This window comes from Aspergillus mulundensis (assembly GCF_003369625.1).
Source record: "Aspergillus mulundensis strain DSM 5745 chromosome Unknown scaffold_3, whole genome shotgun sequence".
In the NCBI taxonomy this organism is placed as follows: domain Eukaryota; kingdom Fungi; phylum Ascomycota; class Eurotiomycetes; order Eurotiales; family Aspergillaceae; genus Aspergillus; species Aspergillus mulundensis.
Genome location: NW_020797891.1, coordinates 1,727,275 through 1,795,187, shown reverse-complemented (window position 1 = coordinate 1,795,187; position 67,913 = coordinate 1,727,275). Strand labels below are relative to the sequence as shown.

General features: G+C 47.7%; 21 protein-coding genes across 21 annotated transcripts; 9 read left to right on the top strand and 12 right to left on the bottom strand.

Annotated features, from left to right (window-relative positions):
• Window positions 1–9,996: 9,996 nt before the first annotated feature.
• DSM5745_04277 (glycosyltransferase family 32 protein) lies at window positions 9,997–11,159 on the top strand (the record flags this gene model as incomplete). The annotated part of the gene is made up of 3 exons (XM_026746293.1): window positions 9,997–10,275; window positions 10,327–10,482; window positions 10,533–11,159. 3 exons carry the CDS (start codon window positions 9,997–9,999, stop codon window positions 11,157–11,159), a joined length of 1,062 nt encoding a protein of 353 aa, XP_026605289.1.
• Window positions 11,160–12,121: 962 nt separating this feature from the next.
• On the top strand, window positions 12,122–12,837 carry DSM5745_04276 (uncharacterized protein; the record flags this gene model as incomplete). The annotated part of the gene is made up of 2 exons (XM_026746292.1): window positions 12,122–12,455; window positions 12,530–12,837. The coding sequence occupies 2 exons, from the start codon at window positions 12,122–12,124 to the stop codon at window positions 12,835–12,837; spliced, it is 642 nt and encodes a 213-aa protein (XP_026605288.1).
• Window positions 12,838–13,036: 199 nt separating this feature from the next.
• On the bottom strand, window positions 13,037–13,836 carry his3 (imidazoleglycerol-phosphate dehydratase HIS3; the record flags this gene model as incomplete). The annotated part of the gene is made up of 2 exons (XM_026746291.1): window positions 13,037–13,452; window positions 13,518–13,836. The coding sequence occupies 2 exons, from the start codon at window positions 13,834–13,836 to the stop codon at window positions 13,037–13,039; spliced, it is 735 nt and encodes a 244-aa protein (XP_026605287.1).
• A 2,586-nt stretch (window positions 13,837–16,422) lies between these two features.
• Window positions 16,423–20,289, top strand: DSM5745_04274 (uncharacterized protein; the record flags this gene model as incomplete). The annotated part of the gene is made up of 1 exon (XM_026746290.1): window positions 16,423–20,289. One exon carries the CDS (start codon window positions 16,423–16,425, stop codon window positions 20,287–20,289), a length of 3,867 nt encoding a protein of 1,288 aa, XP_026605286.1.
• Window positions 20,290–21,286: 997 nt separating this feature from the next.
• Window positions 21,287–23,798, bottom strand: DSM5745_04273 (Pet127 family protein; the record flags this gene model as incomplete). Its single annotated transcript, XM_026746289.1, has 4 exons — window positions 21,287–22,976; window positions 23,050–23,113; window positions 23,170–23,518; window positions 23,601–23,798. The coding sequence occupies 4 exons, from the start codon at window positions 23,796–23,798 to the stop codon at window positions 21,287–21,289; spliced, it is 2,301 nt and encodes a 766-aa protein (XP_026605285.1).
• A 557-nt stretch (window positions 23,799–24,355) lies between these two features.
• Window positions 24,356–26,898, top strand: ade1 (bifunctional aminoimidazole ribotide synthase/glycinamide ribotide synthase; the record flags this gene model as incomplete). Its single annotated transcript, XM_026746288.1, has 3 exons — window positions 24,356–24,635; window positions 24,691–25,218; window positions 25,274–26,898. 3 exons carry the CDS (start codon window positions 24,356–24,358, stop codon window positions 26,896–26,898), a joined length of 2,433 nt encoding a protein of 810 aa, XP_026605284.1.
• Window positions 26,899–28,130: 1,232 nt separating this feature from the next.
• On the bottom strand, window positions 28,131–29,291 carry act1 (actin ACT1; the record flags this gene model as incomplete). The annotated part of the gene is made up of 2 exons (XM_026746287.1): window positions 28,131–28,361; window positions 28,422–29,291. 2 exons carry the CDS (start codon window positions 29,289–29,291, stop codon window positions 28,131–28,133), a joined length of 1,101 nt encoding a protein of 366 aa, XP_026605283.1.
• Window positions 29,292–31,386: 2,095 nt separating this feature from the next.
• Window positions 31,387–32,079, top strand: fes1 (Hsp70 nucleotide exchange factor FES1; the record flags this gene model as incomplete). Its single annotated transcript, XM_026746286.1, has 2 exons — window positions 31,387–31,749; window positions 31,837–32,079. 2 exons carry the CDS (start codon window positions 31,387–31,389, stop codon window positions 32,077–32,079), a joined length of 606 nt encoding a protein of 201 aa, XP_026605282.1.
• A 587-nt stretch (window positions 32,080–32,666) lies between these two features.
• DSM5745_04269 (UPF0220 family protein) lies at window positions 32,667–33,404 on the bottom strand (the record flags this gene model as incomplete). The annotated part of the gene is made up of 4 exons (XM_026746285.1): window positions 32,667–32,730; window positions 32,781–32,878; window positions 32,965–33,225; window positions 33,306–33,404. 4 exons carry the CDS (start codon window positions 33,402–33,404, stop codon window positions 32,667–32,669), a joined length of 522 nt encoding a protein of 173 aa, XP_026605281.1.
• Window positions 33,405–33,720: 316 nt separating this feature from the next.
• Window positions 33,721–35,228, bottom strand: DSM5745_04268 (uncharacterized protein; the record flags this gene model as incomplete). The annotated part of the gene is made up of 3 exons (XM_026746284.1): window positions 33,721–33,743; window positions 33,847–35,130; window positions 35,177–35,228. The coding sequence occupies 3 exons, from the start codon at window positions 35,226–35,228 to the stop codon at window positions 33,721–33,723; spliced, it is 1,359 nt and encodes a 452-aa protein (XP_026605280.1).
• A 514-nt stretch (window positions 35,229–35,742) lies between these two features.
• Window positions 35,743–36,301, bottom strand: DSM5745_04267 (Vps55 family protein; the record flags this gene model as incomplete). The annotated part of the gene is made up of 3 exons (XM_026746283.1): window positions 35,743–35,876; window positions 35,993–36,206; window positions 36,263–36,301. The coding sequence occupies 3 exons, from the start codon at window positions 36,299–36,301 to the stop codon at window positions 35,743–35,745; spliced, it is 387 nt and encodes a 128-aa protein (XP_026605279.1).
• Window positions 36,302–36,723: 422 nt separating this feature from the next.
• On the top strand, window positions 36,724–37,643 carry pre5 (proteasome core particle subunit alpha 6; the record flags this gene model as incomplete). Its single annotated transcript, XM_026746282.1, has 3 exons — window positions 36,724–36,761; window positions 36,822–36,933; window positions 37,014–37,643. 3 exons carry the CDS (start codon window positions 36,724–36,726, stop codon window positions 37,641–37,643), a joined length of 780 nt encoding a protein of 259 aa, XP_026605278.1.
• A 189-nt stretch (window positions 37,644–37,832) lies between these two features.
• On the bottom strand, window positions 37,833–38,718 carry DSM5745_04265 (LOG family protein; the record flags this gene model as incomplete). The annotated part of the gene is made up of 2 exons (XM_026746281.1): window positions 37,833–38,526; window positions 38,678–38,718. The coding sequence occupies 2 exons, from the start codon at window positions 38,716–38,718 to the stop codon at window positions 37,833–37,835; spliced, it is 735 nt and encodes a 244-aa protein (XP_026605277.1).
• Window positions 38,719–39,034: 316 nt separating this feature from the next.
• DSM5745_04264 (uncharacterized protein) lies at window positions 39,035–43,080 on the bottom strand (the record flags this gene model as incomplete). The annotated part of the gene is made up of 3 exons (XM_026746280.1): window positions 39,035–39,553; window positions 39,624–39,985; window positions 40,677–43,080. 3 exons carry the CDS (start codon window positions 43,078–43,080, stop codon window positions 39,035–39,037), a joined length of 3,285 nt encoding a protein of 1,094 aa, XP_026605276.1.
• A 522-nt stretch (window positions 43,081–43,602) lies between these two features.
• Window positions 43,603–49,226, bottom strand: DSM5745_04263 (histidine kinase-like ATPase domain-containing protein; the record flags this gene model as incomplete). The annotated part of the gene is made up of 8 exons (XM_026746279.1): window positions 43,603–43,687; window positions 43,743–44,002; window positions 44,087–44,755; window positions 44,813–45,258; window positions 45,311–45,344; window positions 45,414–48,708; window positions 48,776–49,033; window positions 49,099–49,226. The coding sequence occupies 8 exons, from the start codon at window positions 49,224–49,226 to the stop codon at window positions 43,603–43,605; spliced, it is 5,175 nt and encodes a 1,724-aa protein (XP_026605275.1).
• Window positions 49,227–49,880: 654 nt separating this feature from the next.
• Window positions 49,881–54,477, top strand: DSM5745_04262 (TRAPPII-specific subunit TRS120; the record flags this gene model as incomplete). The annotated part of the gene is made up of 3 exons (XM_026746278.1): window positions 49,881–50,046; window positions 50,139–51,127; window positions 51,184–54,477. 3 exons carry the CDS (start codon window positions 49,881–49,883, stop codon window positions 54,475–54,477), a joined length of 4,449 nt encoding a protein of 1,482 aa, XP_026605274.1.
• A 636-nt stretch (window positions 54,478–55,113) lies between these two features.
• DSM5745_04261 (SDR family oxidoreductase) lies at window positions 55,114–56,298 on the bottom strand (the record flags this gene model as incomplete). Its single annotated transcript, XM_026746277.1, has 2 exons — window positions 55,114–56,088; window positions 56,155–56,298. 2 exons carry the CDS (start codon window positions 56,296–56,298, stop codon window positions 55,114–55,116), a joined length of 1,119 nt encoding a protein of 372 aa, XP_026605273.1.
• A 350-nt stretch (window positions 56,299–56,648) lies between these two features.
• DSM5745_04260 (Sec1 family protein) lies at window positions 56,649–58,551 on the bottom strand (the record flags this gene model as incomplete). Its single annotated transcript, XM_026746276.1, has 3 exons — window positions 56,649–57,287; window positions 57,342–58,367; window positions 58,435–58,551. The coding sequence occupies 3 exons, from the start codon at window positions 58,549–58,551 to the stop codon at window positions 56,649–56,651; spliced, it is 1,782 nt and encodes a 593-aa protein (XP_026605272.1).
• Window positions 58,552–59,351: 800 nt separating this feature from the next.
• DSM5745_04259 (lysophospholipid acyltransferase) lies at window positions 59,352–60,763 on the top strand (the record flags this gene model as incomplete). The annotated part of the gene is made up of 2 exons (XM_026746275.1): window positions 59,352–60,222; window positions 60,279–60,763. The coding sequence occupies 2 exons, from the start codon at window positions 59,352–59,354 to the stop codon at window positions 60,761–60,763; spliced, it is 1,356 nt and encodes a 451-aa protein (XP_026605271.1).
• A 920-nt stretch (window positions 60,764–61,683) lies between these two features.
• DSM5745_04258 (putative serine-rich protein) lies at window positions 61,684–63,894 on the bottom strand (the record flags this gene model as incomplete). Its single annotated transcript, XM_026746274.1, has 3 exons — window positions 61,684–61,722; window positions 61,769–61,965; window positions 62,025–63,894. 3 exons carry the CDS (start codon window positions 63,892–63,894, stop codon window positions 61,684–61,686), a joined length of 2,106 nt encoding a protein of 701 aa, XP_026605270.1.
• A 2,334-nt stretch (window positions 63,895–66,228) lies between these two features.
• DSM5745_04257 (CAAX prenyl protease RCE1) lies at window positions 66,229–67,545 on the top strand (the record flags this gene model as incomplete). The annotated part of the gene is made up of 4 exons (XM_026746273.1): window positions 66,229–66,286; window positions 66,350–66,390; window positions 66,576–66,956; window positions 67,015–67,545. 4 exons carry the CDS (start codon window positions 66,229–66,231, stop codon window positions 67,543–67,545), a joined length of 1,011 nt encoding a protein of 336 aa, XP_026605269.1.
• Window positions 67,546–67,913: the final 368 nt, after the last annotated feature.

Below are 67,913 nucleotides of genomic sequence, written 5' to 3'. Positions count from 1 at the left end.
TGTAAAAATAAAAAAATTTAGCTATTTAAAGCTTAAAGCTTTATTATAAAAACTAAGCATAAAGTAAAATAAAATATACAGGCCTAATAATATTAATATAAAACTAATATTATTAAAATAAATAATATAATATTTAAAAAGTATAAAAAAAGGTAAATATAGGGTATTTTAACCCTAGGAATATAATTAAATAATTAAAAAGTAATAAAAACATAATAAAAAGGTGTATACTTATAGTAGGCATCTTTAATTAAGTTATAAAAAAGACTTAAAAAAAAAAAAAAGAGATTTTAAAAGTGCTTTAGTATTAAAATTAAGATACTATGCCTAGCTACTGTAGGCAGCAACGCTATATTTAAATTTAAAAGTAAAGTAAGGTAATTAAATTAATTTTTTATACCTAACTTTAAACATAAATTACACATAAATTATAATACTTTATAAATTTAAAAATAGCTTATTTTATAATACTTAACAAGATTTATAATTTAAACCACGCTTTATAAAATATAAATATAAATTTATAAATTATAAGGGCGCGATTACTTAAAAAAAAAAGTATTATTATTATTATTATAATATTATAATTATATAATATTATAATAATATAATCCGGTGGCTTAAGGCCGCTGGGTAGAAAAACTTTAGTACTAAACTAGCTGCATGCTAAGGTAGCAGCCAGTTATATAATATATAAAATATTAAGTTTAACTTTAAACTTTAACTTAAAAAAATTAGTAATTAGTTCCTATTATAAATACACAACGCCTTTTTTATTGCAGTAATTCACGTTCTCCTAAGCTCACCGCAGTATACAAACGCAACTCACAGTTACTGTTATCACTGTTATGGTGTTGTAACTGCGCAGTGTTGCAATAACATAATCCAGCGGCCTAAGGCCGCCGGGCGGAGGAACTTTAGCACTAAACTAGCTGCATGCCAAGGCGGCGGCCAGTTATATAACGCATAAAACACCAAGTTTAACTTTAAACTCTAACTTAAAAAAATTAGCAATTAGTTCCTACTACAAATACACAACGCCTTTCCTATTACAGTAATTCACGTTCTCCTAAGCTTACCACAGTATACAAACGCGACTTACATTAATAGGTTGCTATTTAGCGCCTACGCTAATTATTATTATATTTTAAAGGGTAAATATTATAATTATTATAGTAAGTACCCTAACTAATAGTCCGTGAAGCCAGTAACTAACTATAATAATTTAAAAATTAATATTAAAAATACTACTGCCACCGCCCGTGCTGTAAAAAAAAAATATATAAAAAAAAAAAAAAAAAAATAATAGCCATGCTATAAAGTAGTTATAATATTACTTAGTAAATAATTAAGTATTTACTTAAATATTAACCTTAGCCTAACTATGGACCCGTGGCCGCGCTAAGTAGTTTTATAATTTATTTAATATAATAACTACTTAAAAAAATATATTTACTACTACCTAAAAGGTATTTACTAAAACATGCCTTAGTATTATAATTAAGTTTATAAAAAAAGTGGGTTTACTAGTAAAAAAAAAGAAAGGTAGGGATAAGTTCCCTGGTTTATTAAATAATTTTAATAAAAAGTTATTAAAAAATAATTAGTGTTTATAGGGCCGGACCCTAATTAATAAAGCTAGTTTAAATTATTATTTTATTTTTAAATTTATACCTATATTATTATTACTTTTATAATAAAAGATATTATTTATAATTATAGTAAATATATATTAACAGTGCCTTAAATAACTATTCTTACACCTTTATTTTTTAGTATTAAATAGGCTGCTAAATAATTAATTATAACTAAAAGGTTTTTTAAATAATAGTTTTTTAAGTAACTATACACGTAATATAGCTATGTATATAAAACCTAATAAAAACTTTTTATATATAGTAGGGTTTAAAATAGCTTGCTTAATAATAACCCCCTAAGTTTTATAAATTATTATTATATATGCTAGTATAGCTAGAAACTATATATAGGTATAAATAGCACTATAGTAGTAAAAGTCTTACCTTATATAAAAAATTAGTACCATATTATAGCTACTATTTTTTTTAGTATATAAATTATTATACTAGTTAAAAGCTATTATTAAAGTAAGCAGCACCTTTTAGGTGGGATTTATAATTTTTAATAATTATATAATATTTATTAACATGCCCATAGCGCTGTTTACAAGACCCCTTTTTATTTAAATATTTTATATTAATATAATATAGCAGCTAAGAAAAACTATAAGCTTTTTAACTAGGTTTTTAGCCTGGTTTATTTTTATAGTTATAATACTAAATTTAATATAATTAACCTATAAAATAATTATAGGCCTACCAAAGTTTAATACATGGTTATAATTATATTAGTATATATTATTTTTTTTTATATATATAAATTATATTTATAAAAGTATTACTCTTGCCTGCAAGTAACTTAGCCTGTACTTATATTATAAAAAGCTCCTAATTTTTTATTATAATAATATTTTTTTTTAAGTGCTTTAATATAAAAATAAATATATAAGTTATTTAGGAGCTTGCGGTCTAGTAATAAATAATATTTAGCTTAATAATAAGGTTAAATTAATTATATAAATACTAACTAGCCTTTTTTTTTTTATTTACAAGCAAAAACATGGTCTTAAAAAAAAAGCTTTAGCTAACTAGGGGCAGCTAGTAAAAGTCCCTGGCTAAAATAATATTTAAGTTATTAAAGGGTTTAGCTTTGTAGTCTAGGAAGATCTTATAATATTATTAATTAATATAATATAGTTATTTTAAACCCACCATAAACTTTTTATTAATAATTAAATATAACATATTATAAAAACTTACTTATAAGGCTAATAGTGCTAAAGGCTATAAGTAATTATAACCCCCCTTGCTTTTTAATATAATTAATAATTAAAATAGCAAGTATAGGGTTTAGCTACTAATATTATATATAGTAATATTAGTTAAAGCAGCTTATATAATAATAAAGGTTTTATAATTACTAGTATAAAAAGCTATATATTTTAGGGTTATAAATAATAAGCTAATAATATAAGATTTACTAGTGCTAGCCTTGTTATTTAAATTAATTAATAATTACCTTGGTAAGGGTAATAAATATATAAAAATAAATTATTACTTATTACTTATATAAAAAACTAGTAAACCGCGCGACTATAAAATACTTTTATAATATTTAATTATAATATTATATAGCTAGTATTGCTTAACCTTTAAGCTATTTAAATAAGCTAATAAATAAGCTAATATATTTACTAGGTAATCCGCCTTTATTAAATCCTAAAATTTTAAACTAAAACCAGGTTTTTTTACATGCTAAATTTAATTATACTATTAATTAATATCGCGCTGGCCCAGGCTATTAGGTTTTATAAAAAAATTATTATTATAGCCAGGCTGCTAAGTTATTATAACTTTTTAAAAAAGTACCTTAATAGTTAGGCTAGTATTATTATTTTAAGTTAATAAATTAATTTTATTTTTTATATTTTTATTATCCTACATGTAGCTGTTCTTTTTATAGCCATGGTGTTTATAGTAGTATTTATATATATTATAAAAGTTATTAAATACTAATTTATTAACTATATACAGGTTATTTATTTTAATAAATAAATAATAAAGCATTAACTTAACACGGGCAAAGTTTTTTAAATTTATAACTTAGTTATATATTAGGTAGTACTAAATAACATAATTTTTTATTTTATTTTTAACCTTTTTATACGCTCTAGGCTGTAGGGTATAATAGTATATATAATATAATAGTATTAAATTAGTAAGCTTTAGTAGCTATTATATATACTTTATTATTATATTTAAACCTTATTTAATACTACTTTTTTTATTACTAGTATTATTATAGTCCGCATTTAGTAATAAAAACAGGTTATTTTATTTTTAATTTATAAAATATAAAATAATAACCACGCTATAGCTTAATATTTAAAATAATAGGCTTAATAAATAATAATAAACTTTTTATGCAAACTAATCTTGCTTTATAATTAGGGTATTTATTATTTTTTATACTAGTAATAGTAAAGAATAGCATGTATTAATATACTTAAAAATTAATTTTATAACCTTTTTATATAACCTTATTTTTTTTAAGCTTTATAATATACTTAGTAATATAATAAAGCAGGGAGCGCTTATTAATATATATAGCTATATTTAAGTTTATAAGCTATCCTAAGCTAATAATTAGGTTAAACATGTTTAGGGTTATGTTATTATAAGCCGGAAAAAAATAGTAGTATATATTATTAATTAATTTTATTAATTAAGAATCACGCTGTGTTGCTATAAAAAAATAAAAGTAATAAATAATTTACTTAGTTTACTTGTTTTTTTATTAGTAATAATTTATATTATAATAATAGTATAGTACATGGTTTATAACCTATATAAAATAAGCAAGTATGTTTTTTTATTAAAACTAGGGTAGTTAAATAGCCTTATAATTTATATTAGTAATAATAATTTATACACGGGAAGGGTTTACAGCCATAATATACATGTTTTAATAGGCCTTAAATAATTACTATAACTTATTAAATTATTAAAAACTATTAAAAATAGGGGTGGATTATATTTAATATATATTATAATTATAAGTTAAACCTTAATCTTATTATTTATAGCAAGACTAATTATTTATAATATTAAACTTAGGCTTAATAATTATATTAAAAAACATGTAATAATAGTAATAAAACCATGCTATAATAATATAAGGGTTATTTTATAAATTATATTATGTAATTTATTTATAAATAGCCTTTATATTATTATACCATGCTTTATACTTAGGTAATTATTATATTAGGTTATTTTAGTGTAAATTAGCTGTAAAAAACATTAGGAATAAGTAAGCTATACTTATTTAAGAAATAAGTAGTTAAAATAACATGTATAATAATAAAAAATAGGCCACTTATTAATATTTTTAATTATAGCTTTTAAGCTATTTTTCTTATTATATTAAAATAGCCGCGTACCGCGAATAGTTTTAAAAAAACTAGTAATAAAACTTAGTAGTATAAATAATTTAACTATATTTAATTAAAAGGCTGCCTATAACTTTTTTATAAAAATATCTTGCTGGCCGGGCGCGTGGTTATAAATATAAAAACTAGCTTATTAATTTATTTACTAATAATAAATTATATTAAAATAAATATATTAAAACCAGGAATGCCGTGTAAAACAGCCACTTTTATATTTAAGTAGGTATTTAATATAATTTATAAATAATACCTTGCGCGGGTGTGTTATAACTAGCTTTATATTATTATAAGAAAAAAGGGTAAAAAATATTAGTAATAGTAATTATTACAAGTAATTAAACTTAAATAATAGTATTATATAAAATAAAAAAAAAGTTAAATAAGGGTTATTACGCACTAGCTTAGTAGTATTATTTATTATAACTTATAAAGCCTTAAGCTTTATGGTTATTATAAGTAAATTAAGTATTATAATTATATTAGGCGCTTGTATATTATTAAGGTTTACTTATTAATTATTATTTAGGGTAATTAGCTTACCAGCTAGTTCCTGGTTTAAGATAAAATAATTAACTAGTTTATTTTTTAGTAACTATATAAGGTTATAGTTATTTTTAATTATATTTTAGTACCTTGGATAGTTTACCTAAAGGTAATCTAGCTATTATTTAACTACTTAGTATTATATTTTAAAATTATAATAAAACTATAGGTGTATTTTTTAGTTTATACTAAAATTAAATAGCCGTAAGATTAATACCTTAAGTTTTTTAAGTAAAAGCAGGAGCTATTTATATACTTAACTAGTATTTTATAAAAAGTTAATAATATAACCTTTATATAAATATTAATAATTTTAAATATAATAAACCTTAATAAACACATAAATTTTTATAATTAGTATTTCCTTAATTTATGTTAATTTTAAAAGGTAAAAAAAAATATTACCAGGATTTATCTTATTTTATAAACTAAATTTAAAAATCTTTTAATTTTAGTTAGCTAACACGTAATACCTATAAATATTATTTTTTTTTTAAAGGTTTATATTAAACCATTATTTTTAATAATAATTATATATTTTTAACTAGTGTGTGTTAAGCTAGTAGTAAAAGTTATTTAATAGCTTTTAATTATAGTTTATAATAGCTAAATATATAAAATTAATAAAAAAAAATAAATATAGTAAGAAAGTATAATTTAGGCCTGCGTGTATAAAAAAGCTAGAGTTAACTTTAGTAGTCCGCAAAGGTAAAAGTAATTTATTTTTAATAGTTAACTAGGAGCTTATAATAGTAAAGCTATTAATATTTAACTTAATATTATTTTTATTAATAATAATAGCTAGCTACGGGCGCCTAGCCAGCAGGCAAGGTATAAGTAATAGTAAAAATATAGCTATTACGGGCGTGGAAAATAATATAAAAATTATAAATATTATTAATAATAATAATTATATTAAAAATAAATAAAAAGGTTAGGGTTTACTAAAAATAATTATATAAATTACTTAACTAGTTATTTACTAGGCATGCTATTATTTTATATTTTTATAATATTATTTTACTTATTATAAGTTATTAAATAAGTATATATTATAATATTAATAATTTAGCTTTGGCTATAATAGGCGCGGTTATTATATATTTAGGTTAGTTTTACTAAAAGGGGGGTATTAAGTAAGTAAATTAAAAAAATTAGTAACTATAGTAAAGTGCTTTTTACTTTTTTTAAAATTATATTAATAATAATAATATATAAATAAAGCCGCGCAAACCTAAAGCACCTATTAATTTTTATAATTAATATAAGTTTTAGCAGGCTTATAGCCTATAACATGCTAAAATTATATTATTAAAAGTTAATAACTATATTTAGTATAACAAGCAGTTAATATTATATTTAACTTTATAAATATAGGCTATATAATATTTAAATATAAAAATTAAGGCCAGGAATAATAAATAATAATATTATAAGAACTTAGTAATAAAAAAAGATTATATAATAATATTTTTTTTAATTAATTATAGTAACCCCAACGCTGTAAGTTTAAGTGGTAAAAAAAGGTTATATAATAATATTTTTTTTTAATTAATTATAGCAACCCTAAGTAATTTTACTATTTTATATAATCCCTAATAAAGCTCACGTGACCGGGAGCCGGGACCTACGATTTATCGTGCGCGGGCCTCCACTTCGTTCCGGCCTCGCGCAATTAATGTGGGACTTGGTTATTCTGGGTGGAACTGGGGAGGAAGCGAATCCTGGGTCGCGGAAAATTTAGATGGCGAAGACGCGAAGTAGACCAGTCTGAACTCCGAACCGAAAGATCTCTATTTTGCTACGTCACTGCCCAGGCAACCGTTATCATTGTGCCAGGCTGCCAGCCACTGTCAGACGGAGTAGTGTGGTCGTAAGCTAGTGTTGCATATCTGGCAACTCCATACCCGGACTGCCAATGAGGATTATCGCCATGCTTGACCAGCATAAGGTTGAGTGCCAGTTCTATATCTGTCATGGCAGTGCATGCAGTACTACAGTACGCGTGTTGCGAGCTCAGCTGTCATCTATAGTGGCTTCGCCTAAGCCTTACGACTGGAGACGTCGTAGGTATCCTCAGCTATATGGATCTTACTTTGGACAGAGTGAACCTCGATCGGGAATGTCTTTCGACCCCCCTCGTAAGCGTATTTCGTAGATAACATGCTTTTGGTTAGGCTTGGACTTGGCCTGGCAATGATTGATCCGGGGCGTCATGGTCTTTAAGCGCCAGGATACCTTACTTGCCCTAATCGGAAAATTTGTAGCAATTGTCGATCACCCACACTCTATATTCACCTGGCTTTAGTCCCAAGATTCGCACTCGGGTCAAGGCTCTCAAGGGTCCCATGGAAGTCTCGAGTGATTGTTGAGTGTGACCGATGCCGCTTGGCAAATCGGCACTGGCACCAATCAAACTTTGCCCCTCTGCCCGTGGCATGTCTGTGATGATTTACGAGCTATCGCCAGTCACAGCTACGATTTTGACAGTCAGAGCATGACTCCTTGAAACTCACGAGAATTGACAATGGCCGCTCTGATTGCGCCGGAGTAATTCCGCTGGCAAGTAAGGATAGGTATACGAGTACGAGGTCCGCGGAGCCACGAGCCGGAGGCATGATTCTCCGGTCCAAGAACGAGGATCCCCAACAAAATCCGTGCAAAAAAGATGAAATTTGCAATTAGGAATTAAGTTCGGAAAAGACCCATGATAGACGGCCGAATGTTTCGCCAATCAAGGCGGAGATTTGGCTGATTTGCGCGGCCTGTTACGCAGATCCAGGGTTCATTCTCCTGTCTGTTAGGACGAGTCGTAGACAGGATTGGAGAGAGATACAGAGAGAGTACAGAGTAACAATGAAACGTTCGGTAGAATGTAATTCGCTTTCAGCCGCGTGTTTCACCTTGGCCTCAGCTTCTGATACATACGTAAATCAACCCCTTATCCTTACGTAGGTAGTTGAGACACACTCCGGAGGCTAGGCGTCTGTTGTTCGATCCAATTGCCAAAAAGAGATCCATATGCGAATAAGGTGCGTCCACGGGAAACCTTCCATCCCAGATTCCATGTGATAGAAATAGAAACTATGCACGTTATGGAGCTTCCCTGTTGGAGTCTTGGAGGTTGGAGACGAAGGGCCCGCGTATCCTTTCCTGGAGGAGACGCAGTTGACGAACAGCCACCAAGTGGAGAAATAATGGACAACTTGCGAGGCTGGAAATATTAATCTAAGCCCGAATTATCTTATAGGCAGGAACCGTCAGTCTTAGCACTCAGCTAGAGCTGCTATAGGCGACCGGACGGGTGGCTCAGCATAGCGGCCCACTACTGCACACGCCAGACACGGATACGGAGAAGGACTGCGCTTAGCGCTCAACCTCGGAGCGATGGTGACAATTATAATGATAATGAAATCGTTGTTGAAAGCTCGCAAGTTGAAAGTACTCCGTAAGACCACAGCACGCCAGGGTCGGACTCGGAGACGGGTTACGCTGTATCACCATCACAGCGACGCCGGCGAAGCAACCAAGAAGCATAAAGGGTAAATAAAGCTGACAGTGGCGGAGGCTCAGCCCCAAGTCCTCCACAAATTTGCGTGTCCCCCTTTTGAATGGCGGCAGGCCATTTGGCGCGCTCCGCCCACCCACGGCGTCCAAACCAACGGCAGACTTGTCTCCAGACTTTCTCTCCTTCAACCTCCCACCCAGGCTCCCACCCTCTCTTGAATAATTTGATGCTAAGTTGCGTCGTTCCTTCCTTTAAACATTATTTTAACCTTCTCTCGTTCTTTAACTAAAATCACGCCAATTTCCCCTTACTTGCCTTCGCTTTATTTCGCCTTTGGCCCCTCTCCCAACGGCTTCACACTACAAGAGAAGATCCCTTCCCTAATCATCTTTTACCTTCTCGTCCATCCTCCTTTTTCTTCAATTCTTGGGGTTGCAACTATTTTAGTTTCGTGTGAGAGTGTCTATCTCAACTATATTACCATTGCCTCGCTTCAAGTAACGAGCTTGAGTCTTCCGCTCCTTCCAATTCTAATTTACTTGGGGAAGCTTAAGGGGAAACTCAAAACCGGACGGCGGACTTTTCTCCGACGACAACCTCGAGTCCTTGACTGGCTTAACAATTGCTCCCGACAATTGCTGTCGGCCTCAATCATCATCGCCGTGGTCGAGTACGGGCCCTGCTGCAACTCCGCTGGTGCTTGTGAAACATTGTCGTCGTTGAACTCGTCGTTTATTTGTCCTTCTACGGCCTGTCGCGTTTCGCGGAGACAACTTCCGCTCTCGATTATCCATATACTCGAGGACCTCTCATTGCCACGAATTTACGAATTGAAATCTACATCATTTTTTGTCTTGCTAGCATCGAACGTCTATACTTATCGAAGAAGGCGTGTTAACATCCTACAATCTCCACCATGCGTCGCGGTCTCCTGGTTTTCCTCGTCGTCAACCTCCTCATCGTCACCTTCCTCATTCGCAGCGTCTCTACACTCTTATCACTGTTGTTAGAGGATGCCTCCGCTGATGCGATCCACCGCGCGGAACTTCCTTCGCCAAACTCGAGCTTGATTGAGCAGCGACCCCAGAAGATCCCCAAGATCATCCACCAAACATACAAGAACGAGTCAATTCCCGAAGTATGGCAGGAAGCCCAGCAAAGTTGCATCGACTTGCATCCGGACTATGAATACATCGTACGTGGCCCCTTTGTCTTGTTTGCGAGAGAGCGACGCTAATTACAACAGCTTTGGACGAATGAGAAATCTCGCAAATTTATTGCCGCCGAATACCCCTGGTTCCTCGACACGTTTGACAACTATAAGTATCCTATTCAACGTGCGGATTCGATCCGCTACTTTGTCTTGGCTCATTACGGAGGCACCTACATCGATCTTGACGATGTGAGTTTCCTTATATTCAGTGAGAGAGGGGCAATTACTGACTTGATTAGGGCTGCAACCGACGGTTAGATCCTCTCCTGTCATACCCCGCGTGGGTTCGTCGCACCGCCCCGACTGGTATTTCTAACGACGCTATGGGCTCTGTTCCTCAACACCCATTCTTCCTCCGTGTGATTGAAATGCTGCAGTCGTACGACCGCAGCTGGCTCCTCCCGTACATTACAGTCATGTATTCGACCGGCCCGCTTTTCTTGTCCGTGATCTGGAAAGAATACATGGCAGAGAGCCCCGCCGAAGCGGCCCGTGTTCGTATTCTCATGCAGGACGAGTACAACCGTTTCTCTTGGAGCTTCTTTACGCATCACGTGGGCAACAGCTGGCACGGAAAAGACGCCAGGTTGATCTTCTGGATGGGACAGCACTGGATGCTTCTTACTGTCGCGGGTTTTGTTCTTGCCGGTGCGGTTGGATTGTGCTTGTGGTGGGCTTACGGTCGATTACTCCTTCTCGGCGCTAAGTATCGCTATCGGTATAGCAAGATCCCAGGTCTTCGCTTGCCGTCTCCATCGCGTCGCTCGCGTGGTGTGATGCCCATCTTACTTCGCCGGGTCAGTTTCAAAGATGAAGAAGCGGGTCCTACCGAAACCTCTTACGAATACGTCAGCCGACGCGACTGAGCGGCTTCTCTAATTGCTTGTCTCAATTGTTTGTGCCCGCTCTACGGCCTTTCAACGGGTTTTGTTTTGCTCTTTTGTCAATGAATCTACCCCGGGAGTAGGGACCACGTGACGTCCCAGGGGATCTGTTTTTCTTTCAGCGCATGTATGGAGTTCTGGGATCCTGATTGACCGAGCGCTTTTTAGAGCATTGGTTCTTGTACATGTTTTGGCAAGATGTCTTGTGATCTGTATACGGTGTGATCTGCTAGGCAGCGCAGTCCGCCCACTATCTGCCGTTCTTCTCTTCTTTGGATGTCTTGATTTACTAGACTTTTCGCGCGAGCGTTTTCGCTTCTTGTGCCCCTTTTTTACCCTATGCTTTTAACCGCTTGAAAGGTTCATATAGACTTGCCGCAAATTGGTGGATGTGCTGTCAGCGTTTCAGATGCCTGGAGCTCGCTGAGCCGCCGACAGATAATCATAATGTCAAGATTCTAGAGTCTGCAATCTCCGCATTTCCCAGTAGACCCTTGCTTGGGACCCTGAATGGTCCGTTAGACGACAGCAGAGGCTCAGGCACCGTTTCAGGCGTGCAGCCTGCTTTGTGCGGCATGTTTCAGGACACGCCCAGAGCGACCACTCAGAGATCGGCGTCTCCACGTTTTATAGAACAACGGTCTGTCAGCTCACAGGATCAACATTCTCTCGCCTTTGAGTGGCTTGTTCGCTTGAGCCTTGTTGGCCTGCTGCTCCCTGCCCACTTTCTGGGCCCTGGCATGTTGAAAGGAATCCCCCTATCCCGTGCTAGTTGACAATGCCCCCTTCAGCCGTAGCGGCTGTGTTTTGTCTGCAGCCCTATAAGACCCCCCATTCCTGGACACTCTGCTGCCAGTCCAACATCTTTCAATACCTCGTCTTCATAGCTCATAGCTCCTTTTCTTCTACCAACCTATCTAGGAACCTCAGAACTTATCGTCACAATGAAGTTCACCTCCCTCGTCCCCCTGACCTTCCTAGCCCTAACGGGAGCATCTCCCTGTTCGCAAGGCCCATCCGACTCAACAGTAACCATCACGCCCGAGCAAATAATCGCCATTGCGCCAAAGTCTGAATCATGTGACGGCGCCGTCGACTTTGTCTCCGAGTGTGGTACTGCGGAGCAGGCTGCCCCTGCGGTGTCCGAAGCCTTCACGAAATATGGCCTCACCAACAAGGCTGAGCAGGCTGCTGTGCTAGGCCTCATGGCCATGGAGAGCGGCGAGTTCCGGTACAACAAGAACCACTGGCCGGAACCAGGTACTGTGGGCAAGGGAAGTATGTATACATTTTCCTCATTCTTTACCGATGTTTGCTTGATGTTCGGGATGACGCTAATCCTGTCTGTACAGCGCGCAACATGCAATCCGTCGACTTCAACAAGCTATACGCCGCCTCGATCCTGGAGATTGCGGACGAATTCGCGAAAGTCCAGGATCAGCCCGGCCCTGTTCTGGATCTGCTCCTTCAAGACCCCGTTCTGGATTACGGTTCCGGGGCTTGGTTCCTGACTACGCAGTGTAATGAGACTGTGCGGTCGGGTCTTCAGAACAACGGGGAGGAAGGCTGGAAGGCGTTTATTACTGGATGTGTGGTGACTGAGGCGGATGAGGCGCGCAGAGGTTACTGGTCTAGTGCCGTGACGGCTTTGGGGGCTTAAAATCCTGAAGGACGGCTCTTTGCTTTTGGCCCCTGCGGCTGAGGTCAGTCTGGTGGGTCTTGCATGGTACGCCTGAATGTTGCTTTCCTTAGTGCATATTATTTTTGGTTTTATTCGCATGTTAGTGTTCGTGACTGCGTCTCGAATGTCATGGCATGACATGGGGTAGCATAGCATGTACGTAAGTAGAAATGTTGAATTAGAGCACGCCCTTTGTGCTGACCACATCTCCCGCACCGACCTCACCCTCTACCTTCCGTGCGCAGGCCGTGCGGATAGCAACAGCCAGAGCCTTGAACGCACTCTCTGCCCTGTGGTGGTCGTTGTCGCCGTACGTGCAGCCAATGTGAAGGGTAACCCCAGCCGCCTGAGCGAAGCTCTGCAGGCCGTGTGTGATCATCTCCGTGCTGAGATCGCCGATCTTCTCGCGCTTGAAACCAATGTTGATGACAGCCCACGGCCGGCTGGAAAGATCGATGACAGCCCAGGAGAGGGCCTCGTCGAGGGGCGCGTCGCCGCGGCCGAATCGTGCGAGGGATTGCCGGGCTCCAAGGGCAGTAGTGAATGCGGCACCGAGGGCGAGGAAGGTATCTTCTGTGGTGTGGTGGTCGTCGACTGCGCAAATGGAATCAGTACACACTATGCTCTTTCCCCTTCTAATCTGGCGGGAAGGTACGTACTGTACAGGTCTCCCTTAGCACGAATAGCCAAGCTCCACCCAGAGTGCTTAGCAAGCGCATGCAGCATGTGGTCTAGGAATCCGATTCCCGTGCTGATGGTGATCTGTTGCGTCGGCGTGAACTGAGTTGCATGTGCGGCATCTTTGTTGGGGACAATGCCCTTCTTAGCGGCTTCGGCTTCCTGGGGGTCGGAGGGAGCGGAAAAGATCGTCGAGGGCTCGTAAGGAGGGAGAACACCACCGTCGAGGGAAAGTGAGACCTGGATCTTGGTCTCGTTGGTGTTGCGCGAGAGCGATGCTGTGCGGGCGGGGAGGGGCATTGTGGTGGTTTGAGGATCGGAGTTGACGGGTCGTCTGCTTCAATTTATTTGAACAAGGTGATCAAGTCTGTTAAGCGGTAGTCTGGATCGTGTACTGAGCTCAATTCGAAATGGGTGTTGTTGAATAATAGAAGTGTTGCTGTTGGTTGCTCCCGGGTTTTTTCTTCGACGGACTTATCCCGTGTATTGGTATTACCGAGAGCCGGAGCAATAATGATCCGGCTGCGTCATCTTTACTCTGCTCGGGCTTTGATGCGGTGCAATTTAATCGCCGTAGTGTACTTTGTAGACAGAATGATAGCCTGGGACTCTGTGAGCTCAAACTATTACAATGCCACCTCCGTCCTCGCAACGAGTGGACGTTGAACCGCCGGAGGAGATCACCTCTGAGGCGGTTCGTGGCTTCTTGACAGGTGCTTTCCGGGTATGCCTCGAATCTCGATAACCGCGCACAACCTTGACAGCCGCTTTTTTGAGTCCACGCTCTATGGGACAGTCGTACGGAATACTGACACTGGTTACGAAATATAGTTCGGTTCAGTTTCTATCCTTGCGCATATGATCATGATCCTCCCTCATCCCTTAAAGTTCTCGACCACCTCGTCCGGCCATCCACAGCCTATGCAGGGACATGCCCAGCGGTCGTCAGGCCCTTCACCCATTTCAAAAGAGTACATTCGGTCCAGACTGTTTTACCGCCCGCTGGAAGGGTTTTCAGAGTGGCTCTCCCCCACATCCAAGATCTACAGGGGGTTGACACCGCAATTCAAAGTCTTTCTTCAGATTGCGGCCATGACTCTTGGTGGATGTATATGGGCCGAACACAGGGTCAATGCCTATATAAACAGCATCCGGAAGGCGAAACGCGCGGAGCGGTTACAGGCGCAACGGGAGGCTCGATACCTTGAATAAATCGCCGAGCGGCATGAACAAAGTCGTACCGAAACTGCGGTTCATATTTCTTCAGGAGCAACAGAGCTTTGCTAGGCTTGTTTCATGTTTGCTGGATCGAGAACTTGAGACTCCTTGGCGACACTGTGGGCCCTCCGTTCGAGACTGTACAATATCCTTATTTAGTACTTCGTATGGAGTACGTCGTTATTATTACCGCGCATAGCTATAGTTAGCTGCTTCTAGACGGTGCCGATTCCGCGGCCACAGTGAGAGCTTAGAGTCCAGACTCAGCGTACGAGAAATTACGAGGGACTCAGCCTTAAAGGCGTCATTTCCGATTCATCTTATTCTTGAATCTTGTGGCGTCGCTGCCCAGACCGGGGGGGCTTGGGTTTGAGGAACTGCTGTTTGTTGCATGCCACGACGATTCGTAAGCCGGAGAGCTCAGAGTCCGGATGAAGTAGTTCGTCGATCTCGAGAATTAACGGGGATCCGGTTCCGGACGGCAGGCTAGGCCGAGTCCGACGCCAAGACCGATTCATGGACGGGTCAAGTCACAACCTCAACCTACCACAGGGGTGGCAGGCACCAGAAACCAAGAGTTGGCGCTGTAATGTCAATATTCGACAGCAGTGAAGGCGGCAAAGCGACACTGCATACTTTGTACGTTTGGCAATTCTCAGACGCGCGTCGTTCAGACGAGCATTGGTTCGGTTTGTCTCAGTCGCAGATTCTCAGTCGCTCAGATGAGGCGATTCAGGCAACTTGAAAGTGGAATGGATCCTCTCTGCGCACCCCATGCAGCAGCTAGCTAAAGCCTAAAGGACTAGCAGCCGGCATTCTGGAACAACGGCGGCGAATCTGGATGATGAGAAGACATGGAGTCGAGATATTATTGAAGTTAACGAGGCCAACTTTCAAGCAGGCATCAGGGGGTTACTGACGTAGATTGCTTGATTGTGTAACAAATGCGGCGGTGGATGCTTGTATCCGCTTCGGGAATGCTCATTGCATTCAGGTGCCCGATGGGACAGTAGGGTCACCAGGGTGAACCTCTTGACTTCAAAAGCTCTGGCTGTCAAATTGCCTCCCTGCCAGCTTCGCGTGCCGGTCATAATTTCGGAGCTTTGGTCGGCCATTATTGCAAATTGACATCATCAGATCGGGGGATCTCTGGGTCAAGGTCCTTCTGCTTCCACTGTTTCTAATTGGGCCGTTGTCTCAGTCTTGACTGCGTGCTACTGCTGGGGAAGGGCAGGGGACACCTCTGACCTTCTCGAATCTCGCATCTTCCCTTCTTCTACCAATCGAGCACTTCCAGAGCTTCCTGTCTTTTGCTATATTATTGCTGCTGTTCTTCATCGGTCATCCATGGCTCCCTGAAGGCTGCCGTATGTTCCACCTTTCCTCTTCCAAGGTTCTCCTGCTTGCTCCCCGATTTGCTTCGTCTCTTCTCTTCTCCACCCTTCGAATTGCTATCCCCTTAGCTCGCCTTGCATCGTGTCCATTCAATGCTTGCCGTTGCGTATCGTCCGGCAACCACTAACCTTCTTTCTTTCCGCCTATTAGTGAGTGCGACACCACGCGGCCTCGATGTGACGATTGCTCCTCACGCAATCCGACTCTCCCACCTAGCCCCTCGACTGCCCTTTGCCTCTCCTCTTTCTCTGGCTTCCGGGCTCTTCCACCGTGATGGCGCAAAGTTTGGGAAAGAGAGAGCGAAGAAAGAGTTTGGGCTCGTTCGGCCCGCTGTCGACGACCTCGACTCCCGGTCCGATCCCGCTTGACCGATCTACGACACACGAGACGAATGTTCTGAAAAAGAAACAGCGGCGCAATTCCGGGTTTTTTGGGGGCCGGAACCCCAGCCCAGCGAGAGCATCCACAGGTCTCCTCGACCCGGTAACCGCAGGCCCAGCCAGGGTGACCACTTCACCCGCCCTCGATGGGGCGCGAACTCGCCGAAAGTCACTACAAAAGAGACGGAATTCAGTGTTCGGCTCTCTCCGGTCGCTTCAATCACTCGACGATGATGACCCGAATCGGCGTTCTGTTGACAGCGAGGAAGGGAATGGGGTCGGATCAATTATCTTACATCATGGAGAGATCCAGATTACTGGCGGGGTATGGAGGAAGAAGAGCCAGTACTTGGTTCTTACAGATACGCACATCGTCCGGTTCAAAAACATGAACAAAGCGCTGGAAACGTTCCCGTCAATTCCCCCGTCAATGGCTCGAGCAGCCGGAAACCGACAGTCAATTGCCTCGATCAGCTCTCTGCAAGATCCGCAGCTTTCCGCCATGGGTGATGCTTCCGCTGGTATTCCTCTAAACAGTATTGTTGCCGTCTACATGCTCGACGATGGAAAACCTTCGTCTTCGGTAGAGGTAGCATACATGGATGAGCGGACGCAGAAAACCACGTTCATTCAGATGCAAACCCCGGATCCCCAGGAGCTCAATCTGTGGATGGTTGGAGTTCGATCTGCGGCTGAAATGTCTCGCAACAACGCTCCTATGCCCTTTGACCCAAGGGCATTGGACTGCGTAACCAGGATGTTGGAACACGAGCGCGACTACGACCCAGAGACCTTCCGCATGTTCCGAGTCATCCAGATGGCTTCCAGCAAGTCCCCGACGCGGGCGTCGTCGGACGAGCTTACCAAGCTGTCGCCAAGCGGATGTTATCTCGCCCTCGGAATGCACAAGCTCCATCTCGTTTCCTTGCAAAGAACTACTAACCGTGGCTCTGCTGTGTCTCTGACCGACCTCGACACCGCAGGTTCTTTCGGCCTCATGAACTTGACCAGTCTGTCCATGGAGTGGGGCGACGATAGTCTGCACTTGACTTTCCGAATTCCTCTTCAGAAGTCATGTTCGATATTCGTGGCGTCAGTCCACTCGTTGGAGATCGCCTACTGGATCAGACAACAGACGGAGTTCCTGCGCCCACTGTGGCTCAAGCAACCGTATGACTTTATTGTGCCCCGCGATCTGAACAACGAAAGCAACTTCCCCCCAGTGTGTCTTGACGAGGACTATGGCTGTTTCGACCGAACATTGGTCGCCCACTGCGCTAGCTACGGCCTCGACACTTCCAACATCCGATACACTATTGATACCGAATGCGATGATGCGCCCTGCTTCAAATTGCTACGTCCTGCTTCGCCTCGAAGAAGTAAATATACGGCCTTGGAATTGATCGCGCTCATGCGAACACTGAGGTATAACGAGTCGTTTCGGTCCATCTCTTTCAGCGGAGTCAGCTTGGATGCAATTCAAGTGCTGCGAGATCCCAACGGGAGTGATAAAGATGCGCTACTTACCCGTGCAGATGCACAAATTCACATCCCGGGACAAGAAAATCTGTCAGTTCTCTCACAAGAAGTCCGCGCACTAAGTTTGAAAAGCAAGTGGCTTCGTCGTCTAGACTTTTCATATACCCTTAGCAGAACGCCCAAGTCCGACAGTGACAGCCATGACCCAGGGTGCGGGATCCCAGAAGCTATCTTTCCTATCTGTCGGCGTGAGCTCACAAATGTTGACTGGATTGTTCTGAATGGGATCAAACTCGGAGACTCTGATCTTGACTATCTCGTCGATGCTGCCTCCCAGCGCAGTAGTCATTTTCGAGCGCTTGAAGTGGGAAATTGCGGTTTATCTGTCCATGAAATCGACCTGCTTCTTTCAACAACAATTGCCCAAGTATCAACTCTTGAGGCCATTAATATCTCTGGCATACAGGGCCGGATAAAACCAGATATGCTGCAACAGTACCTTGGTTACTTCGGCCAAGTCAAGAGGCTTGATTTATCACGCATCTCGAGGACCTCAGACCCCGAGCCTCTCATTCCAGCTCAAGTCCTGTTTAACTGGCGACTCGAAGAGCTTTCGCTAAGCCAAACCCAGGTCAACAGGGAGACAGTCGATGCTATCGCCACATACCTCGCAAGTGACCGTTCTGAGTGCTTACGGACTATCCGACTCGATCAATGCGGCCTCACCGGGCAGGATGTGGCCATCTTCCTTCACTCATTGGCGGCGCTGCAGCATGGCCGTGATCTCCATCTCCACGTGAACGACAACCGACTAGACCTTGGTTGCTCCTACCTCTGCGATGCCATCGCTCAAGGTAAAACGCCATCTCATTTGTCGATGAGGATGATCGATTTCAAGAAGGAGCAGCAATTTCAGAATCTAGTCGAGGCATTGCGCCGGAATCGTTCACTGAAATACCTTGATATCTCAAAGGCGTCTCTTCCGTACGACGCCGGCCTGGAGACGTCAAAGTCACTGCAACTGATGTTTGAAGAGAATGATACCTTGGAGGACCTGGACATCAGCGGCGACAATGCACACCTGGATGTAGCGCGGTTCGGAATTGGCCTCAACCTGGCTCTGACTGGCCTGAAGAAAAACAACTCGCTCAAGGTTCTGAGAATTGAGCACCAGAAACTCGGACTGCAAGGCGCAAACACTTTGGCTTCCGTGCTGGAGAACAATACCAGTCTTCTTGAGGTCTATTGTGAAAACAATGATATCAATCTGCAATCGTTTACAGTACTTGTCAATGGGCTACAGAAGAATCGATCTTTGCTAAGCTTGTCGTGTATGGACCGCGATAGAGCCCGGTCACTTGACAAGGTACGCCGGGAAATCGCGAATGTTAAACGGGACTTGAATCACACCCAACCCTCGGCAACAGGTTCATTACGCCGGTCATTACATGCTGCGATGAACGTCAAACATATATCTGTCAATAGCAAATTTGCCAAGCATTCACGTTCTTATGGTCATATTCGTGCCACTGCAAGCTCACTTTCGGCTGTTGAGAGCTCTAAACCACCCGTGGACGACCAGGTCGAGGCTATCTTGCAGTCGTTGGGCTCGAAATGGGACGCAGAAGTCTCTCGTTTGCGTCGATACCTTTTCAGGAATTTCAACCTGGTTAATCGTATCGACAGGGTCGAGACCGATTTTGCCGCTGACGACGCCGAAAGCGACGGACGACCGGCGACCGCTGCCAGCCTCGGGACTATGCTAGAGCAGCTTAAGCTCGATGTGACGCTTTCTACGAATGAGGTACCAGAGCCCAACCTCCAGACGCCGCCGCAAACTGCGCCGCAGCCCACAATAGCAGACCAAAGTCCACATCTGGAGATATTCCAAAGCCTTGATGTGGAGAGCGGGCTGGACGATGAACTCCAGAAATCACCGTACCTGTCATCGAACTCAGAGGTCGCTTCTCAGATCTTCTCGTCGGACTACAGCCTATCGAACTCTCGCTCTGCACTTCCAGTCCCTGTCATGCCATCCACGGTGAGCAAAACAACCAGTGTTCGCAGTGCCCGTAGTTCGAGCACCGTCTCCACGAGCACCGGAACGGGCGCAAGCGCAAGGAGCACTTATGGAGCCGCTTCCTCGACGCTGAGAGGATTTCTTTCTTCGAGAGAACGAAAAAAGATGGAGGCCATGAACGGAACGGTGTGTGTTGTTGAGGATAGACCGCCGACTCTGGATTGGTCACCTCCCCGTTTTGACCTCGGAGAACTTCATTAAGCCATTCTTCATCTCAAACTCCTGAGGTATTTCGCATTCTTTCATGGGTATCTCAACGATGATTTATGAGCCTAAATGACTGACCACTTTGAATCCCATTGTCGACTCACTACTCGAAAATACTCGCGCTAAACCGGTTGAAGCTCATTTTACGCCCTCACTCGCTCCAGTTCTTTGCTCGCTTTTGAGAAAAAGCAGATGCTTGGAAATCCTACTTTTACGCTTGATACCCTCCCTTCAGTCTTGTATATCATGCGCCTTTTGCGCCAACTTCGCTCGCCTTCACGCCCCCATCATCTATCATCATCCGTCCATCTTCGAAAAAAATAAACAATGATCCAGACAACAAACACATTCGCTTTTGAAGTGCATTTTGCGCTCTTGACGCATGACTCGGTTGCATTTCCTTTCTTGGTTATGCCAAATCATTTCGGACTTGTCCTACGGGACATGCATACCGTTGTTCCCTCATACATCTCAGCACGACTTAATCGATAATGAATATAGAATAACAACCGCCGGGGGGAACCAACTCGCCTCCATGGGAACTCATGGATACTGTTTGCATGCTAATGCTATGTATGCTATTATACTATTTGGTTGGCACAGGCCAAATTCGTGTATATGAACTGGCTGGAATTTGTTTTGAGCATCTATTTGTCACCTATTACTTACATGGTATCGTTGATATTTGCGGGCTGAGTGTACATATATTAGGCAGCAGATTTGTATATATACTGTGAATCGTTAACCATGATTGAACTGGTTGATTAGTGGACTTGGACACTGACTGTACTCCGTAGAGGAGAACAGCACAATTTCAAAATAATCAGGCCGCCACTAGAACGCCTGGAATTTATGACATAACTTCTCATCACATGGGATATCAAGTACAGTACACCCAACGCCAAGATTATATTACAGTAGTTAATATATGCAGTAACCAAATAAAGCTACAGTACAGTGTTCGGAGAAAAGACACCTTGGCGCAGAGGTATCAAAGCTTCACACCATCCCAAACAACCAGGCCCTTCTCCTTATCAATCTCATTCTGCCGCTTGCGGTGTTTCCGGCCTTTTCTGGCGAGGTCTCTCAATTTCCTGAGGTAGCCCGACTGGGGTTCATCCGATACGTCCTCTGTACCCATGAGTATTTTCTTTCGACGGGCAACACACGCATGGTAAAGGCTCCGAACTTTTGGACCCTCCAAAGTGCTCATTTCGTACTTGAGAGTCCACTTGTCGTTGTGCTTCATCTTGTCAACGCGTTCGACTGGCTTATAATTCAAGTAATTCACAACCGTGAGGACAATGGCGGACACCTCACGCTCTTCGCATTCTGGAGGGAGCTCCGTGTCAACTGAGACATCCTCGGATTCAGACGCTGGTGGTAAATCTTCGGCAGTGGTTTCTGCGGAGTTCTGCTCGTTCAATGAAATAGTAGAAGCACTCTGATCTTCGGCATTGGTTTCTGCGGAGTTCTGCTCATTCAGAGAAGTATTAAAAGCACTCTGATCCTCGGTCGTGGTTTCTGCGTAGTTTTCCTCATCCAAGAAAGTAGTATACTGATCTTCGTGGTTGGGTAGGTTCAGAACACGTTGTTGATATGCATCAATTTCGGCCTTGTTCCTGGTTTGAATAGCGTGGATCTCTTCATCGGTGACGGGTTCAAAAAAGATGTACATAAACGGGCTGACGGTTTCTCTGGCCTCAAAGTGGAAACGAAGAGACTTCCCTGGGTACTTCTTTGTGGCTTTATCCAGTATTTTGTTCCAGAGTTCGAGACTTAGGCGGAATTCCGCGTCACCGAGCGTCGTGTTCGATGTGCCGTGCAGGGTCTCATCCATTTCTGGCAAACTGACGTACTGAAATCCGAAGATCCGCTCAATATTGTGGAACGCCACAAAGATACCATCCATGCGCCCAATACGCACTTGAAGCGAATACTTGAGGAAGGCAGAGCGAATCATATCATAATACTCCCGTTCGTAAGACTCGAACCGACCGAAACGCTGTTGGATCTCATAACCTATACCCTGTTCGAAATTACGTGCGTCCATCCGGATAGACACGACGGCACGTGTCTTTAGATCAAACATCCCTGTACCCGGCAGCCGCGGGTCGTATGCATCGAGCTGCGACCTCATCATGAAGTCTCCCAGAGTAGAGTAGTGATAGGATTCCGGGGTTGAGGACTCCTCCTCGGGAGTGATTTTGTTCTCATGGGATCTTCGATAGCGCTCAAATTCCTCTTTCGGTAGGGTGAGAAGCTTCTCCATAGATTTCCCCAGGTTCATGAGGATGTTGGCTGTGTCAAACTCTTTATCAGCGTCTATCGCGTAAACACCGTCCTGATACCGCAGGAACATGGCTGCCGGGGCACGCATTATACGGGTGAATGTTTTCATTTGATCCGGAAAGCTTTGGGAGAGCGAGCTCGTATTGATGGGGCGCCATGCTGATAATAAATAGTGAAAATGCGATAGGACGCTTGTCATACTGGAGGACGAGCCGATATATTTCTTCTTGTTTTCTTTCGCTATGTTCCGCAAGGTGTCATCCCTCGAACTCGTGATATATTCTTTTAAAGCTGCAAAGTCAAACTCGGACACGGGCATGATAGTTCCCAGGTACGGATCGAAATTATAGACGCGGGACCGGGGATCGCGAAGCTGATATACTCCAGGACTGTAAGAGGCGAGCACAGCTCCATTAGCCTGCTAGTTACAGTAGTAGGCGAGTGACCCGAGTGTCCACTTACTTAAAAAGAACCCTTTGTAGGCCAAATGAAAGCTCTGGAACAGGTTGAGTTTCCACATCCACCGCTGTATATCGATTAGTTTCTAATCGCATCATGAGACGGCTGTTAGAAGATACGCACCTTTGACGGCAGATGCTGTAGAGTTCAGTTTGCCTCTCTGCCTTTCGGTTATCGCACTGCTAAGTGCTGTCGGGGGCCTGGGAAATTCCCCCGGTGAAAGCCGTTTTCCAGGGTCCGCTGATTTCTTCTTCTGATCTAGTCTTTCGACCACATTTTTCACTTGAGCTTTCAGACCCGGTGGCTCGGCATGTTCATCCTTAGGACTCCCCCGGCGTTTCCTGATCTCAGGATGAGCCGCTCGGGGTGATTTAGTGATTTTCAGGGACCGTTGAGGTTTCGTCTTCTGTATCGGGGACTCTTGCGCGTCTTCGGGTCTCTGGTGCTCTCTCTTTTTCTGCGAGTCTAAGGTCTAATCAACCAAAATTGTCAGCGTCTCAGCTTTTTCCCGTAGTCTGCGTCGGAATGGGGGAGCGCGGGGGTTGGCCACATACCTGCGTTAGCGTTTGGAAAGCGTCGTCGAGTGATCGACCCTGTGTGATCTCCGGGGAACTATCGGATACACTACGCGACAAAAGTGTGGCATGGAAGGAGCGTGCCTGAGCAGGACCCTCGAGGCCTCTTGCTATGCAAGAAAAACAGACATGTTCACGGAGAGGGTCTGCTACAGACCGCAGCGAGGACCGAAACATATGACCCGAGTTCCAAATGAAGGCGTCAATGGGTCGATTGAGGGAAGTTCTGGCATGAACAGTGAAAAGAGAGCGGCCGTCTGAAACAACCAACAGAATGAATGACAAGAGAACTGATACTTGGTTGTCTCACCAATAAATTTCTGGCCGCAGATCCTCACCGCCTTCGTTGAGTATCATACAATACAGTACAGAGAGGGTAATCTATGCTCCGAATCCGGGGAGACTTCGGAGAAAAAAGCCCCGCAGTCGGCAGATCAGAAAAAAGTTACTCGACAGGGTCGAGATCGATTTCTGTCTCTGCACAACCAATCTTCTTGCTGTCTGACAGTCTGTCTCCTGTTAGGCTTCTCTTGAGGTAAGTTACATGGTATCTTTGCCATTGGTTGAATCTTGGCAGTGCTTAGTGCTTCGCATCAATGGCGGAAGTGCACCTTACACTTGCCCCTCCATGACCAATACTGCCAATCTTTGCGCTGTTCTCTGATTAAATGCGGACCTTTCTTTAACATTGTGCGACATTCAGATAGATCATCTCGAGAATTCTACACCCGACAATGGCCCAGGAACGTCTGCGCGTCCTCATCGTCGGCAACGGCGGACGGGAACATGCTCTAGCCTGGAAACTGAGCCAGTCCCCTCGGGTCGACATCGTCTATGTCGCCCCAGGAAATGGTGGTACTGCTGCCGGGGCTCACAGCAAGATTGAAAATGCCAATGTGAAGGGAAATGATTACCCGGGACTGGTAGCTTTTGCCCAGAAGAACCAAGTCAACCTCGTGGTTCCGGGTCCGGAAGCTCCTTTGGTTGATGGAATTCAGGGATATTTCCAGGCCGGTAAGTGTCTCTGCTCTCACTGATCTACCGGAAACATTGTTAACGGAATGGAAAGTTGGCATCAGGTGCTTCGGTCCGTCAAAAGCCGCGGCGCGCATGGAGGGCTCCAAGGCCTTCTCGAAGGATTTCATGAAACGCCAGAATATTCCCACCGCTGCGTACGAGAACTTCACAGAGTACGAAAAAGCTCGCGAATACTTGGACAGTGTATCCCACAATGTTGTCATCAAAGCCGACGGACTGGCTGGTGGAAAGGGAGTCATCATCCCGACATCCAAGGAGGAAGCTCACCAGGCGCTCCGCGAAATGATGCTCGACCGCCATTTCGGTGATGCGGGAAATGAAGTAGTCATTGAAGAATACCTTGAAGGTGATGAGCTTAGCGTCCTGACTTTCAGTGACGGCTACAGTATCAAGTCCCTTCCCGCTGCCCAGGACCACAAGCGCATCTTCGACGGAGACCAGGGGCCCAACACGGGAGGTATGGGCTGCTACGCTCCTACTCCCATCTCATCTAAACAGGTCCTTGAAGACATTGACCGTACAATTGTGCAGCCATCGATCGATGGGATGAGAAGAGAGGGTATGTGCCCCACAGTGAGACTCCCTTTTCAAGTGCATTGCTAATAGTTATAAAGGATTCCCCTTTGTTGGCATTCTTTTCACCGGCCTCATGATGACCAAGAACGGCCCTAAAGTTCTCGAATACAACGTCCGTGGCGGAGACCCAGAAACGCAGACTCTCCTTCCTCTCTTGAGCGACGACACCGATCTGGCTGAGATCATGGTGGCCTGCACAGAACATTGGCTCGACGGCGTTTCCATCAAAATCAAGCCCAATTTCTCTACCACCGTGATCGCCGTCGCGGGCGGCTACCCTGGTTCGTACGCCAAGGGCAAGAAGATCACTTTGGACCCAGCCCCAGAGGGTACTTTGATCTTCCACGCTGGAACCAACTTTGCTGGAGACGAGCTACAAACTGCCGGTGGTCGTGTGATCGCAGCTACCGCTACCGCATCTAGCCTCGAAGAGGCACTGCGCAAGAGCTATGCCGGTATCGAAACGATTCACTTCGAAGACGTCTTCTACCGCAAAGACATTGCCCACCGTGCCTTCCGCCAGCGTGAGGCCCAGCAGTCCCTGACTTACGCCTCAGCCGGAGTCTCCATCGACGCCGGTAATGATCTCGTCCACAAAATCAAGAGCAGCGTCGCAAAAACCAAGCGTGCCGGAACCGACGCCGTCATTGGCGGCTTCGGCGGCCTCTTCTCTCTTGCCGCAGCCAACTCCGCCTACCACCCGGAGTCCCCTACCCTTATCGGAGCCATTGACGGTGTCGGAACCAAGCTCAAAATTGCCCATGCCGCCGGCGTCCACAACACCGTCGGTATTGACCTTGTCGCCATGAACGTCAATGACCTCGTTGTCCAGGGCGCTGAGCCTCTCTTCTTCCTCGACTGCTACTCCTGCGGCAAGCTCGACGTTGAGACCGCTGCGGCTTTCGTTACCGGTGTTGCAGACGGTTGCATTCAAGCCGGATGCGCCCTCATTGGTGGTGAAACTGCTGAGATGCCCGGCCTCTTCATCGACGACACCTACGACGCCGTCGGTGCCGCCGTCGGTGCAATTAACACTTCCGGCCCCAACGCCCGCACTATCCTCCCCGACACATCAGCCATGAAGGACGGCGATATTCTCCTCGCCCTGGCTTCTTCAGGTCCCCACTCGAACGGCTACTCCCTTGTCCGCAAGATCGTCGAGCGCTCAGGTCTGAGCTACAGCGATTCCGCCCCCTTCACCATGCCCTCTTCTTCCCCCTCTACCGCATCGAACGAGCCCCTCACCCTCGGCCGCGCCCTCCTCACACCGACCCGCATCTACGTCAAGCCCCTTCTCAAAGCTCTCTCCTCCACTCAAACCAACATCAAGGGTCTCGCCCACATCACCGGCGGCGGTCTCGTCGACAACGTTCCCCGCATGCTACCCCCCACCCTCACGGCACACATTGATGCCAAGACATGGACACTCCCGCCTGTCTTCTCATGGCTCAAGAAGAATGGCAACGTCTCCGCCCACGAGATGACCCGTGCTTTCAACTGCGGTATTGGCATGGTCATTGTTGTCGAAAAGGGCTCCGAGAAAGCCGTTAAGGAGATTCTTGAGAAGGAAGGCGAGACTGTTTATCAGGTCGGTGAGCTCAAGGTCAAGGCTGAGGGGGAGGAGGAGTGTGTTATTTCCGGTCTCGAGAGTTGGGATGCTTAGATGCTCCGAAGTCGGGGTTAGGGTTTTGGCAATTTTGAAGTACTCTCTATCTGTGCATATAATGGGGTTTATGAAAAGAGAAAAGGACGGCTTATGTTTATATTCATGTTTATGACATTACGTGCGATACAGCTACATATTACTCTGCGTGGTGCTCGATTTATGATTCTACTCTTCCTATCTTGCTATGTGCGATTGCTTCAGAGGTTGACCTTTTGAACTTATTATTAGATACCTTTGAACTTACCTTTAGATACGTACGGGATTTTACATAACGATACACCGACTCGGACTATTGTAGTTTAGGTGTAGAGGTGGTGAGTAGGCTGTGATTTATGAAAATTTTTGGTTCTAACTTCGACAAATCTTGAAGACTTACCTCTAAGTAATGACTACTCCGTAGGGCCCACGACCTATATACGGAGTACTTGTTTTTAGCAACCAGAATAGCGCCTTGCCAAGGTGGCGAATGTTAAGTAGTCTTTTTCCGACTGTACGGAGTATCTACTAATCTAGCCGATGCTCCCGTCGGTACCTGGCATTTGGCCATGCAAGAACTGGCACCGCATATTGGGTTGTTGCACAAAGATTAGCTTAATATTGATTTAACACGATGGAACTGTACTAAGATTTATTTTGGTTAGACTACTTTGTCATACTATACTGATATCAAGTTCGCTGTTGGCAACGCGCTGGTAGAGAATGTCGCAGGGTCAAGAGGAGGAAGGAGTAACAGGTCAAATGAGAATAGAAGAACAAAACAAGGACAAGGGTGATAAAGGTGCGCTCGTCAGCTCCACGGGATATCAACACTCTCGGCAGCCGTGCTCGAAAAAGATCGTCCGAGGGAAAGAAAGCTGTCCAACAAATATGAAACAAACAGATTCAAACAAGAATTGAACTATATGAGAGGAAGCTTCCACCACCTGGCAATAGAACCCATGTACAGCAGTATCCATTGACTTTTCTTGCCTTCGGTTTTCACAAGCTGCCTTCCCTGCGCCGAGTGACAAGCGTCCTCAAACAAACCGACTCTATTCCACAGCTAAAATCAAAGTTCCCTTTTCAGGCATTCTTCCTCCTAGTGCGAGTGAGAGACGTTCTGTGGGTCACCGTTTGTCTCGTTTGATCATTTGATACAACAGGAAATACGCGACAACGACCAGATACAACGCAAGAGCTATAGCTATTAGAGCAAAAACAATTTTGTTGAAACTAACGCGATGCATACCTTAGAAGCACTTGCGGTGCACGATCGAAGGACCGCTCTCATCGTACTCCTGCTTGGAAATCCACATCTGTTGGAAGGTAGACAGGGAGGCCAAGATGGAACCACCGATCCAGACGGAGTATTTACGCTCAGGAGGAGCGATGATCTTGACCTTCATGGACGAGGGCGCGAGGGCAGTGATTTCCTTCTGCATACGGTCGGAAATACCGGGGTACATGGTGGTACCACCAGACTATTGAATCGTTAGTGTCATCTAATGCAATGGGATAAAATAGGGAGTACTTGCCATAACGATGTTGCCGTACAGATCCTTACGGACGTCGACATCGCACTTCATGATGGAGTTGAAAGTGGTGACGTGGATACCACCGCTTTCCAGACCAAGGACGCTAGGCTGGAAGAGAGCTTCAGGAGCACGGAAGCGCTCGTTGCCAATGGTGATGACCTGTCCATCGGGCAGCTCGTAGGACTTCTCGAGGCTGGAGCTCTGAGAAGCGGTCTGGATCTCCTGCTCAAAGTCGAGGGCGACGTAGCAAAGCTTCTCCTTAATGTCACGGACAATTTCACGCTCAGCGGTAGTGGAGAAGGTGTATCCGCGCTCGGCCAAGATCTTCATCAGGTAGTCCGTCAGGTCACGACCAGCCATGTCGACACGGGATATGGCGTGGGGAAGAGCGAAACCCTCGTAGATGGGAACGACGTGAGTAACACCGTCACCAGAGTCAAGAACGATACCAGTGGTACGACCGGAAGCGTACAGAGACAGAACGGCCTGGATAGAGACGTAGAAGGCGGGAGCGTTGAAGGTCTCGAAGACGATCTGGGTCATCTTCTCACGGTTGGACTTGGGGTTAATGGGGGCTTCGGTCAAGAGAACCGGGTGCTCCTCGGGAGCGACACGGAGCTCGTTGTAGAATGTGTGGTGCCAGATCTTCTCCATGTCATCCCAGTTTGTCACGACACCGTGCTCAATGGGGTATCTGAGCGTGAGGATACCACGCTTGGACTGTGCCTCATCACCAACGTACGAGTCCTTCTGACCCATACCAATCATGATACTGTTTCGAGCGTCAGTGGTCACCGCCGGGCTGATAAATGGGGAATACTCGGAGAGATTTACCCATGGTGACGGGGACGACCGACAATGGAGGCTTTGCGACATAGTTAGCAGCCATTTCTTGTACTCGGCATAGAATCGCGAAGATACAGGGGGACGTTCACCGCCCTCTATGTGCCCACCGTTGTGCCAAGAGCACAGTGAACACATTGCACCGAGGAGGCTCGGAGACAGGGGGTGACAGGACCACTAAAGAAAGAAAGGGCTGTATATGGGATAATTGAGGGGCGACTTACGGAAAACGGCACGGGGGGCGTCGTCACCGGCGAAACCGGCCTTGCACATACCCGAACTAGGGAACCCCGAGTCAGCATTCGAACTTGACCATGGATTGCAACGTAGGATAGTCGTGCTAATCTTGTTGAACAATCCTTCCCATAGATCAAGGACAATGTCCAATCAAGATGTCGACGACGGCAGGCCATTGCGACCAGCGGCGAGACCAGGCGGATGTTCAGGGACAACAACGGAGGACAATCTGACATCGGAATGCCATCAAAACACAATCATGACATACCCATTGTCGATAACGAGAGCAGCAACTTCCTCTGAAGACAGCCAAAGACGGACAGGTTAGCGCAGATTTGGCAGACAAGGGTGGAGGGGAGGGGGAGTGAGCAAGCGAGGAAGCAAGGCGTTGCGTGGCAGAAACCTTACCTTCCATGATGTCTAGGGGTGGATTAAGAATCGAACTACGAAGAACAAGGAGAGAAAGGAAATGAGAAGGATGACAGCAAGGGAGGGAGCGAGGAGAAGAGATGGGATGATGGTCAGAGCGAGAAGTTGGTTGTTGTTTGGGGAGAAAGTGGAGGAGAGAAGGGGAGTCGAGAGTTTGGTGGTGGTCGGTGGGAGCGTAGCGGTAGCGGAGTAGTCAGCAGAGCAGCAGCTCGACAGGGAGGTTCGAGCAGGACAGAAGGACTGGAAAGGGGCTGTAGACTTAGTCTAGTCTCTTAGGCGCCAACGGGGCTTAGTCTCGTCTAGTCCTTGTCACCGCCACCACGTTGTTCTTCAGGAAAAACGAATACGCAGAGATACTGCTACGGCCATCTAAGTTCTATGGATTCTTTTGTACTGCCACCCGAGTGTTGCCTCTCAGGCAGAACGATTGTAAACTGAGGTGGCCTTGAGCGATGATGAATCCTCGTGGGGCAGAGGGTGAAATCCAAGGCCGCCAGCATCCCAATGGTTCAGACCGGCGCGTTCCAGTTTCCAGAATCCAGAGAACAGGGTCTCTCCTCTTATTCGTTCTATTATTATCGCCCTCTGCTACTGCTTGTAAGCACGATGACGACTCGCTTTCCCCGATTTCCAATGCCTAAAGGGCATCCAGGCTTCCAAATTCCTACCCCTCGTCGTAATTAGGAAACGCTGTGCCTGAACCCCATCACTATTCGCTCGGTTGAAGACTATGCCTAGCCTAATTCTCTAGTATCTCTTCATTTTATCAAGATTCAAGTCCAGACACCTTCCAACCTTGCATCGATGCCCTCCCCGTAGCTTACCGCCTTCTCAGGATAGAGCGAGTCCTACAATGCCATTGTGGCGACGCAGTTGAGATGCAAGGCATGTTGATGATGTGTTCCAAATCCCTAATATGCATCACAGCAAGATACTAAATCTGTACTTCGCACCTCAAGCCTGGCCGATATTAAGCCGCATAGACTAGGTGTATGACAGCATCGCGGGGCTCGAGCATGGCGGGGTAGGTAACAAAGATATGGATATGAAACCGCTAAAAAAAAGATAGAAGCATGGATGTCAAGGCCCTAGCTGAGGTTCGGTGCAAGTGAAAAGTATCTGATAGAGCTCCAGCTCTCAGAGTTGTAATAAACCAGCAGCACAGTGCATAAGAACGTTCGTTCCCTGTGTGCCCACTTGGGAGCCTGCTTAGCGTAGAACAAGGTGGAAAGTCGTCGCTGAAGCATGAAGTGTCTGGATCCAACAAGAACCATTTTTTGGTTCCATCCGTGCGCTCGCCGCCTCTTTTTGCCTGACAAGACATAACTATCTTTACCCATCTATGCTACCTCCCAGTGATTTCCAGTTATCTGAATTGTGAAAATTCCGTTTGGACATACTCCGCTAAATACTACTTTGAGTCGGCCCGGGCCTATCAACAAGAGAACAAACCGCAGACAGCATGGATCCAAACATGAACAACCTCCTCAAATGGGGAATTCAAAACTCAGCAGCAGGCCAGCAGTCGTCCGATAGCAATGCCACCCAGCCCCCCCGCAACAACATCACGCCGGAGATGCTCAGCGCGCTTTTTGGCGGCCCCTCCGACGCCGATCTGATGAAAGCCGCCATGGAAGCTTTGCGCTCGGACGAGGTTGATCTCGAAAACAAGCTGATCGCTTTTGACAATTTCGAACAGCTCATCGAAGGTATAGATAACGCGAATAACTTGGAGCCACTGGGTCTGTGGACTCCCCTCGTTGAGCTGCTGAAGCACGAGGAGGCAGATATGAGACGCATGGCGGCGTGGTGTATTGGGACGGCTGTCCAAAACAATGAAAAGGCACAGGATAAGGCAAGTTCGATTGAGACATTTCCCGCAATTGAAAGAGCTAACGATGTTGTTGAATAGCTTATTGTCATGAACGCCATCCCGACCCTAGTTTCCATGTCTACGGAAGACCCCAACCCTGCAGCCCGTAAGAAGGCTGTTTACGCTCTTTCCTCCGCCGTCCGCAACTACCAACCGGGCACAAATGAGTTGGTCAAGCACCTTCCGGAGGAATATTCCAGTGAAAAGGTGGACGCCGGAGACATGGAGGCCATTGATGCGATTATGGATAAACTGAGAGCGCATCCCGCTCCGTCATCCTAGTCGCCATCCCGTGCTGAAGGAACAACCCCTAATTTTGATACCCTACGATGTTTCTCCAACGGACCTGTCGCGTTTGTGTAAAAGACAGGCAGAGGCTTTTCGCGGCCTCACTTACGGCTCCCCTTGTCAACTACCTCGAGGCTGCCTAATTCAGTGTACCGGACAGGCTACCATCATTGAAGGCGCCGTTGTTCCACGTGCCGCCACATCTATGCGCATACGTACGCATGCAATCTGACCATATACGTATAGCGGAGATCTCAGCTACGTGTCGCAGCGGGTAACCACTTCGTCACTGCCTGCGGCATCACATTGAACGTTGCTCCACGGAGTACAAATCCAGAACAGTCGGGAATAAACTTGGCGCTATCAAAAGCATAATCGACCAGATAAAATATAGAGGCAACAGAATAAACAATGCATCACAATCCGCATACGCCGTTCATCAAATAAAACATGTTGGTTAGTACATAGACCGAGTCGCATAAAGTGCAGTACACACATATTGTTCGAAGAATGAATAAAACATTTCGGGGTAATATACCAAAGGGGGCTCATCGACATCACACTGCTTGTAGCAACAACACCTACAGCGCGAGGTTATAGGTGTAGTCGTCTTCAATGTTCTGAGAGATCCAAAGAACAACCGAGCTGCGTGAGTTAACAAATGCATCAACTCACCTCTTTACAGGTCAACTCACCTCAGCATCACAAGCCCATTCGAAATAACATTCGCAATCCCAAAATACAGCGTCGGCAGCGGATATTTCGGCATAAGGTACTTGAGAACCATGACCGTCTAACAACATGATACAATTAGCAAGCCGACTAAGCACAGGACCAGACACGAAATGCCCCCACGAAGATATCGGATATAGAACCTACCACACTTCCCGCCAAACCACCAGCAAGCAACGCGAACCCCAGGAACAGGACAAACCGCGCCTTCCACGCAACGCCATTCCCACTGTAACTAAAGCTGTCGGCTTGCAATCGCGACTTCTCAATCGAGTTGATTACAAGCATTCCCAGCGCGGAGCAGATTCCCGGAATCCAATCGACGAATTTGACGTGCACGGTTGAAGCATTGCGAAAGCTATGTGAGAAGGCTGCGGCGTCGATGAGGAAGAAGAAACCGAGGGAAAACTATATCTTGTAATCAGTCATAAGATCAAGTAGCCGGACGCTATGATGTGGTCTAGGATGGGAGCTGGATGACTGCTTACCAGTGCGCCTGATGTGTAGACGCCCGCATTGCGGACTGTCGAGTTGTTGAGCCATTCTGGTTTGGAAAAGCGGAATAGCCGATTCTCAGAGCCGTCCATCCTGAATCAGTTTGCTGTATTAGGTCTAACAGATCGGTAATCGTCAGAGTAGGAGGGGCGCTTGTTATGCTCGCGATCGTCGTCGATTGTATGCTTGAGGTTGGATGATGATGCAGCTGCCCGGCAGCTGCCCGGCTCGGAAAATCTGGCTCCGGAGTATACGATGAAGCAGTGAATGCTTCAGCCATCAACACAATGCTCTCTTAGGTTTCTTATCAGATTTAACCTCAATGCGGACCCAGTACTATCATGCTCATATCAAGCATTATCATATCAATAGTTTCTATCTCCTCCTTATGCAAATAGCCTATATACTTCATAACATCATGGGCTCGTAGCCTGGTCCAGCCAGTTCAGTGCTCTTCCTCACAAAATAGTTTTAAAAATCCATCAATATATATCATTGCCTTCCCTTTTTCCAGAATAAGTGGTGCTGGCTTACAACCATCCTCACCATCGGACGGTTCCTTCAGATATTTTCGCAGCGCAAAAGTTGAAGCACGGTATGTCGCGTGATACATGGCTTTGAATTCGTCTTCATCAGTGCTAGGGTTCGAAGCAGGTAAAGCCATGCTGTCACCGGACATCTGTGAGTCCCTTCCTTCAATGTGTGGAGGAATTATGTCACTATGAGAGAGGTTTTTGGAAGATAGAGGGCGCGCTGTGCGGTTGAAACCGTATAACCGCATACACGTCAAGATCGTACGGGTTATAGTGTTTTTGTTATCGGCGATGATATTTTCCACAGGCTTAGTTTCCAGAGGAGTCTCCTTGCCTTCGGAGGGCGGTAAGACAGCGGACAAGACACTTCCTCTGCGTGTGGGGCCTTCCGTTGATAACCCTAATACCGGTGTAGCCCTTCTGGAGGAGAGCTGACTTGCACAACCCCAACTGCTGCTAGGACGTGAATTCTCGGGGCGAGGTTCCGCCGCTTTGTTCGGGTGCAGATTCGAACTGATCGAGAGTGACCTAGGTCGGTGCGAAGCGATCTTGCTCAGTATTGGGAGGCCTGGCTCTTCTGATTCTCTTTTAACTCTATAGCCCTGCAGCTGTTGTGAGGGCTGTAAGATGCTCTGGGCCATCAGCTGGGATACAGCCTCGCCTCCCTTGTGCCGTACTCGCTTATGATGCTGAGCTACCGATTCAAATAGGGTTTCGACGCGCTTGCGCTTGGGACTGGGTGAGTGAATATCCGGAAGAAACTGGGCAAGCTGTTCATGGCCGGCAATGGTCTCAGTGTCGTCACGATCTGGAAGCGCCTGAGCTCTTGCGATAAGGGACCCGGAGATTGGCGTAGCATATATCCTTAGTTCTTGTTTGACGGTGCTGGACGCGAATTCTGCGGTTCCACGTGAAAATGATACAGGCGGCGTCGGTGGCCGTTGATACGAGGTAGATGTTGACAAAATACCATATACCACCAGGTTGGTGGTCGACGGCCCCGACGCCCTTGGCCGTGTAGCTCCATCGAGATCCAGAAGGAGCCCGACTGGACATTGTATTGTTTGAAAGCGGTCCCAGCCATCGTCCTCTAGCCATAAGCTTCCCAGCAATTTGTGTTTTAGCCATCGCGAGGTTCCCGGGTTACTCGTATGGAGTTCGAGGTTCGGACCGACGCGCGCGTAAAGAGGTATGAGAGCCGGGTTCACGTAGGATCTAAAGCACAAAGTAGAGCTCTGGAGTATATTCGATTGCCAACTAGCGGATTGATCGATGAGCTGTAGATCTGTGTATGGTTAGCGAGTGGATTTAAACCGGCGCAAAACGCCTACCTTGCAGTAGCGATTGATTATCGAGCGCAATGACACCAGACCAGATGTTCATCTTCAGAACTCCCTACACCTAGCAGCATACCAATCATAAGCGCATCATTTCAAGACTAATGTTGTTGGTAACTTGATCATCGGCTGGTCGCATAATTGAAACGACGCGAGCCAAATAGGAAAGCGCGCGCTCACGTGATCATGGTCATGTCATATAGATACCTGAAAGCTTTAGCACCAACGACAACGAACGACCTTTAATCAACCCCCAAGACTATTGGCACACATTCCGACTGCAAGGTGCTGTCTGCAATTTCTATATATTATCGCCGAGTGGCTATAGTACATCAAATAATCATATCGCCGAATAACAGCATGCATCATGAACAGAATATCATATCAAGCCCACATCGAAGAACTCCCAGCAATACGTCGAGAAAATAGATATTCGTTGAAACGTGGAAATAATAAGTCAGAGACCTTGAATTTGCGAGACGGGACGGGGAATTGCCTGCCCAAACAACGGCCGGATGCTCTGGGATTGAAGCATCACCCATTCAATATGATTTATCAACTCAAAACTCCTCTTGTTCCTGGAAAAACATGGAAAAGCTGATGATTGTTCCGTAAATCAACAGACCTCCGAGGATGGACATGATCATCGCAGGCACTTCAATGGCGCCACTGTGCGCGAGGACTGCTGGAAGAGCTGTGAAATGAACATATTAGCTCAGTTCAGGTAGTATAAGAAGCGCCATTAACGCGAAGATGCGCGGAGCACTCTCTGGCTGACAGAGTCCCATCGTCTGAGGTGGGCCAACATACCAATACCCATAAGTACCAGAAAACCGGTCAAGAATCGGCCAAAGTCAGCGACAGCATTGCCAGAACTGTCCATAAAGTCGTCGGGATTCGCACATCGTGAACATATCCAGTTCGGGAGCGGCGCAATAACGTAGGTCGCAACGACGGTCAGCGGCAGAAAGTTGTGCCAGAGAGCCGAGGAGAGAATCACAAGGAGAAAGCCAATGGCAAGGACCTGCACGCAGCTCAGGGGTTAGCAGCCGGCTTTAGGCAGGAAAGAGGCCATTATACAAAGGAGAGAGCGATGATTGTTTTGAGTCCAGCCGTCATGACTGCGGAGACGCAGATGCGTCAAGCTCAAGCTTCAGGCGACGGCGCAGATATCGTAAAAGATCGCTTGCGGGGGCCGGAAGCGACTGGGATATGACTAGATTAGTAGAAGATAATGACAGAGCCTCAACTGATCTACTTGATCGATAGATGAATCAATGAACGAATTCGGGTGACGTGAGGCATGGAACTGAGGTTGGACTCAGAGCGGCAGCTGAGGCTTGGCGCCTGAGGCGCTTACCACCAGCCTTCGTGGAGCTCCGTTTGGACCTCCATGTTTTGCGTCAGTTGCTGTCTGCCTGCTGTCTCGCTTTCGTCTTTCCATCAACTCTCCTATTCCATTCGTACCTTCTAACTCCTCTACTACAGGAGAACGCTAAACTGTCTTTTGAGCTTAATCTCGTCCTGCCCAAGCCTTCACGATGTTCAGGAACAACTACGACAACGATGCGGTCACCTTGTATGAGCTCCCCATCCATGCTTCCGGGAGCGGGAACACTAACTCTTTTGTCCGATGAAGCTCCCCGCAAGGCCGGATATTCCAGGTAGAGTATGCGCAGGAGGCTGTGAAGCAAGGTTCAGTCGTGGTTGGGCTTGTCAATAAGACGCATGCCGTGCTGGTTGGCCTCAAGGTACGGCGGAAGCCCATCAGCACCCGTAATCATCCCCACGGCCGAGAAGGACAATGTCTAACGCCCAATTGCATCTATAGAGAAACGCCGAAGAACTCTCCTCATATCAGAAGAAGATCATCGAAGTCGATTCGCACATGGGCGTCGCCATAGCCGGTCTGGCTTCAGACGCCCGCGTTCTCTCCAACTACATGAAGCAACAATGTCTCGGCTCCCGAATGACCTACGGCCGGCCCCTGCCCGTGAACCGTATTGTCTCTCAGATCGCCGACCGTGCTCAAACAAACACGCAACAGTACGGAAAGCGGCCATATGGTGTTGGTCTGCTGGTTGCTGGAATGGATGAAGCCGGTCCTCATCTATTCGAGTTCCAGCCTTCCGGTATGACCCAGGAGATGCTTGCCTGCGCTATTGGAGCACGATCCCAAATGGCCCGAACCTACCTGGAACGCAACCTTGACAAACTTGAAGAGTCCAGCCGGGACGAGCTTATCACTCATGGACTTAGGGCTTTGAAGGAGACCCTCTCTCAGGATAAGGAGCTGACAGTGGACAACACGTCTGTCGGTGTGGTGGGACTTGCGGATAGTGGGAAAGTTGAGAGCTTCAAGCTCTACGAAGGACAGCAGCTTCTACCGCTCTTTGAAGCCCTGGACAAGTCAGACGCGAGTGAGACGAAGGACGAGGAGACCATGGAGGTCGATTCATAAATGGAGTCTATGCCCTAGACATGAAGATGCCATGCTCCTGTTAGGGGAAATAATACGACAGAATTTCACTGATGCCATGTCATGCCGTTATCCGTATCGGAGCTGTCTAAACTATAACTAATCAGCAGCTCTACAGCGCTAATCCTCTATACAAGCACTCTAAAGGGCCGCAGACACCCTTGTCTCAATCTATTCATCCTCCCACTTCAACTGGTACCTCCCCTCACTAACCTGATACTGCACCAGCTTCGGCCAAACCTCTTCAACAGCCTTGGCCTCCACCAGTATACCCTCGTTCTCCTTAGACACATACCCCTCCCTAACCGAATTCCTCACCCACTCCAATAACCCATCCCAATATCCCGCAATATTCAACAGCACAACTCCCAAGTGATGAATTCCCAGCTGATTCCACGTCGTCATTTCCATGACCTCTTCAATCGTACCGAACCCACCAGCCAGCGCAACAAATCCACTCCCTGGGCCTCCCCCGCGCACCTTCTCCGCCATCAGCCGTTTCCGTGTGTGCATGTCCGCCACGATCGTCGTCAGCCCGTACTCTGAGGACGGAACGTTGCCATCCTGACTCTCGCCGACAACCCGCTCGGCTTCTTTGCCGCCGCCTCCGGCAGACGCGGACGATGTTGAGGGGGTGCCGCTGTTGCCATTCTTGTACCCGGGTTCGATGCTCACCAGAGCGCGGGGTATGATGCCGTGCACGGATTCGGGCCCGGAGAGCGAGACGAGTGTGCGCGCGATCTCGCCCATCAGGCCCTTTGTGCCGCCGCCGTATACGAGCTGAATGTTGTTCTCGTGGAAGATCTGGGCGAGGCGTCGGGCAGTGTCCATATGTGCAGGGTTTGTGCCTTCGACGGAGCCGCAGCTGTAGACATTGTTAATTTCGGATTCTTGTTCAAGTAAGGGGACAATTGAGAGGTCTTTGAGTGTAGGGGATTTTTCTTGTAGGGGTCGTAGAAGGAAAAATCGTAGAATATACATGCGGGGGAGGGGTAATGCTTCGTTCCCCGACTTACAAGACACAGACCACGGGGCGTTTTGTTTCAGTGGTTGCCATTTTGACGGATTGGGTTCGATTAAGTTTGGAGATCGGGGAAGGGTTTTATGACCTGGGGACTGGGGGCGTACGGTTGTCTTTATAATACTGAGTGACGTTATAGATGGGGCGGCGAATTCCTCAGACTTGAAGCAGATACAACGAGATGAGTCATATGGAGGGGCTTCTCAGAACATCGTGAGCATTTCATTACAATGACTGCCTATCTTCCAATTTATGCGGTAATGCATGGCTACATAGCACGAGACATACTTTGCTTACTCTTCGGTGCAGGGTTTGATTAGCAATGGGTATCGCTGATTCAAGATTCTCGAAGCTAACTCGCCGGTTTGCTCTTCTTTTTCCGCAGCTTGGGCTCCTCTGCAGAACTGCCTTTGTCCGACACTTTGCCCGGCGTATCAGCCTTGGCTTGCGGCGTCCCAACTCGCCCTGGCACGGTTGTACTAAGAGGTTGTGGCTGCTTCGATGCTGCGCCGCGATCTGCTTCACCCGTCCTGGACAGAATAAAGGATCCCGGCTCTCCCATCAATGGACTCTCGTCCATATACTCATCTCCATACCGAGCTACAAGGTTGAATGAGTCCGCGAGGGACCGTATGTCGTGAATGGTTGAACCATTACCAGATTGTGGTCCAGTAAAAGACTGTATTTTATTTGTAGCATCAGCATCGGGAATTGGTGTGTTCTCTTTGCTTGTTTGCGACTGTACGCCTGGCTGACTGGCATCCGTTGATTTGGGCGCCGGTGGGAGGTATGTGTGCCCATGCGATGGGGTGAACTTGGACAAAGTTGACGCAGTCTTGAGCAAGCTCGTGAGAGAGGCCACTGCGGAAAGCTAAACAACATGCAAGGTTAGTCCTAGCGATACTGACTGACCAGGGAGCGCTCGGGGCACCACGGCATACAATTCTGTTCCCAATGACGCTTGATACCGAAGGAGCCATGTAAATGCAGTCTCCAATCACAAAGAATGTGGCCAGGACCACGACCTCGTCCTCAATGCCGGATCGCTTCCGCCGCGTCTGTTTCCGGATTACCCACACGTTGGACGGTTCATGCGCAAACTGGGCATTTGCCCCCGCTGCAGCCTGCAATGGGTCATAGCCAACCATGAACTCCAGACCCTGCATAGTTTTCAGCCGGCCCTCAAAGGCTTCTCTTGTCTCCACGAAGTGACGGAACGCTTCATTATAGTTCGCCTGGATTGCTAGAGAGGCATTGTTCGAGGTTGCGTCAAAGAAGGGTGATTCGGCGAAGTAGAATAGAACTAGCCACGGAAGAAAATTAATTGCATCAATCGACAGATGGGGTTTCAGTGAGCGAGATCCCTACTGTTGTTCGAATGAAGATATCCACCCATCATCTGGACGTGGGACGGGGATCGCCATAGGATTTCCTCCAACGAGGTGGGATCCTGAGTGCCTGCCATTCCGAGTCGTAAGGGCCGTGGTTAGGCTGAATGTTGGAAACGAAATGTTCTTGCGGATTATGGAGTTTTGCAGGGCCAGGGAAGAAGCTCGGTTTGGTAGCACTCCGCGGAGTACAAGCTTGTGTTTGTGCTGTTTGCATCGAAGTACCTTGGGTAACCTGTGGGATTATGGGCACTAATGCTACGAGTAGATCGTGGGAGTATTTAAGGTGCAATAATATTGATATGCTTTCACGAGCCTTCGGAATGAATAAAAAACTGCAAAGCTTGAGGTATTGAAGCATGTTTAGCATATGCAAAAATAAAAAAGGCCCATTCCCACGCTGAATGTTGAATCCGACCAATCTATCGTGTCTAAAAAAAATATAAAGTTCACATCAATCGTCATAGGCAACTGTTGAAAATCGTTGCCACGAAATATATACATCAAATGTTAGACCACACCGCCCTTATCATCATCTTCTCGCATGAGAGGGCATAAATATGCCACAGACAGTCCGTAATTTGGTGAGCATCTCGTCCCACTCACCTTGGGCGCTGCTAAGCATGGTCACCGCGCCTCCAGCACCAATCCGCCACTTTTGAATGTCGTCGTTGTCGCCAGAGGAGGTAAAGGCCGTACGAATCAGGACGGAGAAACTTCCTCCTCCTCCAAGGTCGAGAAAGCCCATCACGCCAGAGTAGATCCCGCGCTTCCGGCCCTCGATTGAGGCAAGGTGCATGCAAGATCGTTCCTTCGGGGCCCCAGTCATGGACCCGGGCGGTAGACACCGCTGCAATGCAGTCAGTCCGTACCCAGACATGTTTGACGACTGTAACCGTGGTAGGCTTTTCGCGGCATAACCAGGTCGACAGGGGTCAACATGCCCTTTGACATGCGTGATCATCTGATAGACCCGCCCGTGATCCTCCACTTCGAGTAGCTTCTCGACGTGGACGTTGCCCGCGCCGCAGATGCCATAGAGATCGTGCCGGATGAGGTCCGCGATCATGAGGTTCTCGGCCATCTCCTTCGTTGACCCGAGAATTTCTCGTGCCTTTTCCATCGTCATGGTGTCAGACTTTCTGACAGTTCCTTTCATCGGCTTCATCTCCAGGGTGGAGTACCGGTCCCAGTTGAGGAAGCATTCGGGGCTGCTGCTCACAATCTTGACAGTTCCCAACCTCGCATAGGCACTGAACGCAGCAGGATTGTATTTTCGTAGTCGCTTGTACAATTTCCAGGGAAACTCGAAGCGCTCAATGGGAGAATCCGGCGAGGGAAGAGTGATGGATGTTTCGCAAGTAAGACATAGCTCGTACGATTCACCGGCCCTTAATTCGTCCTTGCAAGCCTCGACCTGATTCAGATAGGCTTCTTCGCTTGGAAACTGAATTACTCCCTCGCCCAGAACAGAATCTAGAAACTCATCGTCCGCGGCGTTGTTTTCCGATGTTGGCGAGATCTCGACGCACGAGGCGCGTTCCAGCACTTTCAAAGCATGATCTAACCAGCCAGCTGGTAGATCATCTTCTTCTCTAGTTGATTGTATGGTAACTCGACTTGTCTCATTGTCAACAACAATGCTCCTGTCAGTCCACAAGAGGCTAACATCTGGTGGATCGTCACCGCCAGCGCTTCCTCGAGAGCAATAATCATCTCCAAGGCTTCCATTTTCATGTTTCGGGTGAGCAAGGCAAGCCAATCCGAGTTCATAGGAAAAATAACCTAGGAATCCTGCCCAAAAGGGAACGTCGTTGTTTCCCGATTCGACTTTCTTCAAGTCCATCAGATACCTTAAAACATCCCAAAACTGAGAAATAGACATCACTGCTTCAAGCTTTGTGTCTGAAACATTCACGGCGTCGCAGGAGCTAGAGGACAGTGGCCAGCGTTGCATTACCAATGACCGTCGCTGGGCATAGTATTCGAGCCTCCAGCTCCCCGGACTTGGTACCGAAAGGACACTGTAAGTGCCATTCGACCGGAATAGAACTGTTGGAACGCCCGGGTTGTTGAAAAGTTCGCAAACTGCTTCACCATCCAGCTGACATGACGCGAGGGATCTAGAGGCGCAATTGAAGGAAGAGGACGCACTCCAATTCAGCATCGTGAAAGCGGCATCTGGCAGACGAGTATCCTCGCACGAAGGTCGAATTATATCTATAGGTGGACTCCCATACCCTTCACGATCGTGGCTCTTGTTGTATTTGATGGCCATATCCCACCACTTACGGAGCAGCTCGTTGCATGTTTCCCGGTCAGACTTGCAAGATTCGGGGTGAAACTGCACCCCCCAAAAAGGTTTCTTAGTATGTCGAACAGCCATTGGGATCCACGTAGCGGAGGAAGAGGGATCATCTGGCTGGATAGAAAACCAGGCAAGAACATCAAGGACCGAACTTGGAGGCGCCGCGCCGGCGCGTGAAGGGGCCGTTATTGGTTCAGCATATATGGCGTATAGTGAGTGATACAGAGTGACTTCCAGATCTTGTAGATTCTCAAAAATGTCTCTCTGTGCTGTTGTAACCCGACGAACCTGTCCGTGCAGAGGTTCCGGTAATCTCCCGATAGGAGTACCGTGATGAAGACACAAACTTTGGAAGCCAAGGCAGATACCTAGGACCGGCAGCATATGCGAGCTGTCGATATTCCAGATATCTGCCATAATACCAACATCTTCCGAGACATTGGGGTCCCCTGGTCCTGGTCCCAGGACGACTGCATCGTAGTGCTGAAGAAACTCCAGCATGTTGCCGTCAGGCCATTCCGCATCAATCATTATCACCGTGACGGTGACCCCTAAGACTTCCTCGAGCATAGATATGACATTATAGGAGAAAGAATCATAAGCGTCGACGTAAAGTATACTTTTCCGCCGCATACCCCGACTAACGCTGGTGTTGTCCGGGCCGGTATTTGACGCCGTCCAGTCTCCAAGGAGCGGCGCCATCATGAACGCCTAAGCTGGAATGTATGAGAGCGTGATTAACAGAGAGAAAGATAGCAACAAAACTACAAATTTGAAGGACGAAGGTGGAGTAAATGATAATCGACCAAGAGAATCAGGCTCTTCTAAACCAGCCAATCGCGGGTCGGTAGCGCTAAGATATGACTGGTAAAAGTCACCGCCATGCTTATTTCTGATGTGAGACGCGCATGGCGAAGATTTCTCTTCGATGAGTCAAGTTTTTAGAGAGCGTCTCTGGAAGACCGAAGGGATTTGATGTTTGGTGGTGGCGCCAGCGGCGAAACGAAGAATTAAGGGAAAAGACGGGCAGCCAGTCTGGCAGTGGTGGGTCCCCATCTATTCGCATGGACTGATTGTTCCACGGTTCAATGACGCCCCAGCCTTCTAGAATTCGATATGGGAAGGATATATGTATATGCAAATACATGCAGACAGCTTAACCAAAGTCTATAGTCTACCCTCTTTGACAGGGCAAAAAAAATTGCTCTTCTAACAACAACGCCCTCATTGCTCGGGACTTGGACTCGTCGTAGTTGCACTGGCGATCTTGGCTGCAACCCTAGGGAAGTATTGGCTCACAAAGCTTTCTCTGCAGCAGAATTAGTAGCTGAACAGTCGCGGCAACGAGGGAAAAGAGGATTTACGTGTAATAGCTATGCGCAGAGCTATGGTCTGAAACGAGGTTATGGGAAAGCTCGTGTGCCAAAACCACCCACCAATAAACTATTGCCTCAGCCCGGTCTGGATTCGCTTTTTGGAGCAGTGCTTTCTCATGCAGCTGCTGAAAATAGTGATAATTGCAGAATATACTGCCAGCCCGATTGAACCCAATGGCCTTGGAGCCGGGGTCATAGAAGATGCTCACAGTATCAGGCCGCAGCGAGAATACATCGGCGCAGTCAAGCTAGGTGAGTTTGTGTTAGAGTCCTGGGTAGCATGGTAGAGTAGTAGTGAAGAAGGGAGGGACGGGCATGTAGTGCATGCTTACAAGTATAGACCCAAACAAATTCATCCCCCTACTATTATTGGCTAAGAATGCAGACCTTTCGACAGTTCTGGCAAGGAGAATGTTGACTCCACACGGAAGTGTGGCAGCAAACTCCAGGTCATGGCCGGGTTTCTCATCGCAATATGATTTCAATTCATTGATTTGATCGACTTGTGGTCGGGAAAAGACACCAGACGAGCCATGAGGCCGGCTGGATTGCACGGCTTGGAGCAAACTTCTTTGTGTTTGAAGGGTAGAGTTGACCGTCACCGGAGCTTCATGGCGAGGCTGTTTCGGTTTCGGTTGCTCAATCGGGGGCTGTGGAGCATGATCTTTAGGAGTATCCGGCAACGGGGCAGTCTCGCCGAAGGGGTTCCAAGACGACCGGTTACCCTGGCTGAAATGCTTGGTAAATGAGGAGAACAGGTTGCGCTTCTCTTTAGGCTCTGTCGGTGAAACGGGCCGTACATCCTTTGACGAAGGAGAGTCCGGAAAGACCCCAGGCATCGATGTCGGGCCCTGCTTCTCAGCTGTTTGGTTCTGAGCTTCTTCGATTATGGCTGTTTCCTTGTCCTGTAGACGCCGACGTTCTTCCTCGAGTTGTTGTTGACGCCGAGATTCTGCAATTAGAGCCTCCTGTGCCTTTTTCTTGAGAATGCGTTCAACGTTCTACATGGTCAAGTCATCAGTATATCATCAAGACCACGGGATAGTTGTTGTTCATACGTAACCACGTTCTTTGAGCTCCAGTAGATCAGTTTTCAATAGCATCTCCAATGTTAGAGCCGAATGAAGCTTTGGTCGTGTGAGAATCAAGTGGGAAAGCGCTTGACTGATTTCATAGAAGTCGTACGTTTTTTGAGGACATATTCTCATGACAAATTCTCTGTTCACTTCCGTAACTATCGCCTTTCTCTCCTGACGGTATGAAACATTGCGACCTTTGAGAGTCTTCGTCAGAACAATTGACTGAACAACTTGCACTTTGAGGTTCTTGTCAATCCAACGACTATCATGCCGGATTCCATCAAGAGGCTGGTCATGTAGGAAAAGCCTCGAGCGTTCTCTGATCAACTTCAGTAGTTTCAGTCCGGCGATTTGGTCAGGGACCACCGCTCCCCAGTTCGCCCGCTCTTCCACGAGTTGGCTGAGCGGCACGGCACCTAAAGCAACTGCGCAGTATTAGCGGGTTTAGTAATGCGATGTAGACCATAAGCAACCTACGATAGAATTTCTCCAATATCTCTTCTTGAGGAGACTGTTTAGACATCAGAATTAGTAGGCGTCGCGTGAGTTGTGGTTGAAAACGAGCAGAGACATGACGTACAGAGAAAACGTGGTCCTTGAATAGTACAAAGCTTTGGAAATCGTCCACCACGATCGTATCTCTGGCCGCGGCCAACGTCCATTCTCGGATACCTTCTTCTTCAGCCTCGTCTTCATCATCAGAATTATCGACTGTCTTCTTGGCGTCTTTCCCCACTTGGACCGTTGAAGGAATATCCTTACTGGCCAGTAAGAATGCCGACTTCCGCATCTCTTGCATTAGATCTTTGTGCTTTCTTAGACTGGACATGTCCTCCGCCAAAGTTCGCAGGAGTCTCAGATACTTCTCTGCCGACTGCAGAGTAGAGGATATTCGAGCCGGTTCCCTGACTACCATCTGTGCAAGTTCCACCTTAGTTGGTTCACTTTTCGACCCGACGGCCATCAGGAAGAGGTTTGCATCCTGGCCAAAGTCCACAAAGTCAAAAATATCCTTATAGTCTTCGCCATCTCCGAGATAACAGAGTCTCGGGGCCACACGGCGCGTTGTGCTGCCCTTGCTATCATCTATGTGGACCGGCACTATCTCGGCTTTTCCAACACGGTCTATATCTCGCGTGGTGAGTTCAGACACCCTTCCAGCAAGATACTTGTAAAGTGACCTCGCGTCTCGCTTCGTAGATGGTGGCCTGCGGATCAATATATCAAGACAATAGGATAATTTGGGGTGTTGTTGGACACCCAACTTAGAAGCATGACGGTGAAGGTCCTTGCGAAGGATATCAAATCCGAACAGAGCAGCACCTTCGTCCGTATAGCACTTGCTGGGAGCACTGGCTTTATGATTTATTTCCGCGCCTGCATGGTTCTCATTTTCGGTTGGAAGAAATTCATCGGCCGTCGAACCGCAATCAAAAGCGCCATATCCGTTAGACTCGAACTCAGTAACGAAATAAGACATGGCCTTTCCGTGTAGAGCCCAATCGTTGCGCTGGGCTGCCGAGGCCATGATTTGTGTCAGCGTAGTGAGTTTTGGGGACGTTTGAAGACCCAGCCTAGCGAGAAACTTGCCCTCGGCGCTGCTTGATATGTACTTTCCGGGCCACTCGAGAACCGGAAGCCCTAAGGCTCTAAGAGCATCATTCGGCTCATAGAGTTGCTGAACCTTGTAGTGGCTCTGATTTGGCGTTCTCGCACCATTATGGTCTATGATGGGCTCTGCGGTGCAGAAGCTGGTATCCTTGAGCCGTTTGATGTCGCTGGCAGGAATATCATTGCTGACGGATGCGAGATATCGTATTAAGTCGACGTGGCTCCATTTCCCCTGGCCCGGGGACTTCTCATCAGATTCACCAGGAGTATTGAGTAGACGCTCGAAAATGACACCAAGCTCGACCGTCTTACGCACACCAAGAGCAGACAGGAATTTCTCTTTCACTCCCTGAAGTCCATGAACAACGGGCAGGTCGTCAAAGAGACGGACGGAAGGAAAGTATGCTTCACTCGGGCGCTTCATGCCGACTCTAGTAGGAATCACTTTATGCGCTTGCAACTGATCGACCACGTCCTGTTTCGAGGACTGACTTAGACTTTCCCAATGTTTCGAGATAACTGGAAGCACCTGTGCTGCGAACACGGGCTCCTGAGTGAGTCGTTTGCCGGTCTCGACGTTGCTAATAAGCCAACACAACCAGGGGACTATATGCAGTTCTTCCCAGCCAAACAGCTCTAGCTCCTTTTTGCTCAGAGCTTTTGTGTACTTGAACGGCATCACAGCGGGTGGTAAAGGCAGCTCAGCAGGTATGCGCTGAGGGTTCAAGAACAGCGATACAGCTGAAAAAATGACCAAACCAGTGTTTTTGCCACTTTCATCATCGGCGGAAGCCACCGCAACATTCAGTATGCTCCTGACAGAGTATATGTCCAGTTGACCAGAGACAGCCCTTCGTCCCAACCAGGCAAGGAACTCGGTGATTTGAGAGGATTGCAGCGAACTGCTTTCTAATTCACGTTTGATGTCAGTGACCGTAACTTCAGTTAGAAGTCCTAGCAGTGTCAACTTTTTGACGAACTCTTTCGAGCCTTCCACGAACTCATCTGGCAACACAGGAATAGAGTCCAGGAAAGTCAAGTCCTTGGAAGCTAGGCGCGCTTGATGACTGTGGACAACGCCGCAGCTAGAAAGCAACTCGATGGAAGCATTTTTATTAGAAGTCCAAAACGCATCCTCAACTGTCTGTCCGAGCAAGGATGAAGGTGTGGACTCTCGAAACACAAACTGATTTGCAGTGTGGATAGCCTCAGGAAGAACATTTACAATGTCATCTTTTCGGATCTTTGACTGCTTTGATGGTTCCTTGGCCGTTATTATTCTGCTTTTCACTGAAGCCATCTCTGCGGACCATGCAATTCGACAGACTATACCTGCTGCTCTCAACATCTCCGTATTCCATTTGCGAATGTACCTCGTGTTCAGATCAATGCTTTCTCGCTCCACGGTCGGAATGACGGAAGGAGCTGAGATGTGAGCGTTGAGACCGGTTGTTTGCTGTGTAGGAAACCCAATAAAGACCCGACCACCCTTGGATGGTAGTATGGAGGATATAAACTCAGGTTCAGATGATGCTGACGTTAGACTTGTATCAGTAAGCACCGCAATTGTCGTCTTCTTAGGTGGAGGCTTTAGTGTCGCTCGTTCGAGTTCGCTGCTTAGAGATTGACTGATAGATGTCTGAATGCTTGCGGTATTAATATGCAAGAAAACCGATGCTGTTGAGATCTTCGTCAAGTCCCCTATGTCCCCTGCGACTTCTTTCTTCTGACTGTCCAACGGCTTTCCAGACGAACTCTGGGTGAGCCTAGACAGAAAACTGCGAAGCGATACTGTAGTATCTCGAATACCCTCGACAAGCGTGTTTGCATTTGGGTTCCATTCAAGGACGCGCATCCAGGCGGCATCTACTTGAGCAACCTCCCTCGTAACACTGGTAATCGTCAATAACCCTTCTTGTGTTTTTGTCTCGAGGTCTTTTGGTACGGCGAGAGTGACGCCGGGGGCAATCTTTTTGACTAGGCGCAGTATATTGCAGTCATCGAGCCATAGCTCTATGCATTGAAGATTGACAAATGTAAGGCTGCTGCATAAAAATTGGCATAACTGAACCAGAGACGGCACAGGCGAGGTATCATTGCGATATTCCAAGACAAATGTTGTCTCAGAAGTGGCTTTCTCGTTCAATTGCACTTGGCGTGTGTACAGAGCGTTGCCTTTCCAATAGAATGCCATGCCATCTGTCCCGGAACAGACGAATGGTTCGTCGAATTCGTCGAACACGGAATAAAAACCTACACCGAACCTGAAATGCAAGTTTGAGGTTAGTTGATGAACCAGCTGGTCCAGATATATGTAGACGAAGAACTCACGCGCCAATCTTCGTCTCGTCTGGATTACCGTCGGCGATACGTTTCAACCTAGCCCAGTCTTTCTCACTGAACGGTGTACCGTTATTGGTAATCAAAAGACGTTTGAGTGTATGGTGGGATATAGTATGTTTGATCATAGTCGCGCTGTCGGCAGCTGAAGGTAAAGGAACCGTGGTCGAAGGTAATGTCTCAAACTTGATCGTAACTTTCGTCGCATTAGCGTCAGCTGCGTTCTGTATCATCTCTCGCAAGACCGTCCTTTGTGTATGTCAGTGCAAATCTATATGATGCGAAAACGACCTAATACAGTGGCCTCAGCTTACCATTGACCCGAATAGCGTGCCAGTACTTTCGAGATCAGGCCGCGTGTATCTACAGTGACAGCTTCTTCGTCTGCCCCAGATCTCATAGTACGCGCTTTGAGCGCAGTAAAATCAACATTTTGGGCCATGGTTGGAGATCATAGAGCACCCTTAGGTAGCACCAGAGTCAGATTGCCGGTACTGTGCAAGTGAATAAAAGGACCTGGAGCGGCTGAACGGCAAAACAACAGAACAAACAGAAGTGACGCAGAGTGAAACGAGAAGAATATCGATGATATTCAAAAGGAATCCAAAACGCCTGTAGATATGAAAAAAAGAGACGAAGGCCCCTCATGAGGGTTCCGATCGAAACAAACTCATTGACTGTGTTGTGTTGCCTCGGAGGATGCCTCGAAACTCCCGCTTATCGGAACGCAGCTTATCAGCTTATCAGCTTATCGCGGGCGGTGTACGCAGCGGTGCCGCACTGCCTGGCCAGTAGTGGCTGGGGCAGGGCGCTCCGCAGGCGGTCACGGGCCCAGGCTTCGAACGCGGCCGGAGGAACAGCTGGTGCTAAATGAATTATTCCAGTAGATATACTCCTACAGTAGCCCAGAACTACTTTATTGTTGCTGCCGTGCACCGGCGGGCAACGTGACCAAGGCACTGCTGACATCAACCGCGAGCCCCAGCCACGACTCCGAGCCCTCTCCTGGTGCGGTTCGCAGGATCCTCAGGGCACTCGTGTGCGCCCGGTTGGAAGCAGTCCCGCACCTCCGCATCGTCTCCATTCAGATGTCACGATGGGCGTTGATCCTCTCTCACCCATTGCGCCGGCGCGCCTAAGAGCATTAATACTGCCTGTAGGCCGGATTAAGCGATCTCGATTTCTCAGTTTCGCCGCGAGGTTGCAAGCCGAAAATGTCGTGCGCTTGGGCGATATTAGCCCCGATGCGCGGCCTAATCGAAGTGAGTGGTTCGAGATGGAAAAATGAGTTTTCGACATTGCCTATAGTTAAAAAGTTGCATGGATCATGTCGCTAATTAGCGTTCAAACATAGACATGTTCTCTCCGTTAGCATTTCCCACGGGCGTCATCCTATACGACCTTTCTTCCTCCATGCCCCCCATCTCGCACCTTGAACTGTACCCTTTTGAAATCTTCAGGGAGCCACTGGTGGTCCTTGCAATAGCCGATGGGACGGAGCTCACCGGCGACATTACCCAGAACGGTCCCAAAACGGGTAGCGACAAGTCACCGAAGCCAGAGGGATTAGATCAACTTCAGCGGGACCTCGAGCTATTGAAGGAGAAGAACCCGAGGGCGCTGGTACATCAGCTTTTGATATTCGACTACGCTGGGGTCGGGAAAGTCTCCAATGGTCCGGATAACATCCTATGGATTCCACACCCGCAGGCCTCTAAGGCTACGACGATGAAGACTGTACTGTGTGATATCACGTCACTTGTCCTTTCTGAGATGGACGAATTCGCCAAGACAATTCAAAATATTCCAACCATTGAGTCGCCAAAAGCCTCCTCATGGGGGCCGCATCGCGGGCCAGATTTGCGCCGGCGCCCAACAGACAAGCTGTTCCACAGGATGACAATGCCTGCACAACTTTCCGCAAATCTAAATACTACCCCCGAAACCCCTCAAGGCTCTAGCCAAAGCTCACCGGTGCCTGAGGACCATGAAACACCAACAACGTTCGATGAGATCACTCGATCTATACAGCTGTCTAGTCGTTCCAGCACCGCCCTAGGCAAACCGGGTTCTTTACCATCATCTAAAGAGCATAGTAGGGACCGCATGTCAGTGAGCGGCCTGAGCGCGACAGATCGAACAAAGAACCGAATAAAGGGTCGCTCAGGTGTGGTAATAGGGACTCTTTTTCTTCAGTCTGGCCGGTGGCCGGATGCTTTGAAGGAACTCGTTGAAGCTGCATCTAACGCTAGAGCTTGCAGCGACTATGTGTGGCATGCCAAAGCGCTCGAGTCAATTCTCCTCTGTTTACTCATGTTTGCTTGGGCGGGCATGGACTTTCAGGTTTGTTATGGCCCTCCACTGGACATGCTTAGTTGCTAAACCCTTTCCAATCAAAGGTTCCGCCAATCTGCTATCCTATTGCCGATAAGTCTTCTAAGGCTTCGGCAGCAATGCCCTTTGATCAAACGACGGGCCAGTCGGCGGGGAACAGAATTATCTCTCTCCAGAATCTCTCAAATCTTCTACCGGACCTGGCAAATAATATCCTGCACCTGTATAACCGTGCGGCCAATATTACGGATGAGCCTCTTCCACAGCTTATCTTCTCTGAAACCGTCATCCGTCTGTCAAGGTTATTAGCAGCCACGCGCATCCGTGACGGGACCCTGGACGACGTTGCTCTGAAGCACATTGTAATGAATGAACCGCTACAGCAGCTAATCCGGCCTGAGCGGCCGCGTGGGCTGACGATACTTCGGAAAAACGAGATTGCAAACTTTTTATTCCGTGCGTTGCCGCTTTCTGCTGGCTCAGATTTGCCTGCGACAGACGCTATACCCATTCTCATCGGCGTTGTCTCTGTGTTAAATACGCTTGACCTTCAACGAAAAAAGGCGTTTGTTTTAAGAGAGCTTCTGTCTATCCTGGTCCCAGCCCTAGTAACAGCTCGCAAAATTGGAGCTGCAGAAGTTGGCATCCATCCTGCAGCAGGCTTGTCTTCTCTCAGTGACACTGCGTTTGATATCAATGCCCTCGACGTGGGTCCAGGGAATATGGACCGCAGCATGCGCTCACTTCTCGCTACTATTGGGGAGGTATACGGCGTACAGTCTTCATCTTGCGTTGAGATGGGGAAGGGAAAGCTTGAGGGTGCCACTGATCCCCAGACTTCCGAGTACGACTCGATAACAGCAATCACTGAACGGGCTTTCCGGCACGTCGTCCTGGATCGTTACGGCGACTTGAACCTTAAGATTGATGTTCTCAAAATGTGTATTAACTCATGTGAAGCACTCCCAGATTTCGGTGGTGTCCTGCGATTCACCGTTGAGCTTCTCCAAACCATTCGCGGGGATCTTATGCTCTCTAGATCCTCCTACACTGCCCCTTGCTTGCAACCGGATGAGCAGAATCGCTTGCTGAACAACATCAAACGCACCGTTGGTGCTGCCAACCGGCTTGGTGTGGCAGGTCTGGAGGCCGAGTATTGGGATGATTTCTTGGTTCGCGGCGTTGAGCTGTTATCTTTATCTGATCCTAGGAGACCCGTTCGGCGATCTAAACTGGAGCTTGACGCTGTTACTTCTACCAGCGAAAAATCCACCAAGGATCCGTTTCTATACAATCCCTTTTCCAAAGCAGCGGGCAAGGCTTCGGAGCTGCTCATGGTTTCTGGGGAACATGCGGCTTTCCAAGTCACCCTTCAGAACCCTTATGAATTCGAAGTTGAGATTGAACGGATACGCCTTGAAAGCGAGGGTGTGACTCTGGATGCTGTGGCAGAGTGGATATTGCTTCCACCACTGTGTCTCCAGGACATCACAGTATATGGGATAGCACAAGAAGAGGGATCATTGAAGGTAACCGGTTGTTTTGTCAAGGTTCGACATTGCAAAGAGCGAAAGTTCCCCATATTCAAAAACTTCTGGAAGCCTGATATAGAGGCCAAATTCAAACGAACCGGGTTGGCAGCCAAGAAACCTTCGGTTGAGCGTCCTCTATCCTGGAGTTCAACATTCTCCAAGGATGGAAAATCATCTACAAAGAAAGGACCTGACACGTCCTCTTGTGAGGTGAAAGTAATTCGGCCGCAGCCCTCGCTTGTTATAGAGTCACTGTCGTTGTGCCAATCTGCAATTATGGTCCTTGAAGGGGAGAGATCGTCCTTCAGCATTACGCTGCGCAACGTGTCGTCTTGCGATCTTGATTTCATTTTATTTACATCTCAAGACTCGACGACCAAACAGATTCAGACGGCGCTAAGTAACAAGGACTTGTTGCCGGTCGAAGTGTATGAACTGGCGTTGAAGCTCTCAAGGCCAGCTCTGCAATGGCGTAGAGAGGGCTTGAATCCGAATGACTACTCCATCCCAGCAGGGCTATGCGGTACATTTATCGTCGATGTCACCGGCAACCCCGGACTGCAAGAGGCTACCGTGCAGATCGATTATTCTAGCATCGGAGGCTCTTACGAGGCACTGCCTGATATCCTCTATACGAGACAGTTATTCATTCCGCTTACTGCAACGGTGAACGCGAGCTTGGAAGTGGCCCGCTGCGATATACTACCCTTCAGTAGCGATTTTGCATGGTCGAATCATTCAAAAATTGGCATCAATCCTCCCCTCAGCACGATTCCTGAGTCGCCAGACTCCGCCAGCAGCGACCACTTCGCTACCGTATTCTCAAACCTAGCGCGAGGTACTTATGGTTCTGACCACTGCATACTTCTCCTTGACCTCCGAAATGCATGGCCGAATCCGTTATCAGTGACTTTGCATGTCACGGAAAAACCTCAGGAGCCAACCGCAGGTGCTATCACGAGTATTGGCGGGGCCGGCCAATATTCGCTCCATGAAGTTCTCCAACCAGGACAAATATCTCGGTTTGTTCTCGTTCTACCCCGCATTTACGTACAGAACCCTCACGCCTCGATACCTTCTCTGAAGACTGGGTCAAAGAGGCAGTTCGTTGTCAGCGCGCATAAGCTTACATTCGATGCCGAAGCGGCGGCGCGGGAGGCTTTCTGGTATCGCGAAGAGCTGCTCAAGAGAGTCAGCGGATCATGGAAGGAAGCTCTGGGCGGTCGTGAAGGAATGCTTGACCTGAGGAATATGCGCTTCACTGCACGCATGGTCGATGCATTCCGACTCGAGGACGTGGAAACAAGTTTCTTCTTGGAACCTTCGTTCTCCGAAGACCCTGAAGACGACACTCCAAGTAGCGTCATCCGAACAGGGAAGTCAAAGTACAAGGTCGGAACAGACGAAATGCTGGATCTCACCGTCACCGTCCACAACCGCTCTTCCAGACCTATCCAGCCCCTCATTCGACTTCAGCCCAGCCTTCGTAACCAACCAAGCAACGTTGCGCTAGATCTTCCCAGGCGTCTCGCGTGGACAGGCATGCTACAGCAGGTTCTTCCCGTTCTGAACGGCGGCGAGAGCATCAGTACCACCGTCGGGGTTACAATCCTCTGCCGAGGCGAGTACGAATTTGGCGCCACAGTCGAAGAACTCAGGCTGCTACGTCCACCCTTCGAGACCGACGGGACCAAAACTACGGATGATTCGTCCACCTCCAATCCCTCCGACGAAGGATTCATCACGGATACATTTGGCGTGGACATGGCCAAGAAACGGCGGATCTGGCACGCCCGCGAAACGTGTGTTATGACTGCTCATGATTAACGCCCAGATACATAGACGGCGAGCGTTTTTGTACTATCTCACTAAATCTAGTGCACTGTCGCCCTGAGACGGGGGCTCAGCGGCTATGATGCCTATCGTCTAATCCAATCGATATATGTACACTTATGTCAAGCTTGCTGATCTTGCAAGTGCAGTTGGTGTTTGAGGATGAAGATATAAAATGCTTGGACTGGTGGGCTGTTTTGCACTCCCTCAATCTTTGATTGCTTGTCTATGCTATATAGATAGATTTGCTTGGTTGATACCAGTCTCTGTACATACCCTGGACGATGGCCTAATGTGTCTATACATACACGTTATTGACATCTGAACCCATCAGTATCCTTACGGTATTCTCTTTTATTGCAGACGCTAGAATAGCGCGAGGCTGGAGGGCGAAGATCAGTCACGCTAACTGCCATACCTTTACCAGATGAGCGGTTCTCCATAGGTAAATTTTGACGGGCAGCGCTATTGCTGGAAGCCCACTTGAGGAAGCGTGTTTGGCACGACCAAATGCCCTGGTGTAGAACATGGAGTTTTAATCAAGGTAGGATGGCTACCAAAATCCGAGCCCAGTCCAGTTTTATCATGCCAGCATACGACCGTGTTCAATGTCACAGGTCCGCCACCAAATCATGCTCTCCCCTCCTCATCTTGCTCCTGCATGTTTGGCGTATGCCTATCCTTTCCCTGTCCCCCCGAACCAACTGGCTGATCCGTAAATGGGAAACTTAGATATTTCCAGTCCTCAATCTCCTCGATAATACATTTGAGCCGATCACGGATACTCTCTACCGCATAAGTTCCCAATATAAGCCTCAGTGGCGGATAAGAGCAATGACCCAATTGCCAAACCAGATGCGCCGCCTTGACCGCACTAGCCGGCTGTTTATCACCTAGCCACATGAGCATCCGTTTTGCATGGGCCGCGGGCGACGTAGGCGTGTTATACGGGTCACTGGGCGGCTTTACAAGGAAATGACCGTACAAAGGTAACGGCGAAGAGAGGTTATGCACGCTGTCGGAGCTGGGAAACGGTTCAGCAGAGACTAGATCACCCACGTCATCGCGGCGCATATGGCCCGGTTCCACGAGCGTAGTCTTGATATTGAAGCTGTCGACTTCGTATAGCATACTCTCCATGAGCCCCTCGACAGCATACTTGGAAGCACAGTAGGGCCCCAACCCCGGCACACCGAGCGCACCAGAGGTTGAGCTGAAAATGAGATATCGGCCCGAGCGGCGTTCTCTAAAATGAGGCAGCGATAACTGAATCATATTGAGTGTCCCTGTGAAATTCGTCTCGAACTGGTCGCGAATGTCGTATTCGTCTTGGTCCTCGCAGGCGCCGATGACGCCGTATCCGGCGCAATTTGCGATGATGTCGATGCGGCCGAAGCGCTCGATTGTGCGGTCGATGGCTTGCTGAACTGTCTCACGGGCGCGCACGTCGCAGAGGAGGCCGAGGCAATTTTCGTGCTCTTCTTCGAGCTTCTTCATTGCTTGCGGGCTGGTTTCAAATGTGCGACCGACTGCTGCGACTAGGTCATCGCGCGAAAGAGCGGTTTTCACAAGGGACCGCCCCATGTGGCCAGTTGCACCAAAAATCTATATCGCGGCAATTGAGCAATTTAGCGTATGTGCGCTTGAAATATTGGAGGGTTGGTGCCGTACCAGCCAGACAAGCGGTTTGGGCGGGTTCTGCGGGCCTGGAGGATCAGTCGTTGAGGGGAGCTGGAGCTTCGGTTCACGATTGTTGGCTGCTGCAGAGGGCGACAGGGCCGTTGTCGCCCTCGGCGGGGATTTGTGAAGCTCCATGAAGTCAAGCTTGTGGAGGTAGAACGTGCAGTTCCTGAGATGTTGACTCGGGTCAAGAGCCCTCGCTGTTTTATCTCCGGTTCATCTCCGCATTTCGAAAATCTGGGGCCTCGGCATCTTCATGATTGCTCTAAGTACAGGGTACGACTTCGCCGATTGTAGAATACCGACAGCCCAATCAACATATTCATGACAAACTCCGAATATATATCTTACGGTACTAATGAATCAAAACACCGCCTCCGGAGCCTCTGCCTTTTGGATATACATAACGCTACGCAAAAGGCAGCCATTAGAACGCCACACGCCGCAAAGAGCACATATTAATCCATGTAAACACAGTTGGGTATCTACCGTCCAATGTCTCTCCGAAGCCGTCCAGCGGCGGTGGATGGTGCAGGCTCCGGCCATCCGCTCACAGCATCATCGACTTCCTCGGTGAAGCTCTTACTGTTGTGAACAGACGTGCTGGCTAAGACTACCCGTATACCCGGTGAGCTGGCGTTGACCTGAGTTACCATCTTTGCCTCTTCGTATGTTGTTCCGCCAATCATGAAGATAATGATATCTTGCGGCTTGTCTCGGATATGACCGCCACCTTCAAGGAATGGATACTGGAGCTCCTTGAGCCTGCCCTTGATCAGATTCTGCAGAGTCGCTTCTAGTCGTGGCGAATGCTGCGTATAGACATTCTCCACGCCTTTCAAGCCTTTGAATCTGTCACGTGCACCGGAGAATAGCGACGTTGATTCAAACAGGTCAGAGAAGCCGCCGGCAATAGGCGGGGCCTGCAATGAGTGGTGGTACGCGAGTAGTTTCGGTATGATGTTGACCCGGTGTGAAGGTACATTACCTGCCGTTACAAGCAGATCAAGGAGGATCGGAAGAGCGTTTGACGGCTGCTTTTCATATCTAATGGCATATAAAGCCACCAAGCGCAGCTTATTCTCGCGAGGTACTGTGGGTACCTGGATGATTCTTTGCAGATTCTGGGAAGGGTTAGTTAAATATCAAGGGCATATCGAATGGTGACTCTGCCATACCTTCAGGTCGCTGTTATGGTTGTCGTTGCAAGCTAAACTCTGTTCTAGTTCACTCACATCAAGCAGAGTCTCCTCCCCTACTCGCCGACTAAGCTCCCCGACCAGCGTGACGTGTTTGCTCACATTGCCTGAAAGTTTGCGGAACTCGGGATAATCTTCCACGAAGCGCTTCATATCGGCAATAGACTCGATGTTCATCGTATTCTTAGTCTTCACTTGATATTGTTCCACGTACTCTTTGATATTCTGCCCGAGGTCTCCAAAATTCTGAAACATATTCTTCTTGAAGAATGGGTCTTGGTCCTGAGAAAGAACAATTTCCCGCAACTCGGGACGGATTTCTGGCACGTCACGGAGATCGACTCGTCCATTATGGATGCCCATTAACTCATGCACCATAGCTTGATAAGTCCATTGTGTTAGAAGTGGCGTTATTGGATCATCGCGACGGTCGAGGATAAGTAGAATTGGGGGCGTGTCGGTTTTGCGAAAGTTGAAAAGTTGCTCCTCCTGCGTTAATTGATAGCGAACCTCGGTGGCCAACTTTTTGGCCAAAAGGCTATTTTTCTCATAACGAATGAGCGGGTTCTTTTTGAGAGAAAGTAACGTCGCGACCACGCCCTCCGTTGTTCGCTGCAGCGCATCCGCGTTCCACACATCTGGGGAATTGGCCCAGAGCCGCTGGTTTGGATAACCTAGATTCAGAGAACATAGGTCCGGATTAATCACTAGAAAGTCGGCAAAATGTTCCTGGACGACCCGCACCACTTCGTGTACATCGGCTTCGGCCAGGCGTTCGAGGGACGATTTACGGATAATGTTGCTTAAATAGATGTAATATTCGCCGTACTTGGGCTCGCGGAGCTCGTCGATAAGAAGCTGTATGGATGTCGCAGAGGGCCGCACAAAGCAAAGACAACGTAGATGTCTCATTCTCTCTCGAGCAGCGTTATCCACTCGGTCGATGAGGTATACCTCGTGGTTCAGCAAGGCAGATTGAGTAATTGCAGTGGAGACGATTGGCACCTATCGAAGGCACCTATTAGCACCCAGTTCGCAGCAACTGACAAAAGAGGAATTGCGAGTGTCCCACTGTCTCACTATCAAGTAATAGTATCTTCATCTTCGATGTGGAGGAGCCGGTCGTTGATGGATCACCCGCGGTGACCATCTTGGAGATGTAGCCGGACACCGCGGCGACGACGTCCATAGCGATTGTTAGTGTTAGCAAGATGGATAGAAAACAAAAAGCGTAGCTTGACAAGAACACCGCGGAATCATGTGAAGAGGGTGAAACTCTGTCTGTTCCTGAGGAGGGAATGATGGCGGCGTCCGAGTGGAGACCTGATGATCGGCCCTGTGATTCCGTCATGCTTTCTCAACCATCAACGACTTCTTCAAACCTCAACATCTTCCCTCCTCTCCTCTACTCCAGACATCATTGTCCTTTTTTTTTGCCCTTCTTTTTCTCAACCTGCTACTCTATGTTGCTCTCCTTATAGTTTACTCCCACTCGGGCACTCACCATGTTTCCAGGCATTGACACTTGTGCGTCACTTAACTTTTTTTGCACCCTACTAGGATTCCGGTCAAGTCGAAGCTTTAGATCGAGCCAACTAACGTTGTCCTTGCTTTTCTTCAGTGTTCGGTTATCCTGCTGAGATAACTGGAGCTTCGGTCGATGAGCGTACGTTTGTCCTGACGCTCCTTCTCTTTTTGTCCCGCTCGAACGGTTCAGCTAACAGCGGGGTATTTTTTATAGTAAAACTTATAGCCTCCTTCCTCCTTTCGTACCCGCTGGCAGCGCTTTTGAAGAGGATCCCGGACGCTCAGCCGTGGAAGAAAAATGCTTTCAATATTGCAGTGTCGCTATTCTACCTCGTCGGGCTGTTCGATTTGTGGGATGGATTGCGGACCCTTATCTATAGCTCCGCGGGCATCTATGCTATCGCCTACTATATAGATGGCTCAATGATGCCCTGGATTGGCTTCATCTTTTTGATGGGCCACATGTCCGTCAACCACCTCACTCGCCAAATCATGGACAACCCGCAGGTAGTCGACATCACTGGGGCCCAGATGGTCCTTGTGATGAAGCTCTCTGCTTTTTGCTGGAACGTACATGATGGCCGCTTGCCTCAAGACCAGCTGTCGGATCCGCAGAAATATGCCGCAATAACCAAGTTTCCACCAGTCCTGGACTACGCGGGCTATGTCCTGTTCTTTCCAGGTCTCTTTGGTGGACCCGCATTTGACTATGTTGCGTACCGTCGATGGATCGACACTACACTCTTCGAAGTACCGCCAGGCTCTGATCCGTCCAAGGTGCCACGCACCCGAAAGAAGCGCAAGATTCCTCGGAGCGGGACTCCTGCTGCCAAGAAAGCAGTGACGGGTTTGACATGGATCGTGGTTTTTCTGCAACTTGGGTCAAGTTACAATAAAGATACCCTGTTGGACCCTTCTTTCTTGGATTATTCATTCCTCCGACGAGTCTGGATTATACATGCCTTAGGATTCACGACACGGGCGAAATACTATGGCGTGTGGACCCTGACTGAAGGTGCCTGTATTCTGTCAGGAATGGGATATAACGGGTTTGATCCCAAGACGGGCAAAGTATTCTGGAATAGACTAGAGAACATCGACCCCTGGAAACTTGAGACGGCTCAGAACTCGCATGCCTACTTGGGAAGCTGGAACAAGAACACCAACCACTGGCTGCGGAACTATGTCTACTTGCGCGTCACTCCCAAGGGGAAGAAGCCCGGGTTTCGGGCTAGTTTGGCGACATTCACGACCAGCGCCTTTTGGCACGGCTTCTATCCTGGATATTACTTCTCATTTGTTCTAGGTTCTTTCATCCAGACTGTGGCCAAGAGTAAGTACAAAGGCCCGAGCCACATCCCTCTTGTGCGTATTGCTCACGCCGCCTAGACTTCCGACGTCATGTTAGGCCCTTCTTCCTCTCTCCAGATGGGGGTACACCTGGCCCTTACAAGCGTTTTTACGACTTTGCCAGCTGGCTCGTAACCCAAGTCACCATGTCTTTCGTTGTTCTGCCGTTCATCTTTTTGACGTTTTCTACTTCGACGTATGTCTGGCAAACCGTCAACTATTACGGCGTCATTGCCGTCGTTGCGTCTCTCGTCTTCTTCGCTTCGCCAGCGAAGGGCTTTCTCCTCAAGAAATCGAGATCGCGCGCCGAGCGTCCCAAGGCCGTACGCTCAACGAGCACGGAAAGCATCCAAGAACCAACCCTTGGTCTTCCAAACGACGCCATTCAGGAATTTGATGATGCAGTGCAGGAGATCAAATCCGAGATTGAGTCCAGACGCAGAAAGGGCAGCGTAGTCACGATGCCTACAGGCGATGAACTCAAGGCTGCCATTGAAGACAAGATTGGCCGTACACTCGGATAAGCAACTGCCATTACTTCAATGCAGTTGTTAATGCTCAAAGTTTCATCAGTGTTTCCAGCGCCTTGTCTCTGTTTAAACCCTACCCCTGTCGATCAGTGGATGACCAGGTACACTGCTTGACGGGGCGCTCGCATATAGACTATAATGTAATATGGCAATTTGAACGAACTAGACTGATCAATTGTTTCTCCCCGCCAGTCTTATGCTGTTCGAACATGCCCTACGTAGTATCTTAGCTGCTATACAAACTCCCAACGGCAATCCGAAGCCTAAGTCACTCATGATCGAAATAGAAAATTCAATAATTCACTAAACAAAGCGCTATGCGTCGAAATAGAATGTATGATTGTATATAGCTATAATATCTGCCACAACCCCAGAGCAAAATCCCAATGTTTGTACATCAAGGCATAAATAGTTTATAAGAGAAGAAGGACGCCGATGCAAAGACTCCCAGCTGATATAATATAGCCAGTAAAATGGAGCCAACCAGTAAGAACGTCCGTAACTGTCGTCGTGAATAAAACCCGCGGTGAAACCGATTACCCTTTACTCCACGATAACGATGACCCTGCCATCGATCAAAGCGATCGCAAAAGGACGAGCAGAAGCAAAAACAACGCCGGGCTGAATGAAGGGAATGAAAATGAGTATAAAACATTATGTGCATCACGTCATGCAATCATGTCGAGGATTCCTTTGGACAAGAAGCGAAGAAGCAGTCGAGAATAGAGACGGAGATAGAAAGGGGAAGGTCGAAAAGCGAGAACGGAAGGGAGTCCAAGCTGCCGGTGGGGCAGTCGCGCTGCGGACTGAGGAGAAAGGAGGAACAGGCATGGCCTGTGGCGGAAATTGGAGAGCACCTGCTAGGTGCAAGGAGGCCGATTAACGGCGCGAGGAATATTAGTGGGCTGGACTTCTTATAAGCCTACTGTGGTTCCCACAACAGCCAGTGTGATCTAGAAGTATTAGCCAAGAACAGAGATGACGCGTGGCCGGGCATACAACGATAGCAACGATCACCAACCCTAGAGGGTTCATCCAACGATTGAGGTTTCTCCACCATCGAGCATTCAAGTACCGCTTGCGCTCAAGGTCATGGAGTCGCATCTTGAGCGTTGCCTCAAGCTCGGGTCCGCAGCTTTCCTCAATTACCATTTCCGGTTGCTTTGGCAGGGGGAGAAATGAGGCGATAAGCCACGCTAATTGAAGGGCGATACGTCAGAAGAGGACCCATTTCGTTGATTGGGGTAAATCTTACTGAGGGGACAGATGAATCCCAAACAAAAGGACCAAACTTGGATGTTTCGCCGCCCAAGGATCGGTTCAGTCCGAGAATCAAGGGATGGTGCACGCCAAACGCTCGATTTCGCGGCAACACCGCGTTTATCAGGAAACAGGTGAGGCGACCAACTCTGTCGCAGTCGGTGAAGAGACGATGCAGTCCTTGATATAGAAGCCTCGGATTTTTTCGCCCAGTGGCTTCGAGGGTCTCGGGCATCTGCAACAGGTTGCGGTTTAGAGCTGCCTCGAGTCTCGTTTGTGAAGGTCCTAGCCCGGGTCACAACGCTGGTGAAGCGCTGAATATAACTGGAGTTGGAAGTTGGAGGTCGGACTGGAGCCGGGCGGTTGACTTCCTCCACCAGAGCTAGTGTAGAATTCCCGGCCTCTTCTTCAGCCCTATAATAAAATTTGGCCCACGTAGGAATGGCGTTTGTGACAAGGCTAGAGCTCGTGCCGGGACGCTGATTGCTCCGCACGCTGCTGCTTCTTGAGCTTGAAGATTGGCTATTGGGAACGCCAGGGTTTGTGGGACGCGGCGGTAAGCTAGCAACGCTGTCCAGGAACTCGTCATCTTCCGACTCGTTCACCATCCATATCGAAGATGAAGTGAGTCTTTGACGGGTCAGCGCCGCGGGGGGAGGCGTAAGATCCTGTGATACAGTCCTCGAGTTACTGCCCGAGGGAGAAGCAAAACCAGAGTTGTTTTCGGCCGACCACCGGGACGTTACGGTAGAGAGGTGAGATCTGAACCGATCCGATGCATAATCCACAGTCGGTTCATGTAGATTATCCTCAGACGAGCCTGCCGAGTTTGATCCGTTCTCAACCCTTGAGCCGGATGACGAAGGTGCTCTTAAAGTCGGATATTGGATAAACAAGCCACTATCAGCCACAGCTTGCCGTATCTCGGAGCGCGGGCCGCTGCCCGAAGACGATGTGGCGGAACGAGAATGGCTCCTAGCCCTAACACTGGGCCGGGTTGACATTGACCCCATTGAGGGAACCTGATGTGGGGGACTGGAGCGAAAGGATTGAGAGCCCGAGCGCGAAGGCCCTAGCTCGGACGAGGAACCATGGGTCCAAGGTGCGGCGTCTGCATATCGAATGACAGTTCCCAGCGAGTTCAACGAGGATACCGAATTCGATCGGGAGCCAGAATCCGGGTTAGACGAGGCACCAATCCGTACGAAATTGAGGCTCGAGGTGTCCAGGGAAACGTAGTTAGGGCTGGATGGCGGTCCTATAGGGATAATGTTGGGGCTTGTATTACTTGACGGGGCATTCACTGAACCAGAAGGCTGGCGAGAGACAGAATCATGAGGAACGGTCTTGATGGTTGGCGCGTTTTGAGGGAGAATGGATTCTTCATCCGAATAAACAGCAGTCGCGGCACTAACTTGTCGAACGCCGACTCGTTCGTGGTCAAGCAGCTCCGAGTCCGGGAAGGAAGTTTTGCTTGAGCCGGGATCATCCTCCCACAACTGCGGTGGCGTGTTGCCGGCATCAAAAGTCGAGGAGAGGTCCCAATCACCTATTGAGGGATCAATCAAACTGCTGTCGGCAATGCCACTGTTATCCGTAGAGTAGGTCCCGGTGCATGTACTTGGTCCTTCGTCGATTTGGAAGCGGGAGTCTGGGACGAACTCATGCCCTTTCCCAGGTCGTGGAGGAAGAATTTGTTCCGGCTTAGTCGGATACGGCGTGGCTGAGTAGACATCACGTTCCTCCTGCTCCGGGTATCTGTCGCTGACGGCTCGCATGGATGCAGGCAGGGAGCACTCGTTGGTATGAGATGGTGTGCGCTCATGAAGCGCTCTCCGTCGGGGAGAGGAATCGGTCGAACGCATATTGTTGCAGTGTCGATTAATTCATTATCAGGAGATACCTGTCGTAGAAGTATAGAACCGGCGCAAGAATGCAACTCCCAGAGCGGCAAGTATATCAAAACAAGGGAGAATTGGTAAAGCAGAAAATAGACCGAATGTCTCCGCAAGAGTATTACCAATTAGAGGAGATATATTAAGTATCGCATAAAGCGATGCGATGAATTGAACGAGTGCTCGACCAGCCGCAATTTGCAAAGACAACGGACAGCAAGTGTGGCTAAAGCGCGCTCAACACGTTGCTGCGTGTTTTTGTTGTGGTCCGTAAAAATTCTTGACGCTGTATCTAGTAAGGAATGCCTTGAAAGTGACGGCACAATTCGACGTGATAAGAAGAACAACGGCGCCCAACGGTTATGGGATGAAAAGAGGGTAGATCCGACCGATGGAGCAACAGGACCAGTAGTAAACCTGATATAGCCGAATAGAATGGAGCAGATGATGTAAATAACGGTACGTAAAAGAGCGTCTAACCGGAGACCTGGGAGCACCGCTGGGGAACTGTTTCTAAAGGAGTGACAAACGACAGAACGACTGGAAGGCTGAGAAAGAGACGGGACGCAATCTGAAACAGCGGAATACCCGCAGTTATCTCTTTAAGAACCTTTCCCCCCTTCAGCCCTGGATTTTAGTTGCCCAGCGGCGGTGAACAGCGCAGGAACTAGACTCGAAAGGACCCAGGGGCCATGCATAAGAGTCTGGAGCGCCGTTTGGATTCGCGCGAATTGACAGCAAGACAGGGAAAAAGGAAGCTCGTCGAGTCGTCGGTTATTAATATTATTTTAGGAGAATGCCCGCCTTTCAATTATTTTTATTTAGCAGTTGTCTAGATACGTAGTACTCCGTAGTGGGTTCGAGTTTGATTGCAGCGGTCCCTCTTCGTCATCCGAGATCGAAGACCGGAGATCGGCCCTTCGAAGAACGTTTTCGAAAACGAAGTTTTCAGGTCTTCAACAAAACGGCAGACGGGGTCGAGTCAGGATGGGGACCATAATAATGGGGATTCCGGCATCATCTCGATTGCAGCCGTGCCGGTTATTCCTCCGATAAAATGACGGACCTGGACGAACCCAAGTTCATTGGCCTGCGGCTGGGGAGTAGTCTAATCATCTCGCTGTGTTATTAAGGCCTGGCCGGACTCGCGGTTTGACTGTAGATGAAAATGTGCGTGCGTATTGATTGATTGACTCCTCACCGTCAAATGCGGCAGTTCCTCCTAGATAGGTTGGCCAGTTGTGGTGGAAAAGAGCGAGGGGTGAGAACTGCAAGGTACACTTAGGTACAGAGTCTCCCCGGGCCACTCAGTCGTACATGCAGCATGCATAAGCGAGTTGCGTTGGGTGAATAGTATTCATGCACGGAGACCTGTTCATTCCACTTCCTGCATGCTGAACAAACTCATCACATTTCCGAATCCTGCTAGAATCACGCAACCATGGTCCACGATGGACTCGGGGGAGAATAAAAGGTATAGAGTCTCCGAAAAACAGTGGAAGTCCGAAGGCCAGGAACCCCGGGCACTGAAGCTGGACCAGGGTCGATCCACTCCGTCGTGGCTGAGTGCGCTAAACAGACTCGAAATCTTGGAGAACCTCAAGGCTCATTATTATTTGGCATCACGGGGAAATTTTTGCCCTGATGATCCAATAACAGTCCGGCGTCAGGGGCAGATACGGTTAAAACCGAGAAAACATGCATAATCAGCCATTCAAAAAGCATCGCGGCGGCGCGGCGCAGAACGCAGAACGATCACCCCAAGACTGCCAACTCATTCAGAGTGGAGTGCTCCGAGCTGGTAGTGCCTGTTACTCGGAGGTTATCGCACGACGCATGCTTATTCTGGGAGATAATATAGTTAAGGCATTCTGGGGTGACTGATGGTTTATCGGCAGCGTTGGATCAGGGCAAATCAAAAATATAGCTCACGAACGATATTTGGCGGCCCAAAAAAGCGGTTGATGACAATAATATCCATCGGCGTCGAGATGTCTGGGGCTGGTGAGATTGCCGATGGCCGTGCGTGGTGCCTTTAGATTCAGGCACGAATACTCGTAGCTCCCTTTGTCCTCGCCTCAACAATAGCAGCAACAATATTAGCAGGCAGACTAGATGTTCCTGAGGGTCGGACTATCCTCAACATTGTCAAATATTTCTATGTTTATTATTCATTAATCCCCGCTCTCCTAATGCTGACAGCCTCCTTTCGTCGTTAGTACTGTTTTCCAGGGCTATATTTGTTCGTGTCCCGCCCCCTATTTGCCTGCTCTCCCGAGCTTCAGCTTCTGGGAGACTCTGAGAATGGCCCCGGTTAGCGGCCTTCTCGCTCGTCTTAGGACTCTGTACTCGAAAGAACAAGGTATATTGCCTGTTTCTCTAGAAGCATCCACCCCGTTGCGCCTTAACTGATCATTTGGCGCAGATGAGCCGGCTATCTCGGCCCAGGCAGCTGCTGGCATTTCGGTATGTTCTCCTGGTCTGAGCGTTCCTCAACGCCTTGAACAAAGATAGTGTCATCATCGCCCATCAAAAAAGGGGAACACGAGGAAAGGAAAGGGATGACTCGCGAGCGAAGTGCTCCAAACCTCTGCGCTCTCCCGAGACAGCATTAATCGTACCATGGGGCAGCTGCTGATCTATTTGGCTAGATCTGTTTGACCCTGATTTACGTGCTCCCATTCTATGTCTCACCGGCTACGCGGCCCTCCGCTACTCTGAGTCGTGATGCTCCGTCTGTGATCAGAGCCAGGATTCGAGCTGTAACGCTGTCCTGTCTCATTTGTAGTTTGGCTGTACTATGGCTCATTGTTGCGGAAGATGACTCGTCCATCCTTCATGCCCTCAAGCTCATGGGTTGGTGGCCGATCAACTTTACGGACATCCTCCGTGGTCTATTTTTGACTGCCCTACTATTTACTGGGCCCATCTTTGAGCGCGGAGTTGCTGAGGGCGAGTGGAGAGAATGGTTCAGGAGAGCCCGTATCTCTGAAACTCTAGGTGGCTGGATTGGATGGAGGAACTATGTCGCCGTGAGTTGTTCGTGGCCCAATTCACATGGCTCATCTGGCTAAGGGTGATATAATACAGGGTCCTATCACAGAGGAGGTCATGTTCAGATCGGCAATAATACCGCTCCATCTCCTTGCCAGAGTGAACCCAGGACGTATCGTTTGGGTCGCCCCCTTGTACTTTGGGGTCGCTCATGTGCATCATTTCTATGAGTTCCGATTGACCCATCCGGATACCTCAATCATTGCAGCAGTGCTTCGCTCTGTCTTTCAGTTCGGATACACGACGGTTTTTGGCTGGTACGCCACTTTCGTTTACCTTCGGACTGGATCTCTCTTCGCGGTCATCCTAATCCATGCTTTCTGTAACTGGTGTGGACTTCCCCGGCTATGGGGAAGGGTCGAGGCTGTGGTTCCAATTGGTCCTACTTTCAATAGAGGAAAGGAGGACTCTGACAGGAGCCCAGAGTACTCTTATGGCCAGCTCGGCCTTGGGTGGACTGTCACGTATTATGTGCTCCTCGTCGCAGGGGCCATTGGGTTCTCTTACACCTTGTGGCCGTTGACAGAGTCTTTGCACGCTCTAGCAGATTTTGCCGCAAGTTCGTGATCAATAGAAAACAACATGTTTTTGGGGGCGTTCTCTTGGCTTGGGCCCCAAATCCCTGGATAGCTGGATGGATTCTCATGCCCCGAAAGGCCATCTTTAGGGAGGCGCTGCTGGATGTAAAGGCATGGCAGATTGTATGATATAAATACCCGTACGGGGTAACTATATTATGCCAACAAAATGCATAGTGTTAATATTCTGACGCTCATTCGTCGACTACTTTCTCCGCATTCTGACTGCTCCAGGCTTATCGGGTCTTATCTCCGAGTCGGCCTCGGTGTCTCGGGGAACAGCTTTTCCTACATCATTTTCTGACCAACAGGCTGCGTGAGGTTTTTCTCCAGCAAATGCAAATATACAGCATTATT